Raw genomic sequence first — 72,089 nt, 5'->3', positions numbered from 1 at the left:
CATTGGTTTCCAGAAAGATTCAAATATTCTTTTGACTTTTTAAAATTACTATAATCTTTTTAGTCTATGGGGTGTGTTGTACCCGAGAGCCAAAAATTCACTTCCTAGTGCTACTTTAGAGAGGAAGCATGTCCAAAAACAAAAACAAATTGAGAGCGAGGCGTACAAAACTAACGGGCCATATTCTATGCAGGCCTAGGAATACATCAACAACGAAAGCTGAATTTAGAGCATGGGGCTGGGGGCGTCCTATACACGGCCTTTAGCAACGAATCGGATCGGTACCAACGAAAATTCTAGAAAAATGCCAACCTCTTCGAAGGAAAACTGCTTGCTCCGCACGCGGACACGTGGGTGAACGTGGGTCATGGAATTTTTTGGTGGACTGCCTCCCTGTGCGACACGTGCTGAGCTTTAACGCGTTTGCGAACCGTCCTCCTTCTCGTAACGGGCCCGCGACACATTTAACAGTTTTAGGGCGACCCGATTCGTTTCTGCCTTTATCCCCGTTTTCCCTTAGTCATCTTCGTTTGTGTCCTTTCTTCGTGGGTACTGGCAGTTTCTGCTCGTCGTCTTGTCGGCGGCGGTGTTGTTTTCCTTTCTTCTCCGTTGCTGTTGTCGACCTATTCTTTCTCGTCGCCGGCAGACGTTTTTCCTGCTCTAGCGGTAAGCGCTGTCACGACTTTCTGCCTACTTAGGGTTTGTTAGATCTTGTTTTTCTTCTCTTTGTTGGGAGGTGATCGAATGAGTTTTTTCCTTTGTTTTTCCGGGCTGTTATTTTTCTGGGGATTGAACGGGAGGGAGATAGCACTTTTAATTGGAAATCTAATGTGCGGAAGGCGCATGCACGTGCGTTTCCTCTCCGCCGCATGGCCGGAACCATTAGTTTTCTCTTGGTTTTCTTGGTCATTTTGCTATCGATTTAGCGGCCCTGGAGGTGCCGCTCGGTTACACATCTTTTGAGGACATGCATCTGTATTCTCTAGGTTTTCTTGGCCTGTTTGGCGTTGATTTTGCAGCGCCGGAGGCGCCTTTCAGTTACACATCTCATGATGGCATGCATCTAGATTTTTTAGATTTTCTTGGTCTTTTTCCCGTCGATCGGCGCTGCTCGGTTACACGTCTCCCGATGACATGCAAATACGACGACGCGGTGGTTCATGTGGTTTCTCTCGGTGTCTTCGTTATCATGTTTGGTCTAGTTGTGGCACACATCGTACCTTAACTAGTTTACGGTTCTCCAGTGCTTATTTAGTAGGTGGTTTAGTACTTCTACGTGTTGTCGTTTAGTACATGTGCGTCCAACCATTTTTGGTCGGTACTTGCAGTCCTTTGTGTCTGGTACTTCTTCGTGTTTGTCTTCGGTACTTGCGTGGAATTTTGTCCTGTAATTGTGTAGCTTAGGCTCCTGTACTGTGCTCCTATATCTCTGGTACTTATGCACCGACTGGTATTGTAGTTGTGCACCGGTAAATTTCTCTTGTTCTGTTTTGGTACGTATATGGGCGGCGCTGCGCAGTCTATTCTTTTTCGATTGCGCTAGTGTTTATCTATTTTTTCTTTTCGTGTAGTTTCTCCTGGTTTGTTTGCTGTAAATTATGTTGGTTTCTCTTGGTCTGTTTGCCTGTCGATGTAGCAGCGCCTCCGTTAGACTTGTAGTGATGATATGCAATTGCGATGGCGCCGGTTATTTGTTTGGTTTCTCTTGCAATATTCGTTGTCCTCCTATTTTATCTAGCTGCGAAAGTGAGAAGATGCACACATCGTACCTGAACTAGTTTTAGGGTTCTCCTGGGTGCTATCGTTTAGTACTTGTGCGTCCAGCTTTTTCTGGCCGGTATTTGAGGTCCTTTGTGTATGGTACTTTGTGTTTATCTTCGGTACTTGCGTGGCATTGTGCCATGTACTTGTGTAGCTTAGGCTCTTGTACTTGTGATCCTATATCGTCGGTACTTGTGCACCGACTGGTATTGTAGTTGTGCACTGGTAAAATCCTCTTGTTCTGTTTTGGAAGGTATATGGGCGGCACCGCGCAGTCTAGGCTTCTTTTTCGGTTGCGCTAGTGTTTGTCAGCTTGTTTTTTCGTGTAGTTTCTCTTGGTCTGTTTGTTGTAACTTAGCGGCGCCGGAGGCGCCACTTAGTTACACGTCTCCTCAGTTTCTCTTGGTCTGTTTTCCTATCAATGTAGCGGCGCCGGAGGCGCCGCTCGGTTAGACGTGTAGTGATGATATGCAATTGCGACCACGTCGATTGTTCGTTTGGTTCCTCTTGACCTCTTTGTTGTCCTCCCGTTTTGTCTAGTTGCGAAAGTGAGAAGTTGCAAACATCGTACCTGAACTAGTTTTAGGTTCTCCAGTGCTTGTTCAGTAGGTGGTTTGATATTTCTGCGTGCTATTGTTTAGTACCTGTGCGTCCAGCTTTTTCTGGCCAGTACTTGCGGTACTTTGTGTCTAGTACTTCTTCGCGTTTGTCTTTGGTACCTGTGTGACATTTGGTCCTTACTTGCGTAGCTTAGTCTCTCGTACTTGTGCTCCTATATCTCTGGTACTTGTGCACCGACTGGTATTGTAGTTGTGCACCGGTAAATTTCTATTGGTTTGTTTTGGAAGGTATATGGGCGACGCCGCGCAGTCTAGGCTTCTTTTTTCGGTTGCGCTAGTGTTTATCTGTTTGCTTTTTCGTGTAGTTTATCTTAATATGTTTAATGTCGACTTAGCCGCGCTGGAGGCACCGCTCGGTTACACGTCTCCTCATGACATGCATTTCTTTTTTGTTTTCTAGTTCTTGTTCAGTAGGTGGTCTACTACTTCTGCGTGCTATCATTTTGTACCTGTACGTCCACCCGTTTCTGGTTGGTACCTGCGGTCATTTATCTCCGGTACTTCTGCGTGTCTGTGTTTGGTACTTGCACGATATCTGGTCCTGTACTTATGTACTTTAGACGTATATACTTGTGCTTCTATATCTCTGGTACTTGTGCACCGACTGGTCTCTTACTTGCATAATCATGTAATTGCGTAATTTGTGTTAACATGTGAAAAAAGATGTCAGATCTAGGTGTTCAGTCTTGTGCGGATATTCCTGATGATCTTCTTGAAGCAGTTGATCGTCACATCTCAGATATGTTTCCTGGTGAAATGCATAACGATGTAAGCTTTTTGTTATGTTTATTAATTTTTAATTATTGTGTTATTGTAAATTGCATTCTTAATTGCATTGTTTGTTTATAGTTATGTTCTAAGCTCAAAGGAATATGGAAGGCTTTCTTCACTTCATTAATGAACAGAATGGGGCATGGTCTTGTTGACCAGATGCATTAGATGGTTTATGTTTTGTCAATTGAGTTGAAAAATCAGCCTTCTACGTGCAAGGGAAAGCAACCTGAAACTGAAAATGTTTTGACAAAGTTCTTTGCGTATGTTTGAGTGGAATGATGAAGGTGGTTGTTCGACACATAAGAAAGAGAATAATGATGATACGCTATCTATAGCTGATGAGTGCAGAGCACACCGTTGGGGAACCCCAAGAGAAAGATATGTTGAGAACAGTAGCAAGTTTTCTCTCAGTAAGAAAGCAAGGTTTAATCGACCAGTAGGAGAAAGAAATCACTTCCGAAGGTATTGCTAGCTGACTTTTGGCAGGGCGCACTACCAGCATCAGCAACAACGTGGAACCTGTACACAACACAACCAAAATAATTTCCCCAACTTACAGTGAGATTGTCAATCTCACCGGTTTTGCTGAAAACAAATGATTAAATGTATAGTGTGGAAAGAGAGATGTTGTTTTGCAGTGAAATAAAGAACAGTGTGTGAATGCCATAAAAATAGCTATTGCCATGAGAGTTGGCAATAAAAAGAACAGGTATTTGCAGTGTAAAAGTAAACAGTTCACTAGAGGTGTCTCTCCATAAAGATAAATAACATGTTGGGTAAACAAATGACAGCTAGGCAATTTACAGAATAAAGACCATACATGACAATATGATTAATATGAGATTCATTTGGGCATTACAACATGATACATAGACCGTAATCCAACTGCATCTATGACTAATATTTCACCTTCCGGTTAGCATCCGCACCCCTTTCAGTATTAGGTTGCAAGCAACAAATTATTGCATTAAGCAAAGTGTGTAAAGTAAACAATAGAATTATCCATGGATAAAGCATTGTTGTTTTCTCCCTGCTAGTAGCAACAACATATCTACAACCAAAGTTATTGTCACACTCCCAGATTACTAGAGGCATGAACTCACTATCGAGCATAAATGCTCCCTCTTGGAGTCACAAGCACATACTTGGCCAGAGCATCTACTAGCAACAGAGAGCATGCAAGATCATAAATAACGTATCATAGTATATAATCAATCTCAACCATCATATTCAATATTCATCGGATCCCAGCAAACACAACATGTAGAATTACATAAAGATGATCTTGATCATGATAGGCAGCTCACAAGATCTAAACATGAAGCATAAATTGGAGAAGACAACCATCTAGCTACTGCTATGGACCCGTAGTCCAAGGATGAACTACTCACACATCACTTCGGAGGCGGGCATGGTGATGTAGAGGCCTCCGATGATGATCTCCCTCTCCAGCAGGGTGCGGGGAAGAGCTTTAGAACCCTCCTAAGCTAGGGTTGGCGATGGCAGCCGCGACAGAACTTTTCGTGGATGGAGGCTCGGGTATTTAGTTTTTTCCCAATCAGATGTATTTATAGGTGGAAGGGAAAGGTTGGTGGGTGCCCGAGGGGCCCACACTACCCCTAGGTGCGGCCAAGGGTGGCCCGCGCCTAGGCATGTTGTGGCCGCCTCCTGGATGTTCTTCGTCTGCCCTCTAGACGCCATCTTTGTTTCGGTAAAATAGGAACTTCGGCTTTTGTTTCGTACAATTTCGAGAATATTTCCTTACAAGTTTTTTGAAATACAAAAATAGCAAAAAACAGGGAACTGACACTGTGCCATATTGTTAATAGGTTAGTTCCAGAAAATGCATAAAAGTGCCACGAAGTGTAAAAAACATATAACAATTGGTTTAAAACAAGCATGGAGCATAAAAAATTATAGATACATTTGCAACATATCAGCATCCTCAAGCTTAACTCCTGCTCATCCTCGAGTAGGTAAGTGATAACAAAAAAAAAATTGAGGTGACATGAAGCCAACACAATCTTGATCAAGTTATTGTAAAAGCTGATGGGGTTCGTTGCATAGAAAACAAAAAATTTCCTACCACAAAGACGAATAAATCCAAGATCTAATCTATGGAACACCCAAGATCTAATCTACAAGATCGGAGCAACGTGATGAAGATGAGACTAACCCTCGAAGATTCCAAAGCCTACGAGATTAATCTCGTTGTTGGTGTAGACGATTGTTTTGGTGCTGCAATCCGGTATCACTTCCGTACTCGGTCGCGCGTACGGTGTCGATGAAGCCCCGTCCTCTCCCCGTTCCAGCGGGCAGCGGAGGTGTGGTAGATCTCCATGGAATCCCAGCAGCACGACAGCGTGGTGGTGGTGGTGGAGAAGAATTACTGCAGGGCTTCGCCTAAGCCTGAGCAGCGTATGGAGGAAGAAGAGAGGGGGGCGGCTAGGGTTGGAAGGATGGGTGTGGTGGCCGGCCACCCCCTCCCCTCTTTATATAGGGGGAGGAGTCGGCCTAGGGTTTCCCCCTGGCCCCACATCTTCCTTGGCCGGCGCATGAGGGGGGGAAGTCTTCCCCCCCCCCAAGTCTTCCCCTTTATCTCTTCATTTAAACACTTTAATCTTGAGATAGATTATATCTCTAAATTTGAACCATTTAAATTAGAGATAGATTCTATCTCTAGGGGTGGGCCGGCCTGGGCCCACATGTCATAGTGGGCAGGACCCACCATGCCATGTGTCACCTATGTGGCCTCTCCCGGGGTGGTGGGCCCACTGGTGACCCTTCTAGAACATTCTAGAAGCTCTGGTCAAAACACCGGACTTTTTCCCGAACCCCGGAAAATGACTTCCCTTATATGAATCTTATTCTCCGGACCATTCCGGACCTCCTCGTGATGTCCTGGATCTCATCCAAGACTCCGAACAAACTTTGGTCTCCATCTCATATTCCGAATCTACTTATGCGACATCGAACCTTAAGCGCGTCACCCTACAGTTCGCGAACTATGCAGACATGGTCGAGACTCCTCTCCGAGCAATAACCAATAGCGGGATCTGGAGATCCATAATGGCTCCCACATATTCAACGATGGCTTAGTGATTGATTGAACCATTTACATACGATGCCAATTCCCTTTGTCACACGATATTTAACTTGTCCGAGGTTTGATCATCGGTATCTCCATACCTTGTTCAACCTCGTTACCGACAAGTACTCTTTACTCGTACCGTGGTATGTCATCTCTTATGATCCAATCATATGCTTGCAAGCTAATCGGACGACATTCCACCGAGAGGGCCCAGAGTATATCTATCCGTCATCGGGATGGACAAATCCCACTATTGATCCATATGCCTCAACTCACACTTTCCGAATACTTAATCCCATCTTTATAACCACCCATTTACGCAATGGCGTTTGATGTAATCAAAGTACCCTTCCGGTGTAAGTGATTTACATGATCTCATGGTCGAAGGACTAAGGCAACTATGTATCGAAAGCTTATAGCAAATTGAACTTAATGACTTGATCTTATGCTACGCTCATTTGGGTGTGTGTCCATTATATCATTCAACCAATGACATAACCTTGTTATTAATAACATCCAATGTTCATGATCACGAAATCATGATCATCCATTAATCAACAAGCTAGTTATACAAGAGGCTTACTAGGGACTCCTTGTTGTTTACATAACACACATGTATCAATGTTTCGGTTAATACAATTATAGCATGGTATGCAAACATTTATCATAAACACAAAGATATTATAATAACCACTTTATTATTGCCTCTTGGGAATGTCTCCAACAGTCTCCCACTTGCACTAGAGTCAATAATCTAGATTACATTGTAAGGTACCTAACACCCATCGCATTCTGGTGTTGGTCATGCTTTGCCCTAGGGAGAGCTTTAGTCAACGGATCTGCAACATTCAGATCTGTGTGTACTTTGCAAATCTCTACTTCACCATCTTCGATGTACTCGCGAATTGAATGAAAACGCAGCTTGATATGCTTTAGCTTCCTGTGTGACATTGGTTCCTTTGCATTGGCGATGACACCCGTGTTGTCACAATAAATGACTAACGGGTCCAATGCACTAGGAACCACACCAAGCTCAACAATGAACCTATTCATCCATACCGCTTCCGATGAAGCCTCCGAAACCGCTATATATTCAGATTCTGTTGAAGATTTCGCCATCGTGCCTTTGCTTGGAGCTGCTCCAGCTCTTGCCGCACCATTCAATATAAACACGTACCCGGAGCGAGACTTAGAGTCATCAGGATCGGTGTTCCAATTTGCATCGGTGTAACTGGTTACAACGAGCTCTTGATCACCGCCATAACAAAGAAACATATCCTTAGTCCTTTTCAAGTACTTCAGGATATTCTTGACCGTTGTCCAGTGTTCTATTCCTGGATCAGTTTGATATCTGCTGGTCAAACTAACATCATGTGCGATATCCAGTCTAGTACACAACATTGCATACATGATAGAGCCTACTGCCGAGGCATAGGGGATCTTGCTCATCCTTTCTCTTTCATCTGCCGTAGCCGGACCTTGAGTCTTACTCAAGACCTTACCTGGCAACATAGGCAAGAACCCTTTCTTGCTTTCATCCATTCTAAACTTCTTTAGAATCTTGTCCGAGTATGTACTCTGTGAAAGGCCTATTAGGCGTCTTGATCTATCTCTATAAATCTTGATTCCTAAAATGTATGCTTGGTTCACCAAGGTCTTTCATTGAAAAAGACTTATTCAAATAACCTTTAACTGATTGCTTAATAGTTCTATATCATTCTCAATCAATAATATGTCATCTACATATAATATCGGGAACGCTACAGAGCTCCCACTCACTTTCTTGTAAATACAGGCCTCACCATGAGTCCGTATAAACCCGAAGTCTCTGATCACCGTATCAAAACGTCGGTTCCAACTCCGGGATGCTTGCTTCAGTCCATAAATGGAACGCTGAAGTTTGCATACCTTGTAAGCATTTTTAGGATCGACAAAACCTTTGGGTTGTACCATATACAACTCTTCCTCAATGTCACCATTAAGGAACGCCATTTTGACATCCATCTGCCAAATCTCATAATCGAAAAATGCAGCTATTGCTAACAGAATCCTCACAGACTTTAGCTTCGCTACAGGTGAGAAAGTCTCATCGTAGTCAACTCCTTGAATTTGTCGGAAACCCTTTGCGACAAGTCGAGATTTATAGTCGGTAATATTACCATCAGCATCTGTTTTTCTCTTGAAGATCCATTTATTCTTGACAGCCTTGCGGCTATCAGGTAAGTCTACCAAAGTCCATACTTTGTTATCATACATGGATCCCATTTCGGATTTCATGGCTTCTTGCCATTTGTTGGAATACGGGCTCACCGTTGCTTCTTCATACGTCGCGGGGTCCTCATCATTGTTATCCACAATCATGACATTTAGACGGGGATCATACCAATCGGGAGTGGTACGTTCCCTCGTCGATCTGCGAGGTTCGGTAGCTTCCTCGTTCGAAGTTTCATGATCATCATCATTTGCTTCCTCTCCTATCGGTGCGGGCTGCACGGGAACATCTTCCGGCACGCTGCGCTACTGCGATCTACGAGAGAAGGTTCAGCAACCTCGTCGAGTTCTACTTTCCTTCCGGTCACTTCTTTCGTGAGAAACTCCTTCTCAAGAAAGGATCCGTTCTTGGCAACAAAGATTTTGCCTCCGGATTTGTGATAGAAAGTGTACCCAATTGTTTCTTTAGGGTATCCTATGAAGACGCATTTCTCCGCTTTGGGTTCTAGCTTGCCAGGTTGTAACTTCTTTACATAAGCTTTGCAACCCCAAACTTTAAGGAACGATAGCTTAGGTTTCTTCCCAAACCATAATTCATACGGTGTCGTTTCAACGGATTTAGATGGTGCCCTATTTAAAGTGAATGCGGCTATCTCTAATGCATAACCCCAAAACGATAACGGCAAATCGGTAAGAGACATCATAGACCGAACCATATCTAAGAGAGTTCAATTACGATGTTCGGACACACCATTGCGCTGTGGTGTTCCCAGCGGTGTCAACTGTGAAAGTATTCCGCATTTCTTTAAATGCATGTCAAACTCATAACTCAGATATTCGCCTCCGCTATCAAAACGCAGAAACTTAATCTTCTTGTTACGCGATTTTCTACTTCACTTTGGAATTCCTAGAACTTCTCGAAAGTCTCGGACTTATGTTTCATAAAGTAAATATACCCATATCTACTTAGATCATCCGTGAAGGTTAGAACATAACGATAACCACCACGCGATGCTACACTCATTGGTCCGCACACATCGGTATGTATGATTTCCAATAAGTCTGTAGTTGTTGCCTGCCAAAACCCACCGGCGAGCAGCGGCGAGCAACACGAAGAGCCGGGAGGCTGCCAAGACTGCTGGTGGGCCCTGGTCCTCGACGTCGTCCCGCAAATGCTCTGGCACACGTCCTGACGGTCGTAAGGGCGTGCCACCTGACCTATACCTGGTCAGGGAGGTGTTGGATTGCTTCGATTATCTTTCTGCATGGTAGACACGTAAACATTAAATACGAGCCCGATCGGCTCTCAGGTTCCCCTGTGGATCGGCTCGAGGAGCCGATTGCCCCATGATTCACGTTGGATTTACGATGACATGGGGATCCTGCTTGATCAAAACAAAGCTAAACCAATCTACGACAGTTTAGGGTTTTCACCGCATAACCGGAACATCCTACGCGTAGTTGAGCCTAGCAGATACGAAAGATGATGGAAAACTATTCCTAAAAGAGGCCTAAAAACCAACGTTAAGTCAGTTCCCGGAGCATCCCTTCTAGGCACGGCAAACCACACCTTACGCACTACCGGATCATCCAACCCCAGCGTAAGGCCTAACCATACGGATATCAAACTAATCCTTGGAGAACACGGAGTAACTATAACATATCGGATCTACTAAGTAAAGAACAAGCAAGGTGCTGCCCTTACACCTAAGATAGGTGTAAAAGAAGCTAGATATCGAGGGACGGCATAGCTAAGCAAATATGTATAAGAAGAGCATCCATGCAAGACCAAAAACACCTAAGATAAATAGTGTTACTCGCCATCAACAAGGCTTCAGTACGAGCAACACAAGATAACGAATAAACCTATACTGCCTAGATCGCAAGATGCGATCTAGGCAGCATGATGCTTACCCGGAAGAAACCCTCGAAACAAGGGGTGGCGATGCGCCTAGATTGTGTTTGTTGTGAACGTGATTGTCCTCCTTTCTCAATAACCCTAGATACATATTTATAGTCCGTAGACTTTCTATCTTTGGAAATACACCTAACCGTGTACGGGCTAAACTCTATTTTTTAATTCTAAACTACCATAATATACAGATACACGGGCAAACTAGCCCAATTCTCGTGCAAGGCCGCTTCAGAGACTTTCCACGTGTATATCCTTCAATCCCATCTCAATTACGGCCCATGTCTTGCTCTTGGCTAAATTGTGGTGATAACACATGCCCCCTGGTTTTGGTAATGATAATTTCAAAACCACTCTGGTTTTTTCTTCGTAGGGTCACGTCATGGCAGAGCAGAACCGTCGCAGTATCCTTTCACCATGATGCCTTGCCTTCTCAACTTCCCTGCACGATTTGACGGTTTTGGCACCATGCTCCTCGGAAACCACCGCAACATTAAATCTCCACTATATCCCCTTTATTTAACCACATCGAGCAGTTCGCTTCTTCATCCCCCTGCCCCGTACTAGCCACCGGCAAAAAACCCCTCTCTGCAGCCATGTCTTCCTCCTCCTCCTCCTCTACCTCATCGGATCTTTCCTCTCTATCCTCTTCTTCTCGCGAGCCGACGCCAGAGTGGGGCTCATTAGCGGCGCACGACATCCTCGCCCCAACGTCGTGGGACAAGGAGGACCACGACTCCTCCGTCTGGTCCGAGGATGACAAGTCCTTGACCGACGGAGAAGCCAACCTCCAATTCCTCGTCGATGGGGAAGAGGAGGCTGAGAGCGAGGACGACCGCTTCTCCTGGGACGACTTCACCTCCTCTGACGAGGAGGAGGAAGAAGAGGAGGACACCTCCTCGTTCTCCGACGAGCCGTCGGCGAAGCGCTTCCGCGCCGGGTCGGACGACGATGACGACGACGACGATGAGGAGGAGGACGAGGCCCCTGCCGAAGGCTACGGCAGCAGCGACAAGGAGTTCGCCGGCAGCAGCGCCGATGGCAGCCACGACAGCACCGACGAGGGCAGCAACGGCCCTTAGGCTAGGACTAGTAGTATAGGACTAGTAGCAGTAATCGGCTCTTTTGTTTTTCCCCTTCTGAGCAATCGGCTCCTCTCTGTAAAAATCCTCTTTATTAATGAAGAAACTGCTTCTATGTCGATTTTGCCTTCATACCAATTTTGCCGATTGTCAAAGCAAGTCAACGCGCAAAGAGCCGATAACAGCGCATCGGCCTTCACCATAAAACCTGAGTAAGGCCAAATCAGTTGCCTATTTCAAACGGTAACCTGCAACCCCTGCCTGAAGAGTCTCAGATCCCCAAATCGCCGTTCGAACAGATCCACCTTCCAGCCACGTAAATCTCAGATCTCAATCGCGCAGATTCAAATCCGCAGCGACCCCAATGGCGGAATCATCCAACGCCAACGCTACAGTTTCTGGCCTGAAGGTAATCCTCAACTGCTCCCAACCATCCGAGCATAGCGTTAGAATTAACAACAAACACCTTCCGTCATTAATTTTTTAGGCCTCAGACATTCTGCTGCCGCATCCTTCTCTTCCAAATTCTCTCTGTCTTGGCCCTCGTTCTACTGAAAGTCCTGCCCATTTGATTTCATGCGAGGCCAATAGAATTCCCTTCGTGAACCAGAATCTAGATCTAACTTCTTGGGCCGACTCGTTTACGAGCACTGGCCTAATCCTCCTGAAGATTGGGTTTCATGGTACAGAGAGTATCCAAAACCCACCAAGCCACCAGGAAACCACGGGAATAGCCGATGCTTTAGCTTTATCATTGTCTCCACTTGAGAAACATGAAAACCTCCTGAAAACCATCGGCTACTTTTGTTCTGATGCTTTGAATTGCTTCATGTTTGGCCATGGCCCCATGACACCAACCCTACTAGACGTGGCCATGATCACTGGTCTAGACATTGCATCTCCAAGCCCATATCGCTTTTATGCTGCCAAAGGTCCCTTTCACACTCTCTTCCAAAATAGAGTGCACAAGCTGGGGTGCTTATCTTCGACGCCACATGAAAAACAAAGGCCACTGTAACGGAGAAAGAACACACGGCCTTCCTGAATTTCTGGCTGGAGCACTTCATATTCTGTGGCCCTTCACTTGCTCCCACCAAGAATTACCTTTCCCTAGCCTATGAACTTGCCAAAGGCACTCAACTGGGCATTGGCAAATTGTTCCGTGGAGAGGTCTATCGATACCTCCAACTAATTTCTGTCAAATTGTTTTCTCAAAAGACAGTCAAAACAGGAGGTCCCTGGTGGTTTATTCAGTTATGGGCTCATTTATAGTTCCAGAACCACACTCCAAACTTTCCACTTCTGGCCACTCGCACCTTTCCAGATGCCAATGGGAAGCAAATCCGATGCACTAGCTACGGCCAAGCTCTGTACAATATTCCAGGCAGTAAATTGACTCCCAAGGAAGCATCAAAATGGTTCAGCATTTTCTTCCGAGGCCTGGATAATCCTCTCTTCTTCCCTTACACAGAATCTGAGCACTTTGAGAATCCGGTCTCCTTCAGGTTAGACAGCTTTGCCGATGACACCAGCACCCGGCAATTGTGTTCTACCATGATCCGTCCCTACTTCCTTCCAGTGGGCATGAGCACCTCAAACAGGATCATCAAACCTGGCTATGAGTCTTATCAGCCGGTCGTAGCAGCCCGGCAGTTTGGTCTCGGGCAGGTGTCTCCTCATTTCTTCCTCCACCACTTAACGGAAGCGAGCCGATCCGCCGATGTCCTCACGAGTCAGAGGGGTTACTCTTTCTTTGATGCTCTAGCCATCCCAATCCCTCACAACCTCTCTTTTACCTCATCACCCGATGGTTTTGAGACCTGGTGGTCGACGTGGAAGACTCATGCCTTCAGGAGAGCTCTAGGACCATTGCTAAAACAACTTGATGCTGAATATGACATCCATGCAGAACAGGTACCACTACTCACGAATTATCTTGAAGTGTCTTGCACTGATTTCCTTCTTTTCATAATCCCGTTCTGACTTCCTGCAGCAACAAGACGGTCCAGAACCTGTCCATGATGACGGCTCCCCTTTCAAATTCCTCCCACCAGCTCCGGTGGTCCTTTTCTGCAAAAACTCACCACCCTTGAAAAAGGTCGTGATGCAGAGCCAGCCGATTTCACCAAAATCGGCTTCCAAGAGCAGAGGATCATCTAGGCCAGCTGCCCCCCGAGCCTCAACTAAGGCGAGAACAGCGATGAGGAAAGTAGCCGCCGAGGAAGACCTTGAAGCGCCAAAACCCTACCCCAGCCCAAGAAAGTTTGCACGTAAGCTGATCCCTGCCTTGGTTGGCTCAATTTATCTCTCTATGCTTCTGCATCGCGCTTTGTATTTCTTTTGCAGACCTCTACTGAAGAACTCTCCAGCGAGGGGACACAGTCCAGTCAAGGGGACTCAAGCTCGGGCAACTCTGGGAAAACCACCACGCAGAGCCAGCCAGACTCGCCACCGTCGGCTTCCAAGAAAAGGTCAGCTCCTGATCCTACCGCTTCCCCAACTCCCATCAAAACAGGACAGGGTGGACTACGCACGAAGAGCCGATGCATCAAGAGAGCTCGCAAGGAACCGCAAACTTCTTCATCAAACCAGGAGATCTTGGATGTAATAACTCTCCGTACTCTCCTTGGCTCATATTTTATGCTAACCTGTTGCTGTTCTTATCAGCTAACCTCTTCCTCTGCAGGCTGATGACACCTCCAGTGGGGAAGTCGAGGAAGTATTGATGCCATCCGCTACCCTGGACCTAGCACCTCCTGACAGTGTGGCTGACAAGGCTGCCACCTTGGCCAAGCCCACAGCAGAAACACAAGAGCCGATCACCTCTTCACCGGCTGTTCCTCTGGTCTTAGGAGAGGTACACTCCTTTTCCTTAGGTCTCCCTTTCTCTTTTTTCTATATACTGACGTTATTGTTGTTTGCCAGGGCTATGACCTTTCAATCCTACTAACATTCGACCCTGAATCCATCGAGCCAGCTACGTCTAAAGCCAGTGCAGAGTCAAGGCCCAGCACTAGACGTGATCAACTCCAGCGTCTCACAGCCCTGCTCTCTCCTCAATTGAAACATTGGTTGAAGATCCCGGAGAAGTGAAGAGCATTCTTGAAGACATCCATCCTCATCTCCCGGTGACGTTGCAGGTGAAACTCTGGCCAGTTGTGACTGCATGCCGCCTACGGGTCGAGGGTGGAATTGGCTCGTCGGAGAATCAGCCTACGCCACTCCCGGCTTCCGTTGAAAGCCGATATTGCGGACAAATGTCGGCGGCTTAATGAGAAAAAGGCAGCTTTGGACGCCAAAGCGACACCTCTGCCAGCAACTTGCTGAACTTGAGACCTTGCGAAAGGAGTTAGAGGACCTTGAAGAGAGGGTCCGAGTAACAAAACAGCTCATCCAAGATAAGGAAGCTCTTATTGCCCACTCCCACCAGGAAGCAGAAGGCCTCAAAGCCGGGCGAAGGCGATCCGGCTGAAATACGTGCCCTGAATCAACAACTGGTGTCAGGCCAAGACGAAGATGATGAGGCCGAAATCGCCGAGGTGGATCGCGTTCGTGCTAACGCCCTCCATGCCCTTGAGGAATACCTTCAGTAGAGCTTCTCCATGTAACCTGATAACTGCTCAATCGAGCTGCTTGTAACAGTTTGTACCTCTTGAGTCGATGGCTGCGCATCGGCTTTTTATTCTAGAGTCGATGCCTGTGCATCGGCTGTACTTAAATATCTTTTGTTATTTTTTTTTCTACGGCCGATTGATTTCTGCATCGGCCCCCATATTTCAATGTCCATCATCCCACATACTTGAGAAATTTTTCTTGAGCTGCTGGCCATTGACAGCCACTGGGCACACACTTCGTAGCCTCGTACTTTATCCGTTTAAGTGCCCCCCGAGCCGATTTTTTAAAGTAATTGAAGATATCGGCTCTTTAGTCATCCTACTATGACTACGTGACATGCTTGAGGTGAGCTCATTGCTTTTTATTTTTTGGGGCCGATCACAGGGATCGGCCTTGCCACGTACGTCTACTGATTCTGTTCTTGCTACTCCGTCAGGCCGGTGGATAAGACCAGCCTCACCCCGTTTTTTGAAGCTTCGATGCGCTCACAGCCGTCCAAACTGATTCCAGAGAGCGGCTCTTGGTCGTCTGCATCCCAAATATTCATGCCTGCTAGTGAGATCTCTATCGAGTCATCTGCATGGACGACTTCTACATCATCTCCATCCCTTCGTATGATGCATTGGTGCATTGTGGATGGAATGCAACAGTTAGCGTGAATCCAATCCCTTCCTAGCAGGACAGCGTAAGTGCTTTTGCTGTCGATGATGAAGAACGACGTAGGGATGGTCTTTCGGCCCACGGTTAAATCTACGTTCAGAACACCTTGTGCTTCTGACGCTTGGCCGTTGAAATCGCTTAATGTGACGTTGGTCTTGATCAGATCTTCGTTAGAGCGTCCCAAACGTCGCAGCATGGAGTATGGCATTATGTTGACTGATGCTCCCGTGTCAACCAACATCTTGCTGACAGGCTGCCCATTGATGTAACCTTTCAAGTATAGAGCTTTCAAATGCCTGTAGCTCCTCTCTCGTGGCTTCTCAAAGATGACTGGCCGTGGGCCGCAGTCAAACTGTGCTACTGACACTTCCTCGTCCTTTGGAGCAAACTCTGACGGGAGTATGAACACCATGTTTGTATTAGCCGATGCCTCTGCATCGGCTTTTGTCTGCTTGGGGCGCCACACTTTCTTTGGCGGGCGCGTCTCCGTCTTCAACGTTTGCTGAATTTTTGCGGCCAGATCGGGCCGTGCTTTCCTCAACGTGTACAAGTACTGCGCCTCGGCTTCTTCCAAGTTTCGTAGCCGCTGCACCCTACGTTTCTGAGAATGGCTGAGTCCATCAGGGCACCACCTTGGCCGGTGGTATCTATCTTCTTCCTCATCTTCTGACTCCTCGAAATATTCATCTCGAGATGACTCAGCTCGTCTGCTCTGACGTGGGAGGGGCCCTAGACGCTTGAACACTGAAACGTCATTTGTTCCCTTCCTCTGCTTGTCTACATTACGGGCGGTTGTCGATCGTAGGCAATCGGCTCATTCCCGAGTCCCGGCGAGTACTTAAAGAAAGGACAATCCCAGTGTCTGTCCACGTCTTCCTGCTCTCTTGACCTCCCCTTGGCGTGACGCTCATATCTTTCGTCGTCACTATCATATCGACGATACTTCCTGTTGTCTGCATCAGACCGACGATATCTTTCATCATCCATGTCATATCGTCGACGTCGGTCATCCTGATGCTCATATTTGTTAAGGAGATGTGCGGAGAGTGGTCGTTGATACCGCACGCTTCTCACTTCTTCCTCGGTCAGGTACCGTATGTCATCATATTGGGGCCGGTCGCGTGGATTGGCCTCCTCTTTATCCTGGCCACGGGAGTGACTGCTTTGCCTTTATCCTTGCCATGGCGGTTCACAAGCCCTGCCATGCGTAGAAACAAACGGATCTGAAATCAGAGTTGTGTAGCTCAAGAAAAGTAGATTTAAGTAGAGATAAGTTTTGATGAACACGAAAAAATCCCTTCGTGCCAAACAGACACGAGCACGAGCTCGCTCGGGCGTGGCCGGTCCGTCCGGCTGGGCTTGCTGGGCCGGTCGGCCGGGTGGCCGCCCCGATTTCTTTTTTTTTTAATTCTCTTTTCCTTTTCTCTTTACTTGTTTCTTTTATAAAATGAGTTTCGTAACTTCGATTTGAGTGAAACGAAATTCTACGAGTTTGTAAAATTATATTGCTCAGTATAGGATAATAAAATAATTTAAATTTTATAAATTTAAATTTTATATCATTTTATTACTACTATGCCATTATGCCTATATGTGAATAGTTTCAACATATACATACCAAATAAGTTTATAAAAATTTGTAAAAATCAAAATAGTGTTTTAGGACAACAAATAACTTGTTTAAAATCCATTTGTGAAAATAAAATAATAATTATATGCATTTGGCCTATATGGCTACTTGGGCATTATTTTGCAAGTATAGTTTTCTAACGTTTTGTTTTCTCAAATAAAAATGCATTAAGGATTTTGAAAACCTTGAAAACAAAGATATGTTTGATTTTGAATACTTTGAAACCAAAAGTTTTTGAAAACACTATTTTGAAATTAATTAGTAAATAACTTTAAAAAGTTTTAATTCTTTGTGAATTTTCAATCAAGTTCAATCAATTAAGCATTAAATTAAATTTTATTTTACATTCCGAAATTTAGAAAATTCCGGGATGTGACAGCCAGTTGCTGTTTTCTGCTGTTTTTGGTTTCAGAAATCCTAGTAAGGAAACATTCTCGGAATTGGACGAAATCAACGCCCAGGGGCTTATTTTTCCACGAAGCTTCCAGAAGTCCGAAAGGGAAACGAAGTGGGGCCACGAGGCGACGCCACACTAGGGCGGCGCGGCCCAGCCCCTGGCCGCGCGGCCCTGTTGTGTGGGCCCCTCGTGACGCCCTCTGACCTGCCCTTCCGCCTACTTAAAGTCTTCGTTGCGAAACCACCAGTACCGAGAGCCACGATACGGAAAACCTTCCAGAGACGCAGCCGCCGCCAATCCCATCTCGGGGGATTCAGGAGATCGCCTTCGGCACCCTGCCGGAGAGGGGAATCATCTCCCGGAGGACTCTTCATCGCCATGATCGCCTCCGGATCGATGTGTGAGTAGTTCACCCCTGGACCATGGGTCCATAGCAGTAGCTATATGGTCGTCTTCTCCTCATTGTGCTATCATGTTCGATCTTGTGAGCTGCCTATCATGATCAAGATCGTTTATTTGTTATCCTACATGTTGTGTTTGTTGGGATCCGATGGATATTGAATACTATGTCAAGTTGATTATCAATCTATCATATATGTTGTTTATGTTCTTGCATGCTCTCCGTTGCTAGTAGAGGCTCCGGCCAAGTTGATACTTGTGACTCCAAGAGGGAGTATTTATGCTCGATAGTGGGTTCATGTCTCCATTAAATGCGGGACGATGACGAGAAAGTTCTAAGGTTGTGGATGTCTTGTTGCCACTAGGGATAAAACATCGATGCTTTGTCTAAGGATATTTGTGTTGATTACATTACGCACCATACTTAATGCAATTGTCACGTTGCTTGCAACTTAATACCGGAAGGGGTTCGGATGATAACACGAAAGTGGACTTTTTAGGCATAGATGCATGCTTGGATGGCGGTCTATGTACTTTGTCGTAATGCCACGATTAAATATCATAGTACTCATCATGATATATGTATGTGCATTGTTATGCCTTCTTTATTTGTCAATTGCCCAAGCTGTAATTTGTTCACCCAACATGCTATTTATCTTATGGGAGAGACACCACTAGTGAACTGTGGACCCCGGTCCTATTCTTTACATCTGAAATACAATCTACTGCAATTGTTCTTTCCTGTTCTTCGCAAACAATCATCATCTTCCACACAACACGATTAATCCTTTGTTCACAGCAAGCCGGTGAGATTGACAACCTCACTGTTACGTTGGGGCAAAGTACTTTGGTTGTGTTGTGCAGGTTCCACGTTGGCGCCGGAATCCCTGGTGTTGCGCCGCACTACACTTCGCCGCCATCAACCTTCAACGTGCTTCTTGGCTCCTCCTGGTTCGATAAACCTTGGTTTCTTTCTGAGAGAAAACTTGCTACTGTACGCATCACACCTTCCTCTTGGGGTTCCCAACGGACGTGTGTTAATTGCACGCATCACTGAGCACAACTAAGGACCCGAGGGCACAGAAATAGAAATCCCTAAATTAAACTATTTTTTTAGGGACGTAAATTACAGTAATTAACTTACACAACTGTCAAAATACAATTACAACACACATTTACAGAAACCATCCTATACCCAAAAATCAAAATCAATCAAATCCAAATGAATCGTGTCGCCGCCGTTGTCGTTTCCACCGCCTGCTGCTGTCGACGTTGCAGCTCGGGGCACGGGCCAACGTCAGGAGCACGGGCCGGCGTCAGGAGCACATGCCGGCGTCAGGAGCGACGTGGCCGCCGCTGACCGAGGCCCTCGTCGCCGAGCTGCCACCGCCTGCTGCCGTCGGTGTGGGGGCATGTGGGAGGAAGCAGGGGAGCAACATTGGTGGCCCCAAGAACCCGTCCCCATCGACGTCGAAGCGCAGCGCAGTTGTAACGAGGCGATGTCACGGCCCTAGTGGTCGTGCGCCAGCGGTAGCCGAGGTTGGCCCGGTGGCCACCCTCGTCGGCGTAGAGCCACACGGGTGTCCCTGATCTACACCACGGCCTCCTCCCTGGATGCGCACAAGGGACGCTTCAGGTGGCTCATCCGTGGTCATCCGACGCCCACGCCATGAATGCCTCGATGTCCTCCAGGCCCAGCAGCCGGAGCCACACCGCGGGCACCGGTGGGGCATCCAAGCCCTACACCTGCCCCACCTGATGTCGTGCCAGGGTGAGGGGGAAGGGGGCTGTGACTAGGGCTTGGGGCTGTGAGGAGAGAGGGGCAGTGAGCACGCTAGGCCTCTCCCGGTGATAGTGGCGACCAGATCGGGGTGGGTTTGGGGGAGAGAGAAAGTGGATCTTGGAGAAGGAGGAAGAAGCAGGTGCGGTTGGGTGCGGGTGATGCGGGAAGAGAGAGAGACGAGTGGGTATGGGTGGGTGGGTGCGGTTGCGTGGGTGGGTGCAGTGCGCACTGCATGTGCGGTGGCAGCACAGTTGCACACCTTGTATACTGCGCCATTGCACTTTGTATACTGCGCCATTGCAATTTGCAGCACAGTGGCGCACCATATATAGGTGCACCATTACTATTCGAAATAGCAATGGCGCAGCTAGGTGCGCCACTGCTAACTCTAGTCCAGTTCTGAAATTAGTAGTGGCGCACCGCTAGTACTAGTGCACCATTGGCAATTCGCTAGCAGTGGAGCACCTTATATTAGTGCGCCACTGCTATATAGCAGTGGAGCACCTCTAGCATGGTGCAGCACTAGTAGTAATCTTACGGCTAGGCCTTTTTCTAGTAGTGTGAATTGGATTGTGTTTGTCAGTAATGAGATAGAACAAGGTATAGTGGATACTTAAGATCATGTCTTGGACAAACGAATGTATCGTGTTACAAAAGAAATAGGACTCAACGTTGAGGTTCAATCGATAAACTTAATTCATGGTTGTGTAGGGATCGTTATGTTTTTCCAGAACCTCATGATGTTCATTGATCGAAGAGATGCTTCGATACATATTCGGTATTGTTCTATAATAGGAAGAGAACACCGGAATTGTTCCGGAGAAGAATCAGAATAAGTTCCGGAATCAATGAATTGTTCGGAGATTCAAATAATGATTATTCAATTAAATAATTAAATATAAATAAAAAATAGGAAACCCCCTAATTGAGCCACCATTGGGCAGCCCAATAAGAGGGGGGCGGCCGGACCCTAGGGAAAGGGTGGGCTGGCGGCCCAAGGTTTGCCGGCCTCCCCAAACACTAACCATAGGTGGGCCGGCGACGCATGGAGGTAGCGGGGGCGACAACTGCCCCTTGGTGCCCCTCTCTTCTCCCATCCCCTTATCTAAAGAGCCCCAAGGGGGCTCTCCTCATTCATCCCCCTCTCCTCTCTCTCACGTGTGTTCCCGAAGTTTGGAACGTGCGTAGGATTGGAGTATTCTCCGCCATCTGCACGACATCGTACTGCTGGAACACCAGTCCGGATCTTCTACTTCTGCTGCTCCACTGGACCGGAGCCCGAGAGACGTCTATACACCATACGTGTGTAGAACTATGGAGTCGCGACACTTGGAGCACTTCATCATTGGACTTCTTCACGATATTGAGGTCAGCGTTGACGTACAACTTCATCGACAAAAGTTCAGTGTGAATTTTAGGATTTTCGGTCTTCAAGGGTATGAACACCTATCCCCTCCGTTACGCTGCATATCCATAGAATAGATCTTGGCTATGTTATTCTGCCCAAGGAATTTTTTCTACAACGGAGCCATACAGTGGTATCAAAGAGATCTATGCGTAGATGTATATGTACGGCTAGAACACATAGCAATATGTGGGCATTGATTCTATAATTGTTACCCTCTAATGTGTGCTCATTACTACGACATTGTTTTATGAAGCGTCCCCGACCAACCTCACATGTAAACTTATGCGAAACTGGTTCCGCACTTGACATATGGCTTGTACCATCTAAGCGGCTAGGGGGTGTCTGTCTCTCTTACTTTAGTGGTGTGGAGTTTGCATACGGAGGGCCCTGAACAAGGGACTAAGTGCGACAGTTAGTTAATCAATGTTGTGGTTCTAAAGTTCATAGGTAATGACGGTTCTTCCACAACAGCCCAAACAGCCACTTAAAACATGCAAAGATAAAAGTAGAGGTGTCTAATTTTGTTTTGCAGAAAGGGCATATGATATGATATGGTCGAGGTAAGTTCATGAATTGTTCGGCGACTACCGATGTGGAGGCACCGTGGCCCTATGGAGCTATTCCAGAGCGCACGATGGAGATCAAGGAGCGAGGACGACCATGTCATGTGCCCTTTAATTTCATGTGATTTTATTATGATTATTATTATCTTATGATGCATGTATTAGACATCTAACGGTAGCATTATAAGATGATCCCTCAAATAAAATACCAATAGTCTTGTCCCTTTAATTTCATGTTATGTTATTATGATTATTATTAGTATCTTATGCAGAAAACCAAAACTGATCATGGGTGCATATGCACCCTATATGTATAACACATATTTCAAAAAGTAAAAAATTAGGAACAAAAATTTAGCATGTAGAGGGACACGTTCTATGAGTACACGTAAAGTTTCACGTAAAACCGACAATTTTTGTACCCTATGTAAAAAAGACAAATAATTTCTCGAGAAATAGACTATTTTAACACCAAAAATTTGTCTTTTTAGTACAAGACACAAAACATATCAGTTTTTTCTGAAACAACTTTGTGAATATGTAACATGTCAAGATATATACGGGGCATTTTTGTTTGTATTTTTTTGACATTTAGAAATATATTTAATATGCATTTCAAATAAAGGGTGCATATGCACCCAGGTGTAGAAACACCTTGTCCTATCTTATGATGCGTGTCAGTACTTCGTTTTCAGTGAATCCTGGTACTTGTTCCCTCTAGTGAACCTTATTGGAATTTTATTATATGGTGTGCTTTATCTAGTGATGTTGTCAGTATGTTAATGATTTTAGGCCGATTTCATGCGGTGACACAGCATACCACTGCATGGTGTAGTACGCACGTTGTTGACATAACACAAGTGAAACACCGTTCCACTCATATTACATCCCTCAGAGTGGTACAACAGAAGCATATGCGAGTTCAAGGCATGTCTATAGAAGGATACACAAACTATTTTCAGAAGATCAACACAGCCTCCTACTTTACAGTGAGGTAAAACTTCAAATAAAGCTCCAGAAGAACGACTCGTAGTCTAACTTATTGCTAACCCTAGCTCTATAGATACTTGGCTTGCTATAGAACTCTAGCTAGTTAGGTGCTAGGATTAGGGAAATGTTCTCTTCTATTACTAGTCTAACTTTTCACTCTAGCTGATGCAGAAGTTGGCTCCATTGACTTCTTTGATTGGATTCTTCATCTTGTTGCAGTTCACTCCTTTGTCTTAGAGTTTCACAGTAGTTTCTCTTTCGGTGCGTTGATCTAAGAAGGGGGTTCAAATGGGAGGGAATTAGTACGAGAGTACTCAGCAAGTTCATATTAGGAAATAGATGTATCATGCACTAGCTACAGCCATAGACCAGAAAGTCATAGGCGAATGCAAGTTTTCGTAAACATTTCTTCAAAAGGTTTATTTTATTCTGAAAACTATGCCCGTCAGTCTTCACAGGTTGAACAGAACTTCAAGGAGTTTCCTTTCCTGTCGCGTTCGTAGTTCCCTTCCCGGAACAGGGAGTGACAGCCACCATTTGATACACTCTGCAGAGGTGCGTTACTTTTTCCATAAGAGAACTTATCCTTATTGCCAGCCAGGAGTATATCCCCGTCCACACTTCCTTTGGTGTGAGGCTCAGTATAAGAACCAAGCCAATCACTGCCTTCTCCACGACCCTGCATACCGACCCTTTTGTCCATCCGTACATCCCCGGTAGACTTCTCACGATCATACGGCTTTACCCCCGATGTACTATGGACAATCCATCATAGACGGTAGAGCCTCTCATCCACACAGATGGGGATTTAAAAGGATTTCCCAACCTACCGCGGTGTTATCCCAACACCCAGCCAGGCTCTATCAAATTCGTTGATATGCAAGAGGGACAAGATACAACTGACTTCCCCAGAGCCATTATAGATCTTATGGTTAACGCGCTATGTACGACGCTAGAATCACTAGACGACATTGGTGATTAGTCCTAGATTAATATAACCCTTGCAATGGAACCTCCACCATATCAACACATACCATGGTTCCATTTCCCACCACATAGTCATATTCATAATTGTAAAATAATATTTTGCTTTTCAATGGAGGAGTGATAAGTATAGTACTTTGCATATAGTTTGATAAAAATAATCAAATGACATGAGCAAGTGATGAACTTGCCTTTCTTGACTGCAAGATTATGCAGGCAAAAGTTTCAATACGTGAGAACTCCAAATTCTGAAATACCATCATTGTCCGGTAAGGACAATGTTTAAAGAACTGGAAAAGATGCTATAATGCATAATATGAGATGCAATCCTCCCGAGCGTAACCTAACCCCGATGATTTAGGATTGGTGAGTTGTAAATATTTCTTTAGGGTGTGTTGTAATTTTAGAATGGTTCTCAAACAAGGTTCTTATTAGGGTTTGGTTACATTGATATTATAAACAAGTGATATAATGCATCATAACAAGCATATACACAAAGGAATTGTGGTTGAATAACATGTAAAGAGTAGTTGTCAGTTTTAAGTTCTACAAGATATGGTTGATGATTACTTATATTATACTTCAAAAGAATAACTTTTGAAGAACATATTGATTAAGAAATAATAAGTATTTTAAATAAGAACAATGGGCTTCTGTGGTTTGATTGACATTTGTACTTCAAAAGAATACTTTGGAAGAACATGTTAATTAAGAAATAATAAGTAGTTCTAATAGGAACTATCTACTTATTTGGTTTACTTGTGTATTTAATTCAAAAGAATAACTTTTGAAGAACAGGTTACATAATAATTAAGAAGTATTTCAAGTAAGAGTTATTGGCTTCTATGGGTTGCTTGATATTTTCTTCAAAAGAATAACTTTTGAAGAACATGTTTAATAAAGAACAAGAAGTACTAAAAATATGAGCTATGGGTTTCTAGGGTTTACTATTGGATTCATTTAGTTCACTAATAGGGACTAGTTGGGTTCTTAAGTAGAATGAGTTTATATGTAGCAAGTGTTAACATGTTTAATACTATGGTTGATTATAGGTATCCTATCAAAGGATGGTTATCTAAGTGGTGCTATGAGTTAAGCATTAGAGTTTACTATGACTTCTCATTAGCTTCATTAAGCAATCACTAATGGGTTTCTAAGCTAGGTGGTTTCTTATTTCTTAAATAGGGTTTAGTTGAATAAGAGCATGCAAAGTGAATTGCTATTCAAGGTTGGTATTATGATTGACCACCATGGTTCTACTAAGTAATGATGTTTAAAGTTGATTTCAATGGTGCTAATTTGAGGGTAGCAAGCTAGGGTTTGCACTTAAGTGGCACTAGTGGATCATACAAGGTTTATTAAAAAAAATGAAGACATAGAGTGATGACTTCATGTGAGTTGGTTCTATTTAGTGGATCCTGAGCATGCATTCATTTATTTCTTATTAGGGTTCTACAAGTAAAGTGAAATTCATATGATCACATGTGATAAACCCCTAGGGTTTTAGAGTTAGAACAATTTGGGATGATAACATAGAATAATGGGATCAAGGTTACTTATAGTAGAATTAAGGTTTCTAAATTATGATACAATTCTTAAAATAATAGTTGGTAGTGGAATTGAAGTTATTAAATACTTTGAAATAAAGTAATAGTGTACTTAACATTTTATTAATTTTAAATGATTTAATATTCAAGATAAATACCACTTAGGGTTTCATTTAGGAATTATGGTTTTATTTGTTATTAAGTTTAAAGTCATAACTTGTTCACTAAAAAGTTTAAGTAAATAAACAACTTTTGATTACAAAAATAATCATAACTTTTTAATATTTCATTGCTTTATTATTATTTAAGAAAATAGTAAATGGTAATTTTCAAATTAGGGTTTATGAAATACCACTAATATTTAAGTTAGTAAAAATATGATAAATAATTCAATTTTAATATTTTATTTACTTACTGAACAACTATTAATTAATTTTGTAACTTAACTAATTATTGAATTCAAATTGTATATAAACAAATTAAAAGGCATATTTAATAAAGGTTAAAATAATTAAATTTCATCTTCACAAACATTTTTATATTATATTTTTATTGAGTAGGGTTTATTTTTATGAGCATTTTGATATCTAATTTATATTGTTCTGAGCTAAAATGAATTTTATTTATTTTGGTAAAGTTACAGTTATTTTCTGGAATTTTGAAATAAAACAAAAGACTAAATGTACCCGGTCCAGTGGTACCCCAGGGTCACTGACTGGTGGGGTCCAGGCCACGTCGACTGCCACGTGACCTTGACCGAAGTCAAAATCAAAACATGGCGCTGGAGCTCCGGCCGACGGCCAGTCAGGAGGGTATCGAAGCTAGAGGGCTCCCGCGGCACGGAGCGTATGCTCAATCGAACCAACGCGACTAGGTGAATCGAATGGTGGTGGCGTTGTGACCTGTCACCGGAGCTTTGCCGGCGGCAAGCCCGAGCGGCGGCAGACATGGAACGACGATGAGGCGGCGCTACGGGGCACAATTGAGCATACCAACTACACCACGAGGTTGAGGAGCTCACCAGGAGCACCAAGGGCTTGGCGGCGAGGCTTGAGGTGGTCCGAATCGACGGCGACGACGGTGGCCGGTGTCGGAGAAGACGGGTTCGTCCTGGATGCTCCCGAGCGCTCTGGCTCGATTCCTTTTGCAGGCTGGACAAGTCGAGGACAGCGGTTCCAATGGCATCCACGGCGAGGCCTGGGGATTCCCTAATCGACGGCGAGGGGTGGTGGTCCGGGAGACTAGGGTTTCAGTTTTCCCAAGATTTGAGAAGAAGAAGAAGAAGAGAAGGAAACGAGACGCCAGGTTTGTCAGGGGTATTTATAGGCTCCTCACGGTCGGCGACGTCCGCGAAGTCCACGAAATCGGCCGGGACGTGGCGCAGCTCGTCATGCTGTCGAGCTATGTGCGTGCGAGGACGAAGAAGACGAGGATAAGTTCGTCTGCTTCGATCTTATCTCGCAAAGGGGTATGGTGGGTTGGACCGAGCTAGCTTCTGCACAAGGTGGTGTGGTGATGGGCTAGTTGATGGGCTGCGTTGGCTTGCTACAGTGCTAGGCAAGGTAAACCTTTCTGATGACCCACAAGTATAGGGGGTGTATCGTAGTATCTTCGATAAGTAAGAATGTCGATCCCAACGAGGAGCAGAAGGTGTTGACAAGCAGTTTCGATGAAGGATTCACTGTAAATGCTCACAGACAAGTATTCAGGGGGTTTTGATGTAACAGATGAATAAAGTACGAGTAAGTAAGGTGCGAGAGTAATAATTGCAGCGAGTGGCCCAATCCTTCTTAGCACAAAGGACAAGCCGGTTTGTTTACTTATAATGACCAAACGTTCTTGAGGACACACGGGAATTTAGTCTAGTGCTTTCGCTACATACGGCTAATTAATCTTCATTGTTTTGATAAGTGTTGTGTGGGTGAACCTATGCTAATGTACCGCCCTTCCTAGGACTAATACATACTTGTGATTATACCCCTTGCAAGCATCCGCAACTACAAGAAAGTAATTAAGATAAATCTAACCATAGCCTTAGACTCCGAGATCCTGCTATCCATCCTGCATCGATATACCAACGGGGGCTCAGGTTTCTGTCACTCCGGCAACCCCGCAATTGGCAAACGAGTACAAGATGCATTCCCCTAGGCCCATAAAGGTGAAGTGTCGTGTAGTCGACGTTCACACGACACCACTAGAAGAATAACACCACAACTTAAATATCATAACATTGAATATTACTCAACCATAATTCACTACTAACATTTAGACTTCACCCATGTCCTCAAGAACTAAACGAACTACTCACGAGACATCATATGGAACATGATCAGAGGTGATATGATGATGAATAACAATCTGAACATAAACCTTGGTTCAATGGTTTCACTCAATAGCATCAATAACAAGTAGAAATCAACACCGGGAGAGTTTCCCCTATCAAACAATCAAGATCCAACCCGAATTGTTACAGCGGTGACGAGGTGCAGCGGTGGAGATGGCGGTGATGATGATGGAGATGATGACGATGGTGATGGAGATGATGTCCAGCTCGATGACGGTGACGATGGCGTCGATTCCCCCTCCGGGAGGGAATTTCCCCGGCGGATTCCTGCCCGCCGGAGAGCTCTTTTCTCTCTGGTGTTCTCCGCCCCGCAGAGGCGGCTGTGACTCTTCGCGACTATCCTCTGGGGCTTAGGTTTTCGAGACGAAGACGTACGCGAAGAAAAGGAGGCGAGAGAGGGCCGTGGGCCCCCTCCTCACAGGGCGGCGCGGCCAGGCCTTGGGCCGCGCTGGCCTATGAGGTGGGCCCACCTCGGGTCCCCTCGGCTCCCCCTTCTGGCTCCCTTCGTCATCTGGAAAAATAGGATTTTTCGTATAATTTCCATCAACTCGTTGATCTTCCGAAATATTGCATTCGACGGTGCTTTTTCCAGCGAGAATCCCGGCTCTGGTGCGCGATCCCCAAATAATCATGAAACATGCAAAATAGATGAAATAACATAAGTATGATTTCCAAATATGAAATATATCAATGAATAACAGCAAATTATGATATAAAATAGTGATGCAAATCGGACGTATCACTTTCCCTCTCTTTTCTCTTTTAAATTTCTGTTTTGAATTTGCTATTTCACTCAAATTTGAATTCTGTTTATTCTTGCATGTTATTAAATATTTGAATCTTAATATCACTTGATAATAATGCCTACTTCCAAATTTTGTTGTTTAAACAAATATTTAATATTTGATTTAAGTGGTGTTCTTGTGAGGTATAATTCAAAATTCAAAATAGATATGAGTTTAAGTGTTCATCTCAATTCCTTTTTATTTAGGAACCAATCTGTTTAAATGGTTTGAAAATTATAACATGTGCATGGTGAACACATTATTAGGTTTTGTTAGTACTTAACAATATGAATTGTTCACATATATTTTCATTATGTCTAGAGTTTTTAAAATAAATGGTAATGAGGATGGGGTTGGTTCATGATTTTATGTGTATGGTTATTTCTAAGGACTTAGTAATTTACTTTATGTTTATTCTAAGGTTTCTAATATAGTTTTCTTAACACATTGATTTGAGACTCCTAATCAAATCATTTGATTCTCATATATTCTGCATTTTCCCAAATAGATACTTGAGTTAAATAATACTTAACAACTCTGGCCACTAAGATGGAAGTGTAGGATTTAATATTAGTTTTACACTAATCACTAAATGGCATTTAGTCTTTAGGTATAGATGGCTTGTTTTATACTTGGGATCCATGATACACAAGTTAGGACATAATATTTTATGTGGAGTGGATCCTAAGTGAAAGGGTTTAGGGTTTTGCATAAGCTTCACTAAATTGAAGTATAAATAGGCATGAGGTATGGCAGGGTGTTACTTATAATCCCAAGTGATACATGTATTGGAAACTCAAAGGTGGACTAGGGTTTTAGTGGTTATCACCCATGTGATACACAACTAGGATTAGGATATGGGCATAAGCTTTGATCATGTTTTATTGGCTAGGGTTACTCCTCCTCACTTAGTTAGGATTCATGCATCAAGGCAATTCTAGGTTTGTCCCAAATATTTGGATATCAAGGCTTAAGGTAATGCCACAACTCCTCCACTCAAGATATGAGAAATGGTTTAGGTTTAATTATTAGGGATCTATCATTTTATGTGATAGATGGCATCTTCTTACTACATAGGTTTATCTTATCATTTCAATCTACAAGGTAAGATCAGGCATTGGACATGATCAACTTATTCCTCATTAATCACTTCTTTAGTATACCTCTAATGACACTCATCTAGAGTCTTAGGGTTTATGATCATTACCCAAATTGTAATGATCAAGGTATTGACCTCATAATGGTTCATTAATGAATCATGGTTCTCCTCTTCCAAGATCAAGTGTAAGTCCATATACTTGAGTATACACATGTAGCTTGAGCTCTCTGGAATTGGTAGGGTTCCTCTAGGGTTTATGATTATTACCAATGTGTAATGATCACAACACTTGCTTCTCTTGGATCACTAATAAAAGAGGTTCTTACTTACCATCAAGTATTAGCTAGGTCGAGTAGGGTTTAGTACTTGAGTAGTACTTCTTATAGCCTTAGTTAGTATTAATGACTTACCTAACTTAGATAGGGTTTGAATATTAACCTATGGCTCTACTCAATGAATGGTGTAAACATATATAGAAGATCCTCTCCTTTCTCTAAGGTTTAATGGAAATGAGTTTGGAGAAACAAGGTTGAAATAGTCAAGGTTTAATAAGGAATTAATATGAATGTCCTAGACATGGATTTAAGTATTATAGTTGAAAAGATATACCATGTGAATCATGGTAGGATCATTTATTTAGTAAAAGACATGGAAAAGATAAGTAAATAATAGTTTCTTATTTAATTGTGTTTTTAGAATTATAGTTGAATAATTATTCATGTGTTGTTGTAAGGAATGTCATGTTGAGATATTTTATAAGATCTTGTAGTTGACCCTTACTTAAGGTGTTGTTTGTTGTAAACTAATTCCATTTGATCTAGCCCATAGATCAAACCATCTCTACCCAAAACAAGGTTTCAGCAAAGATCACAGTGAAGTTTATAGCGCTTGACTTGATGATCAACTTCAATTCCAGCAAGTCAAGTGAAACTTCAGTTACTGTGGTAAGTTTTATTTGGAAGCGCGAAAATTCACCGGATTTTCTATGCATGAATGCAATGCACACTTTGGTGTTCTCTCATTTTGTAACCTCTAAACCTGGGATATTACATTTCACTCATGAACACTTACCTTAAGTTCATTACTAAGTTCTATGCTAATATATTCCAAAAGGAAATTACCAGGTGTATCCATGTGAATCAATATGGGTTTATAAAGGCCAGGTCCATTCAAGATTGTTTGGCATGACTTTTGAGTATCTCTATCAATGTGAGAAGTCCAAAAGGAATGCAGTGATTATTCAAATTGATTTAGAGAAGTATTATGATAATATAGAGCACCTTGCTATTTTAGAAATTTTGGATTGTAAATGCTTCCCTTGCATGATTGTTGACCTGGTTGCAGAAATTTTATCCTCGGGATCATCCTCTCTGTTGTTGAATGGAGTACGTGGAAATAATTATAAATGTAAATGGGGTGTGCAGCAAGGAGATCCCTTATCTACTCTCTTATGTGTTGTAGGAGGTGACCTACTTCAGGGTATTGTGAATTTGGCCCTTTCTGAGGGGATCCTGAGGTTGCCAATTCTAGTTGAAGGGGATTATCCTACAATAGAATATGCAGATGATACTGTTATTGTTCTGTCTGCGCAAGATGATTAGTTATTGATTTTCATAGGGTTGCTGAATCAATATGGTAACTTCACTAGCCTCAAAATTAATTACCATAAATCTTCCTTGGTTCCTATTAACCTTTGTCGGGAAGAAGCAACTCATTTGGCAAAGGGTTTTCAATGTCAGCTGGTTTCTATGCCATTTACATACTTGAGTTTTCCAATGGGCACTACCGAACCTTCTGTAAGGGACTTCTCACCTCTTATAGATAGAATTGAAAGAAGGTTATCTGCAACAGTCTCCTTCCTATCATATGGTGATAGTTTATTTTGGTGAACTCATTTTTATCCTCCTTGCCTACATACTTCATGTGTACTTTGTTGATCCATATTGGGGTTATTGAAATAATTGATAAAACTAGAAGGAGGTGCCTCTCGTGGAAGGACAAAATACAAAGAAAGGGCCATTTCTTTAGTTTCTTGGGATATGGTTGCAAGCCAAAGGAGAAAGGAGGGATGGGTATTTATTAATTTGCATACTGAGAATAATTTACCGCTTTTTTTAGAAAAATATTACGGATTAGTACCTTTTTTATTGATTGCCTCAGGATTACCGTACAAGTGTATTCCATTATTTGTCGCCAGTTTTACGTGAGAAAAACATTACTATCCTCGTTGGACGATCACCCAACCCTACAGGAATACTACTACCTTCTTCCACGATAGCTTTGAAAAAAATTGTTTAATTATTGCCTCTTTTATTATGAAAAAATCCTTCATTATCCGTCGCCTCTTTGTTCATGAAAAATATTACTAACTTCTTTTATTCTAGAAAAATACTTCATTATTTTATTCGGGAAAAATATTACAACTACCTCTGACCATAAAAGAATATCGAAAGTTGCAACAATAATTATCGGAGAGGTTTTAATAGATTCAACAATGGTAGCAACCGGTATCAACGAAATTTCCATAATCAGGAGATCCATAGAGAGAATACCAGTGCCAACAATTCTATTCAGCAAGTGATGGCAGTGACACAGGAGGTCACTAATCCTGGTGAAGCTAATGCAGTGGATGAAAATTCGTCTAACTCTCTGTCTACCCGTGCTCAAAAGAAAGTGGAAAAAATGTTATGTCTGAGGTGTGGTGAGTATGGTCATTTCGCGGACAATTGCACTGCAGTTCTTTGCTTATACTGTGAGAAGACCTCACATGAATCCAAGGACTGCCCTTTGCATTCTATGCCAAAACCAGTAGCCATCACTTATGGTGTAAGTCGAAATGAGCTCATTTTTTATGAGGTGCCTGCTTCTTCCGATGTTACTTTCAAACATGATAGTGGAAAGGTGGGAAAAATTTCAGTTGAGGGAGGTACTTTGACAGCACAGGAGCTTGTTAGGGAGCTTATATGGATATTACCTGGGAACCACCAATGGGACCTTAAGCCTATGGATGATGGTGCTTTTAAAGCATTGTTCCCGTCCAAGACAGATCTTGCAAGAATGACAAAAATAATAAGAGTGCCAGTACCCGAGACAGAGATGTTTTTAATTTTTGAAGAATGGTTGGCTGCGGATCTAGACCCTTTTTCTCTCGCGGAGGTCTGGGTAAAAGTGCATGGATGTTGTTATAAGGAAAGATGTGATTATATTTCTATTTTTGGTGTTGGTTCCCTAATTGGAAAGATAAAGGAAGTTGATATGGCGTATACTAGAAGCCACACTAACGTGAGGATGAAGGTGGAAGTTACTCGGGTGGAATTTATCCCTACAACTACTGTAGACCATACTTATGAGGGGAAGGGTTATGGACTTATTTTTAAACTTGAAAGTGACCAAGCCACGACCAAGTCGGATGTGGTGATGCAAGAAGCGGATCCGGATGAGGACGCAAAAGGGGGTAAACAAAAAGAGGTTGCAAAAGATGCAAACCTCGCTCCTTTAGGAGGACCGTCCAACACTAAGTCTGGACAACAGAATCAGTCAAGTAACTCTGATCCTCCTAACTTGCAAGAACAGTGCTCGATGCCGGTGTGGCGAGTTGGTCAGATTGATTGCATATATACACCTGAGCCTCAACGGATCTTCTACTCCGAAAGTCGGATTTCCAAAATCACACCTCGAAGATTGTGGAGTGAAAGTGATAATGAGGTTGATGATAGCTTACCGTCACCTCTGCCGCGTTTGTTTTCTAAAAGCGGAGACAATTCTGCTACCGAAAGTCCAACAGCAGCTGTCGTCCACTCTGGAGCGGAGGAGAAGGAAGTTGTTGCTGTCGCGTCTGTCGCGGCAGGTTTTGCTGCCGCCGCTGCAGCCTCTCCTGCCAGAGCAGGTTATACTGCTGCCGTTGTAGCCTCCCCTGTGCAGTCTCTTCATGAGATGTCAGTAAATAAGCTTCAGGCTGATGTACATTTTGTGCGCACTAAGGAGGCAGAGCAAGAGTCTCTACCGGCATCAATTGTGATTTCAGAAGGTTTGTGCAATAATTTTTTATCAGCATCTGTAAGATTATCTTCTCCTAAAAAATCCATCTCTGTAGCAATTTCACATGAAACTAACACCTCTGTTACGAAGGGGCAAGAGAACCCTTATGATGATGCATGCTTATTAACACTTTCCTTGTGTACAGATGGTTCGAAACATGATGCAATTGACCAAAGCATGCTTAATGTTGAAAATGGGTTTATGAGCAAAGGTACAAATCAACAAAATTTAGAGGAGCCAGAGACTCCTGTACATAATTCATTATTAAACATTAATAGCTCATTCGGTTTCTCTGTTTCAAAATTTCAAGGTAATGAAACAAGACAAGGTACAGGAGTTTTTTTGGGCGGTCGGTTATCAAATGATGCTGCTGTGGCTTTCGGAGGTATTTCTCCTCCAACGAAGGGGGCACGCACAAGCAGTCGTATTCGGCTCCAAGAGAATGCTGATGACACTCAAATGGAACGCGCTCAAAAATTGGCAAAGGCCAAAGACGCTGTTTCATCGCTCTGTACATCTTTAACCAAGGACAAAGGTCTTGCTGCAGGTACACCTCAACCATCTAAATTCTCATTGTGTTCTATTCCGGATGATATTATAATCTCTCGAGCGGAAAACATAGGAGTTTCGCTTGGCTCTTCACCATCTATGGTTTCAAAATTGGTAAAAAATATTAAGGACAGTGATAATACCCGCACACTTATTATGCTATCCAAGAACCTAGCTGAAAAAATATATATGACAAGGGTAGAACTCATAATACAACGTTTGATCAAGCAAATGGTTTGTATGTAGACTTGATGGAAGAAAGCAATAATTTGGAAGAACATAACAGAGAACCTGTGGTACTAGAAAAAGGAGAAATAACCAGGGTGTATAAAAGGAGAGAAAAAGTGAAACCAAAAGTGGTTCGCAGAAGTGCACGGCTTAGTAAGAAATAATTTTGTTACGATGAAAGGAGGGTTTTGGAATAGTGGGGGTTTTAGGGACACGGCTAAACATTTGTTTGTAAATGAAACTATTCGTGAGCGTGAAGTTAGATTTCTTCGCTATTTTAGAATGCGGGAAGGACAAATTCTCCGATCCCTTTTTAAAACATATTTCGGGAGGTTTGGACTATCGGTGGTACTCGTATACCCCCTTGGGTAGATCGGGGGTATTCGGTGGGAATCAACGCGAGACTCTTGAGGTTGATAAAGTTGTTGCGGGGGATAGATGTGTAAAATTTTATGTTACTTCTAAATGTGACAAATTCAAATGGGTGATGATAGCGGTATATGGGGCTGCTCAAGGGGAACACAACCCTGCTTTCCTATCAGAGCTGGTAAGAATCTGCGAGGATGAGCCTCTTCCAATGATTGTTGGAGGTGATTTCAACATAATTAGACGAATAGAGGAGAAGAATAATGAAAATTTAATACACGCTGGCCCTTTATTTTCAATGCAATAATTGAGAGCTTAGATCTAAGAGAACTATCGCTTTCTGGACGTCAATACACATGGGCGAATCGCAGAGATACCCCAACATATGAAAAATTAGACAGAATTCTAGCTAGTGTAGAATGGGAGCAGAAATTTCCCCTTGTATCGGTGAGGGCCCTAACTAGATCAGGGCCTGACCATACACCACTTATTCTTGACTCGGGGGATCAAGCTTTCATCGGGAATAAATCAAATTTCTCCTTTGAGTTAGACTGGCTAAAAACAACAGGTTTTTTTTGAAATAGTAGCTCAACAGTGGGCATCTATTTCCACAGGATCCAATCCTATGGAACGTTGGCAGAACAAAATAAGACACCTTAGACAATTTCTTAGAGGGTGGGCTCGGGATCTTAGCGGTCATTATAAAATTGAAAAGGAAAGACTTTCTTATATAATAGATGTGTTGGACAAAAAGCGGAGACATGTCCACTCAGCGATGGTGAGAGAATGTCGATGCGTCAAGCTAGAGATGATCTGGCTAAATTGCGTAGAAGTGAGGAGTCCAAGTGGGCTCAAAGAGCAAAAGTTAAACACATCCAGGAAGGAGGAGATAATACGAAATAATTTCATTTAATAGCGAATGGTAAACATAGAAGGAAGAAAATATATCAACTTGAGCAAGAGGAAGGTACCATAGTAGGTCGAGAGAATTTGAAAACTTATATATCGGAGTACTACAAAACCCTGTTCGGACCACCTATTTCTAACACATGTGAATTGATAGAATCCAGAACCCAGGATATTAGGCAAATTTCGGATGAAGAGAATAGTTTGTTGACTAAGGACTTTACGGAAAAAGAAAATTTTGAAGCAATAATGCAAATGGAAAAAATAAAGCACCTGGGCCTGATGGTTTTCCGGCAGAATTTTGTCAACATTTTTGGGAAATTATTAAATGCGATTTGGTAGCTATGTTCGAAAGTTTTCAAAGAGGTGAGCTGCCTCTGTTCCATCTAAACTTTGGAACCATTATCTTGCTACCTAAAAAAGAAAATGTTGTTCAAATCCAACAATACCGTCCTATTTGCTTGTTGAATGTCAGTTTTAAATTTTTTACTAAAGTTGGAACGAACCGGGTTAAGGGAATTGCGGAAAATGTTATCCAGCCAACACAAACAGCTTTCATGCCTGGTAGACATATTTTAGAGGGTGTAGTTATCCTACATGAAACTATACATGAACTCCATAGGAAAAAGATTGATGGGGTCTTGTTTAAGATTGATTTCGAGAAAGCGTACGACAAAGTTAAATGGCCTTTTTTACAACAAGTCATGTGAATGAAAGGTTTCCATCCTACATGGTGTTCATGGATTCGGAGATTCATTGAGAAAGGTAGTGTTGGAATTCGAGTTAATGATGACATCGGACACTACTTTCAGACTAGAAAAGGACTTAGGCAAGGAGACCCTTTGTCCCCTATTTTATTTAACATTGTCGCGGATATGTTAGCAATTTTGATTGCTAGAGCGAAATAAGATGGTCAGGTAGCTGGTCTTATTCCTTATTTAGTAGAGGGAGGGATCTCGATTCTCCAATATGCGGATGATACCATTCTATTCATGGAACACGATTTGGATAAAACTTTAAATATGAAATTAGTTTTATGTATCTTCGAACAATTGTCTGGGTTGAAAATAAATTTCCACAAGAGCGAGTTGTTTTGTTTTGGGAAGGCAAAAGAGGCTGAAAATGATTATAAAACTCTTTTTGGGTGTGATATAGGGTCATTGCCATTTAGATATTTGGGTATACCAATTCATTTTCGCAAGTTGCGAAACGGTGAGTGGAAACCAGTGGAAGATCGCTTTCAGAAAAAATTGAGTAGTTGGATAGGTAAAATGCTGTCTTATGGTGATCGACTCGTGCTTATAAACTCTGTTCTCACAAGTCTACCCATGTTTATGCTTTCTTTTCTTGAGATTCCGAAGGGAGTTCGAAAAAGATTAGACTTTTTTAGATCACGTTTTTTTTGGCAAAGCGACGGGCATAAGCGGAAATATAGATTGACCAAATGGAATATTATTAGTAGACCGAAAGACCAAGGGAGGCTGGGAGTAGAAGACTTAGAGCTAAAAAACAAGAGTCTGCTCGCCAAGTGGTTAGATAAGCTTATTAATGAAGAAGGGATGTGGCAAGAGTTGTTACACAACAAATATTTGAATTCTAAAACTCTTACTCAAGTGTCGGCTAAACCTACAGACTCTCCCTTTTGAAGAGGTTTAATGAATGTTAAAGAGAAATTCTTGGCGCGGGGATCTTTTGATATTGGTAATGGGCTCAATACTAGATTCTGGGAGGACATTTGGCTAGGACAAAGGTCATTGGCAAATGAGTATCCCTCCCTGTATAATATAGTGCATCATAAAAATGTTACTGTTGCGAATGTGTTATCTTCCACCCCAATTAATATTCAGAAGAGCCTTGGATGATACTAAATGGGAAAGATGGACAAACCTTTTGCATAGATTAATTTCAATCCAACTCTCTGATTCCGAAGATACTTTTAAATGGGGGCTTACGGCTTCACAACGATTCACTGTTAAATCCATCTACAATGATCTTCTCAATGGAAATATTGCATATCTTAAGAAATATATATGGAAAATGAAAGTACCTTTAAAGATTAGGATTTTCATGTGGTTTCTTCAAAAGAAGGTCATACTAACGAAAGACAACTTAATAAAACGTCACTGGCAGGGTGATGAAGGGTGCTGTTTTTGTGATCAAAAGGAGACTGTTCAACACCTTTTCATAACTTGTCCATTCACCCGTATGATTTGGAGAATAGTTTATATGTCCTTCAATATACCTCCTCCTTTGAATATTACAAATTTGTTTGGAAATTGGTTAAATGGAGTGCCCAAAAAAGATAAAGCTTACATTAGAGTTGGTGTTTGTGCGGTCCTATGGGCGATATGGGAAGTTCGCAATGATTGCATATTTAACAAAAAAAAGTTCCCATCATTTTTGCAGGTTATTCCGTTAGCTACCCACTCGATCCGTATGTGGTCTTATCTACAGCTGGAGGACGACCGACCGGCTATGGATATTGGGTGCAACCGATTGAAAACGGTGGCTCGGGATTTCTACAGCCGGTGCGGATGGTCCGTCGACCGTCGCTTGACATGATGATGCAAAGGCGCTTCATGTCTATGCTTAGTTTACGGTGGCTCACTTTGTTGAGACCATTTTTGATAAGTTTTTTGTAATAATTCTTGAGACTTTTCGTTTGTAAGACTGGATACTTTCATATAATAAAAGCGGCCGTATGCATCTCTTGGATGCAGAGGCTGGGGCAACCCATTTCGAGAAAAAATCTCCTTCTACCGTGACTTCAGCTTCCTAGTAATTACCTAATGAAATGGAGATGTTACGTGAGCATTTAGATAGACTCAATCAATGGCAATGGAGAGGAATTGAACAGTTTGTGCAGCCAAACAACCTACTCTATCTACTATCTTCTCCTTTGTCCGCGAGTAGTACTAGAAATCAAGGCCCTGCCACCAGGCTGTCTGCTACGTCACATAACACATCCCAGCACTCTAGTGAGATGGAGTACATGGACTAGTGCACACCATGCCCAGCACAATCCGCGCGTTGCTCTTCGCCATCCCAGCACTCTAAATATATACACGACACAGTTCAGATGGCGTACAATGTTGGAAATAGAAATGCATACGCTGAGTCGCTGAATAGGTGTCTCTAAGAAAAGAGAAATACAAGTACAGTACAACAAACGGTTCGGTATGGGTACTTTTACAAAGTACTCGAAACAAGGTAAAGGTACATGCCACGCGCATACACACACAGTGTGCTGCCTGGGCGATATACAACAACAACTGAAATTGTCTGAATTAACCAACAACAGAAGCTAATTTAAACTAAGTAACTTGCGAAGAGGTGCTCCAGCGAACTGTCTCACGGTCTCACTCGAACCTATTGAGGTTAAGTGTAACCTCGTCTTCGGACGGCGTCAGGAACTCCCTCGAGGCCATCTGGACGACGTCGTCGTCCGGGTCGCTGCTGCCACCGGCGCTGCTCGGCCCCGTCTCGCTGTCGTAGTGGCCGACACAGTTGGCCATTTGGGAGGATCGGCCCTCGAACTCCACGTTCCTCGCCGGGTTCTGATCAGCAATGGGGAACAGGTTGAGGTTCGTGCATGCAGCCTGCAGGTGCCCTTGAGGGCTGAACATCAGCGGAAACGCCGGCGCTGGGAGTGGCTCTTGCAGTCCATAGTGCAGGTTGTTGTAAGGCGGGAAGGTCGACGAGTGGTAGAATCGCTCCTGCATCTCCCCGCCGTAGGCGTTGAGGTCCGGCAAAGGCGAGTTCAGGTTCATCGTACCTCCATAGGACGATGATCTTGCCGCGTTGGCCGGTTGGAGGTACAACCCCATCCCGGGTGGGCTGGAGCCGGTCATCCCATGTGCCGCGCAATGTGGATCGGCTGGATCGCCGTACCCAATGCCGGACGGCGGCGAGGACACCGTCGGTGGCGCCGTGGGCTGGGTCGCCGGAGTGTTGCCGCGGATGTACTCCTCAAGGAGGGTAAGCTGGCCCGGGCCGGCTTGTTCACTCTTCTTCTTCTTCAGTCGGCGCTTCGACTTGAGGCTTCGCTTTGTGGCATTCCAGTGGTTCTTGACGGAGTTCTCCGATCGGCCGGGGAGGCACCTTGCAATCGCAGACCAACGGTTTCCGTAGACCTTGTGCGCCTCGATCAGCACCTTGTCATCATCCTCGGTCCAGATGTTCTCCTTCTGGAATGTGATTATGTGAAGCAAAGTTAATAATATCCCCAAATGATCGGCATATACAGAAAGCGTATACATGAATACTGCTTATACTCTGAAAATATTTGTGCATTACTGGCATATTTGTTCAGAAATGTAAATTTGGGACTTTAAGATCCAAATTTGCACTATCAAAGAAATGTATATATGAACCATATCTGATCTAAACATTACGATCCATACAGGTAGAAATGTATGAAAACATCTTCATTGAACAACTATGAATATCGAATTAGAAAAAGATAAATAGTCACTCCCCTATAGAAACTAGAATATCATAGCTAATACTGTGAGGTGCAGAGGCCACTGTATTTTCCCCGTTTTGAAAATAATAATAGTAGGGAGTAGGGAGTATAAATATTCTTTAGAATTCAGTAGAAGAGAATCACTAACCTCGTAAGAGATAGTCTCTATCAATTCATATAGTAGATAAGTATTAACAATGTCACGAGGAAAGTCACGCCAAATAAACATATAATGCTTGACTAATTGTATGAAATTTAGGTCGAATGGAGACACCGGGCCAACCAGGAGCACCGCCAAACAAAAAATACTAACCGGCACAACAAACCAATCAGGAGACATCCACACCGATAAGGTGTACCTCCCCTAACGCCACCCGCCACCGTTAACGTCACGACAAGGCTAGTCAAGGAACTCGTGACATTCAGCAGCGGAAACATTAAATGTGACATATATATATATATATATATAATGAGGAGCGCAATTATTATAATTTCTACTCATCTATTTTCCTCCAGTTATACGGTGAGCAGTTATACGGTGAGCACAGATTCGGCGGCGCGGGTCCAAAAAAATGAGTGCCCAGCACATGCAATGGAACATTCTTAGCTGTTTTCCACTATTAATTTGATCCCTGATATTGGACTTCTTCTCAGATCCCAAAGCAAATCGAATCATATGATGATCTATTGAGACATGAACATATTTCAGACGGTTACGCACTACAGAAATTGTACAAAATGTAATGGGCTAAACATTTTGCCATTTTCTCACCTTATTCTCTTCCTAAGTGCGATCAATTAGTGGCCTTGATGAAGAAATTGAAGTACTATGAATACTGACTAGCTAATAGTATGGGGACAATCAGTGGCGTAGCTACTAGTATGCACAAGTCAGGAGGCAACGCCCCCAACTTAATTTGATAGATTTACCGAATAAGTTTTTTTTGAGAAATTTCTGCCCGAACAGCGACACCGGATCACGTAGCTAGAGTACATCAGGCGCAGCGCCAAACAAAACATACTAACTGGTACAACAGACCAATTAGGACACATGCACACCGATAAGGTATACATTCGCTAACGCAACCGCCAGCTACGTCATCGTTAACGTCGCGACAAGGCTACTCACGGAGCCCATGACATAACGAATCCAAAAACATTAAATGTGACATGTATACTGAGGTGTGCAATTATTCAAACTTGTACATTCCACGACGCGGGAAACCTTGAATTGCGCTCCCCAAAAAATGATAGTGTATGTGTGTGAGTGGGGCGGGGGGCGGGGGAGACACCGACCACCCAACTTATGGACTACCTAATAGTGTGAGGAGGATCAGTGGCGTAGCGGTAGTTGTGCATTATGCACAAGTCAGGGGCCACCAGCCTCAAATTTGATGGATTTACCGAAGGAAAAAATTACAAGATTTGGAAGAGAAAAACTAGAGCATTTTACCTGAATGACGACACCGGTCCACCTGTCTAGAGTACATAAGAGCACCGCCAAACAAAACATACTAACCGGCACAATGGACCAATCACGACATATGCACACCTACAAGGTATACCTTCGCCAACGCCACCGCCAGCTACGTCATCGTTAATGTCACAACAAGGATACCCAAGGAGCGCGCGACGTTTGGAATCCAGAAACATTAAAGGTAACATATATATAATTAGGCGCACAATTATTTGAATTCCTAGCCTGTACTCATCTATTTTGCTCCAATTATACCCCGATTGCAGTACACCTAGGTTTGGCGGTACGGGAAACCTTTAATTGCACAAAAATACGTTTTTTTAGAGCTGCTAAAAAAAGGTGTGTGTAAACACACGCAACGTAGCATTCTTATACTTAGCCTTTTTTTCACTATTAATTTAGTTCCTTATAATGGACTTCTTCTCACATGTCAAAACAAATGGAATTATAGGATGAGACAAAACAATAGGCTAAAAATATTTCAGACAGCTTTTTCCCATCTTATATTGGCATTTTGCTCCCATCTTATAATGGCTTTTTCACTGTTAATTTAGTCCTTAAAAAAATTAATTTAGTCCCTTATATTGAGACAAAACAATGGGCTAAACAAATTGCAGACGGTTGTACACTAGCAACTGTACACAAAGACAAAGTAATGGGCTAAACATTTGACCATTTTCTCTCCTTGATCTATTCCCAAGGGCCACGGACAAATTTACTCGTGCGATCAATTAGAGGCCTTGATGTAGAAATTGGCGCTCTTAATGATTAAAATGAAGTCACGCAACATGACTAACTATTAACTCCGCCGTTAATACCCACTCCCGAATTGTACGACCAGTGGTCAGCATACTTGGAAGTAAAATTAAACCTAAAGGAAATCTAGACTTGAAAATCATACAGATCTATGAAGATTTCCCCTAATTAAACCAAGATAAGGCAGTAAGCTTCGATGCATCGAGGAAGTGAGCATACCCTGAGGTCGGGGCGCAGGTGATTGGTCCATCTCTCACGGCACTGCTTGCCGATCCGGCCCGGGAGGTGGTGCGCAATCGCCGCCCATTTCCGGTCTCCAAGTTCCGCCACCATCTTCTTGAGAATTCTGCGAACAAGAAAGCACATTAATTCATGGATCAATCGAGCACAAAACCAAGCATGCGAGCAGCGAGATCTCGAGCTGCTCCAAAAAAGCAAATCAGAATCAGCTGTTTCACGTACTCGTCCTCTTCATCCGTCCACACTCCTCTGCACGGCGCGACCGGTCCGGCGTGCGTCAGTGCAGGCATCTGCTCCCCACCAGCAGCCGGGATCTCCACGGGAACGGCCGGTGGAGCGCCGTAGCCGGCGGCCTGGAGCGCCCCCTCCGGCATGACGAAGGCGGCAGGGGGCATGCCGATGCCGGAAACGAGGAATCCCATGTCGGGGACTCCGGCCGTAGCGCTGCCGGGGTGCTGGAAGTGGGGGAAACCATGGACAGAGCTCGCGAAGTACCTACCGTAAGGCTCGCCCGCCATGGCCGCCGCCGCCGCCAGCTCCTGGTTGAAAAACAGGTCCCCCGACGCCATCGGCTCGGGTGGAGGTCGGAAGCAAGCGCTGGAAGCAGGAAGGGGTTGGGGTTTGGGAGGGATCGGATGAGCGAGAGAGGAACAGACTGACAGCAGAGAGAAGAAGGGGCGTCGCTGTCCTGACAAAGGAACAGGGCCCCGCATCATATAGAGCGGAAATTGCTGCGTCAGCCGTTCATCTCTGTCCCCACTTCCATCTAACGGTCACAAACCATCCTCGAGTATGACGTTCCAAGTACACATTTTCCACAGCGGTTCACAGGAAGACTGAGTATCGGCCGTCAGATCACATCTACGGTCAGGCGTCTCTCTGTAGCCCATGTAGACCGGGCGTACCCAGGTTATCAAGGGGAGTGGCTGTGGCACACTGGGCCCGGGTTGTCGGTACGCGACCTTGCTGGATCGGACGCCAGTGTAGGTGGATGACGAGTTTGTTACAGCTGACACGCGAGCTCTGCCTGCGATGCATACAAGCGTCCAACTCTCCGTATGTCCGTATGCGCGTAAATACTCTCGCCAGTGGAGTGCTAAAGTTTGGGGTGCTTGAAATATAGTGTAATTAACGGGGGGACGCATGCAAATAAATCGGCTGCTTGCGGCATTCCATAAACATTTGTAGTCATCTAGAATGACTCATTCTTGTATTCGGTGGCATAGTACCAAATTGAAGCACGAAAGCCTAGGTCTCCACGAAAAGGAATTACCTTAGTGCAACTGTAATCCCTCTTTGGTGGTTTGAGTTAATTCTGTGTAATTTAACAACAAATTTAGAAATAGAAACGAGAACGAAAAAGATTAACGATGCCCTGGTTGTGAGATAGGGCGCATACACAAGATGGTACCACGAGAATTTCCTCATTGATCGCGGCCTAGAACAATGTACATCCCTCATATTGTAGTCCATGAAAAGTTTTAGTACATTTTTTAATGGAAATTACTGCTTTTGCAGAAAGGTTTGCTAAGTCTTGTTTTACTATGTCAATTGATCATTTAAATGTCCAATAGTGTTAAGCGTTTAGTGCAACAAATGAATATTTTGTGCTGATTCCTACCAAGGAGTACATCAAGACAAAGTGATACTTGAATCTTGTTGATTTCAAATACCCCATAAGTTGCAAATATCAAGAAATGAGCGGATCAAACGTGCCCTTACTTTATCTAGGAGAGGCACAAATTAGAAGGTGAAACTAGTTATTTTTGTGTTTTATTGAAATATATTATTGTGACATTATTACATAACTAGGATGAGCAACGAAACAGCATGATGCCGTTCTTCGCTTAATTGCTAATGGGGACACAATCTCTCTAGATCTTGAAGGGAAACAACTTTTGCGCCAATTAAGTGGAGATTCGCACGGCAAGGTGAGCGGAAACCGGTATATTATTGCCGATGTCCTATTCGCATACATTCCGGTATAACTGACATCACGAAGTATCGGTGCACCGTTATTCTGTCGTGTAGGTATTAAAGCGCGTGCTACAAAAGAAAAGAGAAACGGGAGATGATGTTTGCAAAGACAACCCTATAATATCAAAAATAGAAAAGGGGGACTAAGCTTTAGATACACAGTTTTAAGTCACTTTTGGACGGTGAAAAACTCCAGGTGATATGCTCGTGACATGTAGTGTGTAAATCATGTATTAAGGAGGTGGACACGCGTCCTGAGCCAGACAAGGAGGAAACACAAGGAGCACACACGGGGGCGACGCTGGTCACTGAAAGAAAGAGAAAAGGCATAACCTCACACCAAAAACAGCCAAAAAGCAGGAAGAGAAGCGGACACAACAGACTGTAAAATGTCCTGGCTAAGCAACCTCCCATTTCCTCTTCACTGAGACGCAACATAATCCTTTGTTTGGGCCAAATACTGGAGCAAATGCATGTCCGGCCCGAAGGGGATACGCCAAGAATAAAACGTTTCTGTGGGCTTAGTTGTATTCTATGAGAAGGATTGGATCGGACCTAAGGCCCATCGTTTGGCCAAACCTTATGATAGACAGATTTCTGCAAGATATGGGCTTTAAACGACAAGAGATCGCAATTAGAAACTTATTTTGATGGCTAGATTGCTTCAGGCCCAGAAGATTTGTAGTGGCTTGGAACAGGAGTGTTTTTGTTTCCTTAGTACGGCCATGAAACTTTAACCTGTCGAGAACCAACCTGTAGTTGGGTGGTTAGGAGGGTAGTGGCATTCCTAGAAGAACAAAGTTTAGATCTTAGATTTGATACTTTGGTGTCTCATTAAAAAGCAGATATTCTTCAGTGGGAGACGATGTTTCCCTCGTCGGTAAGCGCTCGTGGTGACTTCGTCATTCTCAAGACCCATCAGATCAATTTTTTGGACTTCGTCTCTCGAAGATGCTCATAGGGTAGGGTGTGCGTGCGTACATTCATAGGGGTGAGTGTATGTACGTTTGTATGAGCGTCTGCATCTGTTCTAAGTTTCGAAAAAAAACTTTAACCTGTCGCTAGGCCTTGGCGCTAGCTTCCCATTTCTTTGTCGCCTCGGACTATAAATAGGTGGTCACTGATATTGAAGAAAGTACCCTCGGAAAATATGGAGTGGTGAAGACTGAAATCAAGGCGCGACCTTCATAATTTCTTGAGTGCAAGTTTACTTTCGAGAGTAGAGCTTCTAATTTCAAAGTCCACAGCTTAGCTAGATATGTGCAGATGTGCTATCTTATGGAGTTGGCGGCCACATGTGTTTAGACACTCCCTACTCTACAAATATCCTTGTGAACATTATTATTGATGAATAAAGTCTAGTTAGTTGTCTCAAAGGAAAGTACGGCCATGAAACAAAGAGGGTTCAGTACAGTCATACTAACCCTGCAGTGAGAGGCTACACATAATTCGATGTGTACATTCCTTCTCACATACTGTATATATCAATCTTCAGCTAAACATAATTCGATGTGTACATTCCTTCTCGCCCAGTTAAAAGAACACATAAATCGTCGAAGCATCTTCTACTAGGAAATCAAATCTTCTAGGAATTCGCACATTCCTTTCATTCAAATCCCAAGATGAGATCTGTAATCATGTACTCCTATGCGGTGGTACTCCCATACATGGACGCCATGATAATGGCGCTCAAACAAGTTGTAGCAAATCAGCTTCAAAAGAAGAAATTTTCAAGGCGATTAGGGGGGGGGGGGGGGGCATACTCTATCAACATCAATCTCGATAAATCAAAGCATGTACGTACACATGGGATTATGTAATGCCGCTGTTTTGCCCCTCTGTCCATTGTCATCATCCCATTGCTGCTTACTAATCTACACTGGTCCGAGCCCCACCGCGCCGTGGTTTCTTCCTCTTGTCCAGAGAAAATTACAAAAAACCACCACATATCAGGCAGATGTTTCAAAAAACCACCACTATACGAAAATGTTTCAAAAAACCACCACTCTAAGGCTAACAAGTAACAAAAAGCACTGATCCTTGTCTAACACTGGTCTAATGACGAAACTGACATCTAGAGCCCACTGTCAGGCTGACGTGGCTGTAAAAAACGGTCAACGAAAGCCATAGATGAAGGGTTGCAAAATTTTGGGTTTTTTTGTAAGTTATCATGGGGCCCACTGTCAGTCATCTCTCTCCTTGTTTCTTCTCCCTTTCGACCCCTTCTTCTCTCGTCCACGGGACCTAAATTTCCGGCACCATCGGCGACGCCGGCACGTCCGCACGGGTAGGAGTCCGGGCAGGACCGGCACCGGCGAACCCGGACGAGGAGGCGTCACACCGTCCGCTATGCCAAAGAGCCCGCACGGGATGGAGGCCGAGAAGCGCCGGCGGCGCGCTGCCGGCAACGCCGCACGAGGAAGCATCCTCGCCGCCCGCGATTACGGCCGAGACCACACGAGCGAGGAGGAGATCCGGCTCCGGCAAAGGGCGGGCGTGGCCGAGCTCCGGCTCCGGCGAGGCGGTCGCGACGGGCATGGCGAGCTCCGGCCCGGCGAGGGCGGGCGGCCGCGGCGAGCTCCGGATCGGCAGGGGCGGGCGGCCGCGGCGAGCTTATTCTCCGGCAAGGGGCGGCCGCGACCGGCTGCGGCGAGCTCCGGCTTGGGCGAGGCGGGCGCGTCGCGGCGAGCGCCGGCTCCGGCAAGGGGCGGCCGCGGCGAGCCTCGCTCCGGCAAGGGGACCGAGCAAGGGGACGGAACCGGGGGTCGCGAGGGCGGCGCCGTTGCCGGAGACGGAGCCGGAGAGGCGGGATTTGCTACCACTGCGCCGCCGTCGATCTCGGCACGAGCGCCGCCGTCGATCTCGGCACGAGCGCCGCCGTCGATCCGCGAGCACGGGCGTCCACCGTCGTCCGCCGAGCTACGAGCGTGGGCTGCCGCTGCGCACGCGGGATGGCCGCCGCCGCTGGCTCCTCTTCGATGGCATCCGGCGAGAGGCCACGACGCCGCCGCGGGAGGCCACGACGTCGCAGCGAGATCCCACGATGGTCTCGAGGCTCGCACGGTCAACGTGTGGGTCCCACAAAAATTATAGGAGAAGTAGAAAAATAAAAAAGAGAAAAGTAATGCTATCTGACAAGTGGGTCCCACTGTAATTTATAAATAAGCCCAAAGTTAGAACCAATATATGGAGCTCCTCTCTTTCTCATTAATCAGTTGCCACATCAGCATGCCAGCGGGATCCACATGTCAGTCGGGCCATTAAACCAGCATTAGAGACGAGTCAGTGCTATATGTTGCGTGTTACCCGTAGAGTGGTGGTTTTTTGAAAATTTTCTGAATAGTGGTTGCTTTTTGAAACCACTGCCTGATATGTGGTGGTTTTTTGTAATTTTCTCTCTTGTCCATGACTCGAAGCCGTGGATCCTACCAGATCTTTCCGCGGATCACAGTAGCAGACCAGATCGATCAAGCAAGGTACTCGACTACATCAAGTGCTCAAGGCCAGTGTCTCGATCGCCGTGATCAAGAACAGCAGTTCAGAATAAGTTCAGGAGCAACCATACACATCGCAGGTGGCCCAGGGCATGTGCCGATCGCAACGCAAGCTCGACCCGACAGTACGTACATACGCTCGACGACTGACCAGGCACCTGGAGGTCGCATCCGCCGTACACGTCTTGATCGGAACCGTCTCGGGGCTACTGTTGGTTGATGGAGTTCGATTATTAATTCAAGTGGCGATGTTGTATTCATGGAAGCTGGTCATGGCGGCATGGCCCCGGCCGGCCGGCTTTGGCTTCTCGCCGTTGTTGCATCCATCAACGCATGGTAGCGTCAGTCTCCAGCATGGCCGCGCGTTGGGCCTCAGAGCTATCATGCTATTGAGTTATAGGAAAAAGAAGTCCCTCGATCTCTCTTGCATGTACTGTTTGTCGGCAAGAAGGACATTGGCACAGAAGGTTCTGTTGTATTCTGATGTTTGGATCAGGCATATCAGTTGAGGAGAAAGCGCCTATGAACCATGGAACCGGAACCAGTGACTGATCGATCAGGCCGGTAGAAGATCGAGACAGTTAGGTTTCTCGTCAACTCTGGACTTCACAACAACGAGGTAGTCCAAAGACTGTTGCCGTGAGCGGTGACACCGGTCGTCGCACGGTTAGAGCCATGCTGATCCCCGTGAAATTCAGGTGACTTTAGTACTCGTGAACGTGATGGTTCAGAAAGGGCATTTCAACTAGAGATGAGCTTCTTGTGATGTCTGGGATTACTGTATTGTCAATCAGAATTCAGAAACATCCCACTGCAGCTCATACCCACTAATTTCGGAACATCAAGTTCGTTTCTGCGTATTGTGTGCAGCTATAATGGGATTATTACAATGGTACATCATCATGCTTGGACGGATAGAGTGCGCACAGAGGACAGATGATGACGAATTTATTGCTTGTTATAGAATGGGCACACTTTGTTCAAAGATACAAAAATGGGCGCATGATGGTGAGCGTTCCGTCAGGCGACCAAACCAATGAGCAGTATCAAGGAATGGTTTTATGGTGATCCATCATCACCGACAGAGCAGAGTATATATGGAGAGAAAACACAAAAACACTGGTGGCGTAAAGTTTTACATGTGGCGGCATATGTTGAAATATGTTGCACATCGACTAAAACCGCAGAAATTTCAGATGCAACTCACTTGAAACAAAAAAAATCTTAGTTGCAACCTGTGTGCTACTCTGGGGATTGGATGAATCACGACACAATCAGATAGTTTAGGAGTGGACAAAACCAAAACTTTAAGCACTCACCTTTGTAGCTTTCTTAACAAACATATGAACTTGATATTCAGAACCAATCTCTATACTACTTGGGGATGGTATTTTGGCACCCGGGAGCGTATGCTCCGTGTTTTAAAATTTCTTTTTAAATGCACTTTTGAAATGTCGAAAAATTTGGACACAAAATTTAATGCGTACATCTTAAAATTCTACACGCTCACAAAGTCGTTCCACAGAAAACCGACTTTTTTCGTGTCATGTGTAGAATAGATAGATTTTATTGTAAAAATAAGTTGTCTATGTGATTTTTTTGTCCTTTTTACACAAGTTACAAAAATATTGTTTTTTTCGTGAAACTTGATGTACGCACATAGAAATGTTGATATGTAAGCGTGACTTGCCAGTCATACCGTTTGTACAGGGGTGTAGAGGTGAGATACACGGGGGTAGGGTATCGAGCCTCCCTCGGTCAAGGATCTTATATCGCCATCTCAAAAGAGTAAGGTCGGCGGCGGCCCGACGGAGCACCACACTCGCCGTGGAGGATTTGGCATTGAAGACAAGATCATTCTGCACCTTCCAAAGAGACCACAAGATCATCGCGAGGCCGGAGTGCCAGATGTGCGTCACCGTCCCAGGAGGAGGAGGCAGCTCCCAGAAGGAGAAGGAGCCCACGGGTATGGGGGTACCCAGCCGGTCCCAAACCTCCGCAGCAACGGTACAGTCGAAGAAGAGGTGTCTCCTGGTCTCCGGGAGAGGGCAAGCAGCGCAAACGGCTGATGGCGCACAGCTCTTGGCGAAGAGGTTGGCCCGCGTGCTGAGCCTGTCGATGTCGGCGAGGTACGAGAATATCCGGACCTTGGCAGGCAGCCTAAGCCCCCAGAACGTGCACGCCGACGCGTCCCGGGCGTGCGTGGGGGAGAGCATAGGGTATGCCTCACGGGTACTGGACGGTGGAGCCGACGGATTGTCGATGTAGCAGAGGTCCTGCCCAGCGGAGAGGACAGTAGAGCGCACAATGTCCCGTACCTCCATGAGGTCGCGCTCGGCGGCAGCGGTGAGGTAGGGCTGGAGCGAGAAGCCCGAGGAGATTGCCACATCCACCGAAGCATGCGGCCGGGTGACATGTGAGAAGATGATGGGGTACCGCTCGGCGAGGGGCTTGTCCAGAAGCCACTTGTCGACCTAGAAGGCGGTAGAGGTACCACTCACGAGAGTGGCGCGAGTAATAGCACGGTATAGCGGGAGGCACTCCGCCACGATTTTGTCGAGGAAGGAGGGTGAAGCGATGGGATTTTTCATGAGTAGAAAAAAATAGCCAATACAAAAACTGACGAAGGAAAGCTATATTTTAGGGGAGTGGTGTTTTGGAACATGGGAGCATATGCTCTCTATATTTTGAAATGCATCTTACACATATTTTAAATTTCAAAAAAACTGAAACAAAAAATTCACACGTACATCTTCACGTGCCACGTGCTCACAAAGTTGTTTCATAAAAAATGAACTTATCATGTGAGGTGTGTAAAAAAGACAAAATTCAGTGCCGAAACAATGCTTTTCACAGGATAAGTTTTCTCTTTTTTACATAGGCCACAAAAAAATTTATTTTTTCGTGAAACTTGACGCATACACATATATTATGGAGATGTACATGTAGAATTTTTTGTCAAAATTTTTTCACACTTCAAAATATGTTTTGTTGGTAGAGGGAGCATACGCACCCGGGAGCCGAATTGAATTTCTGATATTTTAGAGTATAGAGTACGGATTTTGAAGTTCTATGCATGTAAAGACACCTGAAAAGGCAGCAATTTAGTAAACTAATTTGCTCCCGTACGGTTTGCTGAAAGATACTAATTGAAACACAGATTGCACTAGCCTAAATGTGTACATGTTTGAACAAATCCTTCGAGTTACCACTCTACAAGTGTTTCAGTCCTTGTTTACACGAGAATTGAATTATGTTTGAATGGTTAGAAGGACAGTGACACTCTCAATCTATTAGAGTTTAACCCTCAGGTTTGATATTTTGGTGTCTCATAAAGACCGAATATTCTTTAGTGGGAGTCGACGTTTCTGTCAATAGCGAGGCATCTGTGATGACTTCATCAATCTCAAGACCCGTTGAATTGGTTTCTTAGACTCATTCTCTCAAAAGTGCTCGCATGGATTGAATGTGATTTCATATGGGTGAGTGTATGTACGTATTTATGAGCACCTACATACATCATACTCCCTCTCTCACAGTTTATAGAGAGAATTCCTTATTTGACACTACTTCTAAATATGATTCCTTATTTGGCCCTGGAAAATTTTGACTTCCCTCTTTGACACCAAGTGTAAATTTTGGTTCCCTATATGGCACTACCGTTGGTTCTGTTAGATCGTTCCGTCAACATTTTATCAGCTGGACCAAAAGACCCCTCGGTTAGTCATAGCTTTGCAAATAGAAAAAAAAAATCGACCGAACCTTTCTCTGCCCCACCCGACCCTGTCTCTCTGACCAAAACTCCTCCCAACCTGAACGCTAGCGCTCGCAGCGGCGGCGGCCTGCTAGCTCGCAATGGCGGTTGTGGGCTGCTGCAGCGGAGGCAGCATGGATCAAGTGGTGGCGGCGGTCGGTGACGGGGCAAGCTCATCGGCGGAGCCGCGGAGGGCGGCCATGACGTCCGGATGGCGACCCAGGCGCGGGGCCGAGGGCGGCCAGGACGATGCTCCGGACGGCGACCAAGTCGCGGCGGAGGATGGACAAGGTGGGGCTGCGGCGGTGGGCAGCCTAGGCTGGCGGCGGCAGGCGAGAACGACTCGGCTGCAGGTCGGGACATGGAGCCAATGCGGGGCTCTCCGGCACGGTTGGACATGGATTCTGCCACGTTCTTCAGAAATAGCCTGACCGTGCCGCGACCTGTCACCTGTGCGACAGCGAGCCCTATTCTGAAAGGCCTGCAAAATATTTTGTTCTGTACATAGTTTCGTTGCTCTCCATTCTCAGCGATCAATTCCAAAACGTGAAGTACAGTTCCAAAACTGCTTTGCCGTGCATGCAAATTAGCGTTTGTTTTGCCATACTATAGTGGCGTTTGTTTTGTAAACACTTTTTGTCATATTATGCAGCAGGGGCAAAAATGTAATTGCAGGTCTCCAATTAACACCGTTAGTTCTTAAAATGTACTAGAGTGTCATATAGTGAACCAAAATTTACACCTAGTGTCAAATAGGGAAGCTAAAAATTTCAAGTGTCAAATAAGGAATCATATTCAAAAGTAGTGTCAAATAAGGAATTCTCTCCAGTTTATAAGGCACGCGCGTATCACTAGGTCGCAAATTTGATCAAGTTAGCATTAGTTATATGTTATAAAAATTATATCATTAGAAAGTTCAGATGTTCTATTTTCTAATGATATAATTTTTGTATTATATAATTTAAATTATATAGGTTAAATTGATGATCTAGGGGTACGCGTACGTCTAATAAACTGTGAAGGAGGGAGTGCTGTGTTTTGCAAAAGAAAAATCCTTGTTCACATGTCCAAATTCCCAGACCCCGTAACACAAGAACTCTACCGGCACGAATTCTCATTTCTGAAGATCTTCCCAGAGTGCTCCTAGGTGTTGTTTGTCTTAAGTGCCCTCTTTTCAAACTCTAAACTATTTTTGGGCCCCTAAAATACTTTATACTTTCACGTTCTTCGGTTCAAAATAATTGTCGAAAATGGATATATCTAAACACAAAAATATGTCTAGATACATCTAATTAAAAAATTATATTAAACCGGAGAGTGTGTGACCCTTTGTAGTCACTAGTAGAAAAAAGGCCTTCAATCCCAACCCATTAGTCCCCAAATATTTTGACCCGGGACTAATGGGTCTTTAGTCCCGGTTCTGCTGGTGAACCGAGACTAATGCTCGGGGCAACCGGGACTAAAGGGCTACGGTGGGCTGCGGCCAGGGCAAGAACCTTTAATCCCGGTTGGGGAGTCCCTGTTGGTGTCCCCAACCAGGATTACAGTTTTTTCCTGATTTTTGGCACGCACCTCCACCCCCCCCCCAGGATCGCCTTTTTTAGCACTGTAAAATAGAAAATTCAAAAAAATAAAATGTTTTCAGATTCTTGTATGTTATGCAACCTAGTATTAGGGAAAATTAACAAATTTGAATTTTGACTTTTTTTGCAAAAAAGTTTTGAAAAATGGTAAAACCGCAATAACTTTTGCATACGACGTCGGAAAAAAACGTATAATATATCAAAATCATCGTGGGTTTACCCGGTTAGCCAATTTTTAGATTCTCAAAATTCCAAATAAAAATACAAAAGCAGGAAGATTTTAGTTTTTGCTATATATTACGGATTTTTTATTTTTTTATTTTTTTTAAACCTAAAATTAATAATTGCATCCTGCATAAAGATTACTATCATTTTTACCCAATTTTTAGATTTTCAAATTTTTAGGTTTTAGGTTTGGAAAAAATATTTAATTAATTAATAAAATTAAAAATAATACAAATTAAAAAGTTAATGTTTATTTATTTATGCAAGAGTATTATTACATCATTACTTTTGTTTATTAAAAGAATTATTTGAAATTCAAACAATAAAGAAATGTGACATCGATCAACATGTTAATAGGATTGATATGATACTACTATCACATACATGCACGCGAAGCACTTGGATGCGGAACGGGGTGGAACTCAGAAGTTAAGCGTGCTAGTGCTAGAGTAGTGGGAGGATGAGTGACCGAGCGGGAAGTTTGACCACGAGTATGTAATTTGACTAGAGATAAGTGTAGTTAGAGATAGAGACTAAACTATGCAAATAACTCGAAATAGTAGAAATTCGGAAAAAAAAGAGGGAGTGAAAAATAATTAGAAACCTAAATGAATTAAAAAAATTAACTCGAAATAGCCTTTAGTCCCGGTTCGTGTTACAAACCGGGACTAAAGGTCCTTCGCCCCGGCGCATGCCAGCCGCCCACGTGGCGGGGCATTTAGTCCCGGTTCGTAAGCAACCGGGAGTAAAGGGAGGGCCTTTAGTCGCGCATAATTAGTCCCGGTTGCGCAACCGGGATTAATGGCCCTTGCGAAACTATTAACTGAAATGGAGGACACACCAATTTGGGCGGATTTTTTTTTTAAAAAGATTATGCTAAAATTGGCTAAGTCATTTGAATTTAGCCATGCGTCTCTTTGCAAACTAGCCAATCTAAATGACACGATCTAGCCATAAGTCATTTCAATCTAGCCAGCCCTGTCATGTACTTTAGTTAAATCATCTAACATAGCGTAACCACAAAAAAACATAATGTTGAAGAAAAGAATAAAGGGACGAGAAGTGGTTTAAAATTTGCCATTTGGACAAAGAAAAGCTCTGCTTCTAGGCATGAAATGCCTTCTGTTTCGGTTGATTTCTTCAGGTTGAGAGAGAGAAGGTTGGTGCAGATTTTTCCAGTGGAGATATTCCAATCATCTTGATCGCTCACCTGCACAATTTACAATGCTGCAGATTGCTGATCTGTACTGTTGTAATCCTGCCATATGACGACAGACTAGGCTCACATCACCACTTTCCACGACACACTGCTACCACAAGCATGCACCGCCATGGAGCGACACGCGACGCCAATGGACGGCCACGTACGTACGGTGCTCCGGGACCCGTCGCCGGCGCAACCGACAAATCCGTGGAGCCGCGAGCCCGATCTACCACATCCCCCGCGCTCTCCGCCGTTTCCGGCCAACTGCCCCCGCTCGCCGGATTTCCAGAAATGGGAAGAGGCGGCGACAAGCCGCCGACCACCGCGGCATGCGCCGGCGTTCGCCGGCGTTGCACTTGCACCTCTTCTCCGATCCCCCAGTAAACGAGCACGTCGCGAGCAGCGAGATCAAGAAACAAGGCGAAGTAAAAACAAGGGATTCGTCTCTGTGTGGTGTTTCTGTAACTCTGTATCATCAGGTGCACTTTGTAAGCAAAGCATAAGCATTGCTTCGTTTCATGGCTGCCCAAGCACATGTGAGGAAGGAGAAGTGCGTGGACTTGCTGAGGTCGTGGAGTAAAAAAAATCCTCTATCTCTACAACAACAACTATACTCTTTCTTGGTCCGTCTTCTCTTCTGGGACGCATCGACGTACGGGGCGGTGGTGCTGGATCTCGCGCGCGCGCGCGTCAGTCGAGGGGGTAGCACGTGTCCTCGCCGCCCGTGTTCCAGAGGAAGTGCGCGTACGCCGCCGCGTGGTGCCCGTTGCTGGGCTCGGCGGCGATGGCCTCCTGGTACGTCTCCTCCGCCGCCGCCAGGTCGTTGCGCGCCTTCCACAGGAACGCCGCGTACCACCCCAGCGTCTCCGCGTCCGCCGGCTCCGCCTGCACCGCCCGCTGGAAGTAGTGCTCCGCCCTGCATGCGTCTGTCAGGTCAGCCGCGGTAAAAAAAAAATCTCGACGATGTCATTCTGTCGAACGGGTTGCGGCACCCACCGGTCGTGGTCGCGCTGCACCAGGTACAGGAACTGCGCGAAGTTGGCGAGCAGCAGCGCGTTGCCGGGCTCCTCGGACACGGCCATCTCGTACCGCTGCTCTGTCCTGGCGTACTCGGCGACGTCCTCCGTGTCCAGCCGCGCCTCCACCGGCGCCACCAGCTGCCCCAGGATGTCCGGGTCCATCAAGGACTCCACGCGCACGCTCGCCTGCATCTTTGTCGCCTCGTCGGCGATCCTCTTCCAGATGGCCAGCTCGTCCTCCGTCTCCTCCGCGCTGGCGGCCCCCAGCGGCGTCGCCTGCGACACCTCCTGCTCCTCAGGCAGCACCGCGCCGCTCTGCCGGTACGCGGACTCGTCCGACCGGTCGTCGCCGGTGGCCCCGGCCACCGGCCGCGCCTTGCCGCCACCGCCGCTGTTCCCGTCCACCGCGGGCGTGGTTCGGCCAATAGACAGCGTGTTCAGCGAGACGGAACCGTCGAACAGCTGATCAGGAAGGGACGACTCGTGCTGCATGTGCTGGGCGTCGAGCATCGCGACGGCCGCCACGGCGGGCAAGGGAGGCGGGAGGCTGCCGGCCATCGCGATGTGGCCGCCCATGGAGTGCACCGTGAAGTTGGCGAGGAGGAGCATGACGGAGACCATGAGCGCGGGGGTGCCGGCGAAGATGTGCTGGAACAGCCACACGAAGGAGGCGTCCATCTCGGCGTGGACGCGCGCCAGCACGCTCTGCATGTCCTCGTAGAAGACCGCCTGCCGCATCTGCAGCGCGAAGCTCTGCAGCTCCCGGATGATGAGCACCATGGACGAGAAGGCCCGCCCCACCGCGCCGCGCCCGGACTCGCCGGCCCGGTCGACCAGCCGCTCGTCCCACCGCCCGCCACGCTGCTGCTTCTTGCGCTTGAGCATCCGCAGAGACAGCGGAAGGCCGACGCTGCTCGCGGTACGCTCCACGCTCGCCGGCCACCCGCAGCCCCCCGCGCCCGGGTGCAGCCCCACGGCCAGCTCCTGGATCCTCCGCAGGAACTCCTCGTCGTCCCCGCCGTGGCTCCCCACGCTGTCGATGCTGGCGCTGAGCGCGCGCGTCACCGTCGGGCGCCGGCGCGCGATGCCGACGCTCCAGCTCGCCAGCGACGACGACGAATGGGCTCTCGACAGCCTCGTGCAGCGGCCGCCGCCAAGAACGGCAGAGGACGAGGGCGACGCCGGGGAGGAGGAGGGGGATGCGACCTGGATGGCGCCCATGAGTCACCACAACCTCACGCCCGGCCACCACCGGAACGACGGTTGGGAAATGGCTCCACAACGGCGAGAGGCTAAATGCAAATGGGAGAAGAAATGGAATGGAGGGAGGGAGGGGAAACGAACGAGCGGTGGCCTTAATTCAGGATCCCGGTCAACCTTGCGCAGGGCGCTCGTGAAGCGATCTAGGCTAGGACCTGCGTTATGGCGAGTCGGTGACGACCGTGGCGGAATGGAAACGATATTTTCAACCGGACTTAATATAGAAACACCGCCCAAAATTAGCGCTCTCTCCTCTCGACGCAAATGGAAATGGGTCGAGGAAGAACGAGAGGGAATGCAACTATGCAAGTGAAGAAGGAGGAGTGGTGGGAGAAGACGAAGAGCGTGTTTCCTCGAGTGTGAGCGTAGTGTGGGCAGGCCGTGGTATTTATTTCCTGCCACCCAGTGCGTGGGTGTGCTCGGAGAATCTGCAGTGCAGACCACCGTCTCTCTCTTCTGTACGGCTGCACTTCTCATCCGTCGGCATCAACGTGTGTGCAGGGTGTGGTGTGGCCATCCTGATTTTTTTTACATATTTTTCAACGTTTTTTAATCAGATATTCTGAAATTCATATTGGACAACAAGCATCTGAAATAATTATGTCAAAGAAAAATTATTTAGGGCTCCTTTGATCGTAGGAATTCATACGGATATATCATATAGAAAATAATTATATAGAATTTGTAGTGCAAATCCTATAGGAAAAAAACATGAGGTCATACCTCATGAAAAAAATCTTTTGACACAATTAAAGAGAACTCATTTTCCTGTAAGATTCAACTAGGCATGACATACTAATACTATGTTTTTCCTATTACTATGATCTTTCTATCGTATCTATGAATTAAAGGAGCCCTGAAGGTTCTTTGTACGCTTTCAGGCAAGTTTATCTACACTCGTAGATGTCTTAATTGTTACTACAATATAGAATATAAATCATGTTCTTGTTCTTCTGAACCATTTTCGATACAAGGAAAGTACATGTAACAACTCGATTGTACTTTTTTTGAATTCATTCTCAGTAAAATCTAAAAGACTTCAAATTGGATCCTAGGGTCTCTATCAGCAGAGTAGAACATAAGTTTCATTAGATTATTTGATATCATCTGCTTCCATCCGCACTATGTCATTTAACTTTCAAATATAAACTATAGCCTTAATGTTTTAATTGCTTTATCTTTGTTACAAATTAATCATGCCGTGATTGGGTGACTTGGTGCAGGTAATGGGCATAATTTTGGTTCGAAGTACTGAGCTGCCACTCTTTTCATTCACAAGTGCAAGCATCTTCCGAAAACTTGAGTTGGTACATGAAATAAAGTTTTACCATGAACGAACAAATAAATGAACAATGCCAACTCGCAAGGATAAGAGCAAGTTTTTCTACGTGTTGACACCACTCATACAATTTCATATAAGTTACAACTAAGCTAGACAATCCTACTGTACATATCTCTATCAAGATATTAGCAAGAAGCTACGTTGTAGAATCCTCTATCAGCATATTAAAATATGTACTAAACTGTACACATTACATCGCAATGTGATTTAAGTGGCACGTTATTCAGGTAGCAAATGTGATTTTTTAAATGCTTCACACAGACTTGGCCAAAATTCAGTTCAGAACTTTTTGTGCTAAACCATTTGTTTATAATTAAATATTTTCCAATGAAAATATATGTTTTATTGGTGTATAAGTTACAGTATTATGCACACAATGACGTGGTTAGAGTTTTTGTGTATGATGAATGTTATAGTTCAGATAACATGCAAAAAATTGGGCCCAATTTTTTTTTAGACTAGGTGATACACTTATGTATAAGAAGCAAAAGTGCTTAGTATAAACAGGTGCTAGCATGCTCGATCTGGTATTGGTTATGTGACAAATGCCCCCTTGCCTAGATTTATATAGACATCTGAAATTTAGAACTAGGAAAACAAAAATCAGACAAACCTACACAACCTGCACCACAACAATTTAAAGTAATATCCAGAATCGTTCAACACAACATTCAATAGTATTTTGATTTAATCAAGCAACTTTAATGCTATGAGTCCCATTTGATGCGTAGATGAATAAAACCGAAGTAGGTGTCATTATTTGATATATAACTCTAAAACCTATCGAAAAAATCGTATGCTTCATTGCTTCGTAACTGTTTTTTCACAAGGATAAATCCTTATGTTTTGTAGCTATTTTTTCACAACGATAGCTCCAACTTTAAAACACAACCACATCACATGTTGTGAAGTATGGATGCCACACCACATGTTTTGTAACTATTTTTCCGATGAAAGTGTTTAAAAAAAGTTAATCTCCTCATCCATAATAATTGTTGTTGAATTGCACGATATCTAGACATGTTAAAAACACATGTGATTTGAAGAGAGTAGTTCATTTTTTTAATTAAAGAGGGTAGAAGGTAATCTAACATTGACTTACTTCCATTTCTGTTGTGAAGGAGCATGGCTTGTGGAATTAAATTTATCCTAAGCTAAGAAGATACTTTGTTGAAAAAAGATATTTCGTTCAAATGTTCACTCGATGTATTGTTTGATCCAGAGCATGTAACATGCTACCTGCACCCAAATTAAGTGTCACATCTTTGATCAGATTTGTTCTAACTATGGATCTATCTACACAAGTTTTAAGAGCATCTCCACCGGCATCCCCCAAATAGTCGCCGGTAGGGGCGCGCCCCTACCGTATGGGGGCGCCGGCACAACATCTTCTATTTGGGGATGCTGCTCCTACACCGGCGCCCCCCATACGCCAGCCCCGATAGATTCGGAAATTTAAAATGATATTTAAAACCGAAATTCATACGAAGTTTATACAAAAGTAGCTCGAATTTAAATATAACTAAAACTTAAATTTAATCCTGATTTACTGGCCGTCGGTTGGGGCGCTCGACGGCCCTGCCTCGTCGTCGTTCTTCGCCATTGTCGTCTGCGTCCGTGCCCGCTTCTCCTCCCTTTCTTCGCGCATCTGGCGGTGGAGCATGGCGGCCGGCGTCGCAAGGGCTTGTCGGCGGCGCTGTCCCCGCGCTTCCAGCCTTTCTCGAGAAGCTTCGATCTCGGCGCGCCTCGCCTGCTGGCGAGCGAACGCCTCGTAGTGGCGATGAGCGTTGAGCTCTGCGAGCTTCTGTCGCTCCGCCTCCATGAGGAGGCGTCCCGCATCCTAAGTGGCCGCTCGCTGGCGCGAGATCTCAATGGCGTGCTCGAGGTTAGCTTCGTTGACGAACTCCCGCTGCTCCTCCTTCATCCTCCGTAAGCGCTGCACGTTGAATGACGCCAGGATCGCCGCCTGCGCCGAGTGGGCGGGGGCCTGCGGCGGCTCGCCCGACTGCGCTGCCTCCTCCGCCGCCTCTGCTTCCGCGTCTGCGACGTAGACCTCGTGCCACACCGCGAACCGTGGGTCCTCGTCCTCGTCGGATATGTACTCCGCGTCGGCCTGCGGCTCCGGATCCGGCTTCGGCTGTGGATGCGGCTGCGCTGGTGGTGGAGGCAGCACACAGTCGTTGAGGCCAAGCATCGAGTATGTAGTCTTCAGACGGCGCGGCATTTTGATGTGGAGAGGAGAGAATGGAGCAGCGGTGGTGGAGATGAGAGGAGAGGAGATAATGGAGCGGCGGTAGTGGACGGCGTACGTACTATATAGCGGTGGCAAGTACCCACATTTACGGCGACTGGACGCCGCGTGGCCAGTCGCTGCCCTCGTGACCGCCTCGGTTTCCACGGGGAGACCATTAAACGCCGACGACCAACCTTCCCGCATCGCGGCCGATGCGAACCGTCGCGTCCTCTCACTGACAAGACGCCCCCACCCGCGAAAACCGTCGTTCCGCGAGGCGCTGGCGCGCCCGATTCGCGCCCTTGGCCAAGGTGCCGACACGGGGATGCCGGCGATTCTATTAGGCTCGAAAAATGGCCGGCGCCGTTCGGGGGCGCCGGTGCGAGCCTAAAAACAACGCGGCCCCCAAATCGCTATCGGGACCGCCGATGAAGATGCTCTAATGTGTACGTAGACGTGGGGTCTCCACGAAAATGCCTATAGATGATGGACTTGGGCTCGAGGAAAAGGTGTGCAGGAAGATTCATCAGATATCAAACGAAGGAGCCGAAATTTACCTAGGTTCAGACACCTGAAGGGTAAAATTCTACTTCCTACTTATCTGATTTTGATTGCTTAGTGAAGATTCCAATAACTATGGTCGTGTACTGTGTCGGGTAAAGTACAAGTTAGAATAAACCGTAGGATTTCCTAGTATGTATGTAGCACACCGAGCGTCTATCAATTTAGTTACCGTACGTGATTGTCGAGTGGTACGATTTTTATCTTTTTAAACAGTGTGGTACGATTTCTTACGCGTGGTTAATTAAATATTGAACGACAATGGAAGATGTTATATACGCGCGCGGCTGTCAGAAAATTCGTTTCGTGGTTAATTAGCGAGTGGGACGATACTTTTTTTTTTAACATAGAAGGGTCCGAAGGACCCCGACCCTTCATTAATATGGAAGTGACAAAACACAGAAGATTACAACAGGACTCAAACCATAAACGCAAATATAACCAGGTCCTTGCACGTTTTCAAGAAGGACCTCTAAAACATATTGCAAAACGCGATCAGGTCCTTCAAGGTGCTCGGGAACCACCTCGCCGCCGCCGGGGACAGGGCCACTTGGGGCTTCGAGGCTCCCATGGCGCTCAACCATGGCTTCCGAGCGGAGGGGCCTCCAAAACGGCATCAAGCCAGGAGGTTGAAGACGGTGGCCGGATTGAACCGTAGCCACACACGGCCACCCTTCGGCCAGAACAGTCACCGGAGTGGCAGAGACCGCCCTTCCATCGCCGCAGAGCGAAACTCCCGGCGAGCGGCGTTGCTCTGCACCCAAGTCCGGTGAGGATGAGCTCGATGTCGACCGCCTTTCGGCTAGCAGAAATAGAGTCCTCCTGGAGAACGCCGGCCAGCAACCAACGCGGACGGCCAGCACTCTCCAACAAAACTCTTGATGTGAAGCATCAAAACGATCTGCAAAAGCGCCCTTATTTGTGGAGATTCCGGCACCGCCCCACTCCATCGCTTCCGGCTCCGATCAGGGGAGCACCACGACAGAAATGACGCACCGACGACACCAGATCTTGGACGCAAGCTCCGGCGTCTCTCTCCCGGCACAAGGCCGAAACAACGGCATCCGCCGAGACAGCACAAAGGCAAGAAAAACTAGACTAAACTAGACTACTTCTATACACAGGAGAGGGACCCTCGCCCTGCTCGTCGCCGGCCTTCACCGGAGAGGAGAGGGGAGGGGCCTTCCGGCCCTGGAACTGGAGAACAGAGGAGAAAGGGGAGGGGCGAGAGCGGCAGAGGAAGAAGAGTCATGTATCAGATACTTTTTGAACCGTGCGGTACGATCTGTTACGCGTGGTTAGATACTGAATAACAAGGGAAGAACGAGAACTTCCGGTCACGTGCCATTGCCAATGTGAAGCCCCGAGGCTCTGCACCATCCGGCCGCCGTCACACACGTGTCCGCCACCAAGCCGCCGTGGCAATCGATCGCCAGACTGCACCGGACAGGTCGCCCACGCTCACATGGACTCATCTGCACAGTGCACAAGTGGTGATATGGGTCGGACTCGCGTTTAGTGCTTCGAAGCATGCACTAGACAGAATAAGGTCACGTGTTGTTTTGTTTTGTTAGTTGGGTTTTTTATTCAGAGTTCCAGTTTTCTGGCCTATCTTTCAGGGAAGAATGATATCAGAGAATTATATAAACAAATTACGAAAAAAAACTGTATTAACATATTAGGAAAACTGTATAAACATATTATAAAAAAACGAAATAAATTGATACACGTTTTCCTTGGTTTTTCTAACGTGGGACAAAACATGCTCATACTTTGATGTCTCATAAAAAGATAAAATATATTTTAGTGGGATGCGACGTTTCCATCGATAACGAGACGTCTGTAGCGACTTCATTAATCTTAAGATCTGTCGGATCAGTTTCTTTGACTCGATCTATTTATGTAGTTCATAGGACTAGAATGTGCATTAATAGAGGTGGATGTATTTATATATTTATGAGTACTGTATTTCCTAAAGGAAACATGCTCATTTAAAAGCAACCATCAAAACAAAGACTAGTACTAATATATTTAATTAAATACTTCGGCCGTAGGTAGAAAAAACTAGTGCACTGCTTTTCTTACCTATTTTTTTGTTGATGTTGCAGGCAAGTATCTGATGAGATACCTCACAATCTAGACCACAGTCAGCCACACCCAACTATTCCTAGACGTACCTCGTGCTGGGCTTTGGGCCGAGCCATAAGAAAGCAATATCTAAGATACCTGGGTCCGGAGAGGTCGTTCAAGTCGGGCTGCCTATGCCTAGGTACAGCTTAACAACCCGAATCTCTTTTTTTTTTTGAGAGAATATGGTCTTTATTGATCAAATAACGTCACTACAAAGTTCATTCCGGATACCGGAACCACACCAATAGAAATATTACAAACCAGGGACTCGGCATTGCGAGCCAAAGTATGAGCTACTACATTCATTTTACGACTAGAAAAGTTGAAAGAAGAGGACTCGAAGTCCGTTGCTAGAGTCTTGATATCAACAATCACCGCGCCCAAGGCAAACCGATCCGTCACCTGGGAAAGAATGCGATGAATCAAGGACATACAATCTCAGATTAGCAGGACCTTGTGGACACCATGATCCTTCGATACAGTAAGAGCACGGCGCACCGCAAGGGCTTCAGCGAGCTCCGGAGCCGGGAAGCATGCCAATCGCTCCGGAGCAGACAGGATGAAAGTACCATTATGATCACGTAGAAGGCACCCCATCCCATGCAGCGCTTGGCTGAGAAGAGTGCAGCGTCAACATTAATGCAGATAGTCCCCGAAGGAGGAGGATTCCATCGCGGCACAGGCTGAACTTGAGAACTAGAGCCCTTCGATGGATATGTTATTGACAATCATCTCCACATAAGCCAGAATCTGAGAGCCAACCCCTAAGGTGGTGTGGATGGGTTTCATTGTTTGTTTCGGGTCTGCCGGACACACAATCCGAATCTTAGATAAATCCACTTTGGTTCCTATATGCACCCTGCTTGTGACGGTAAAGCACACGTCCGTTGGGAACTCCAAGAGGAAGGTATGATGAGTACAGCAGCGAGTTTTTCCTCAGTAAGAAACCAAGGTTATCGAATCCAGTAGGAGTCAAGAAGCACGTGAAGGTCGTTGGTGGCGGAGTGTAGTGCGGCGCAACACGAGGGATTCTGGCGCCAACGTGGAACCTGCACAACACAATCCAAATACTTTGCCCCGACTTAACAGTGAGGTTGTCAATCTCACCGGCTTGTTGTAACAAAGGATTAGATGTATAGTGTGGAAAATGATGTTTGCAAAGAACAAAGGATTAGATGTTAGCATCCGCACCCCTTCCAGTATTAAGTTGCAAACAACAGACAATTGCATTAAGTATGGTGCGTAATGTAATCAACACAAATATCCTTAGACAAAGCATTGATGTTTTATCCCTAGTGGCAACAGCACATCCACAACCTTAGAACTTTCTGTCACCGTCCCACATTAAATGGAGGCATGAACCCACTATCGAGCATAAATACTCCCTCTTGGAGTTACAAGTATCAACTTGGCCAGAGCCTCTACTAGCAACGGAGAGCATGCAAGATCTTAAACAACACATATATGATAGATTGATAATCAACATAACATAGTATTCCATATTCATCGAATCCCAACAAACGCAACATGTAGCATTACAGATAGATGATCTTGATCATGTTAGGCAGCTCACAAGATCCAACAATGATAGCACATGAGGAGAAGACGACCATCTAGCTACTGCTATGGACCCATAGTCCAGGGGTGAACTACTCAAACATCAATCCGGAGGCGATCATGGCGATGAAGAGTCCTCCGGGAGATGATTCCCCTCTCCGGCAGGGTGCCGGAGGCGATCTCCTGAATCCCCCGAGATGGGATTGGCGGCGGCGGCGTCTCTGGAAGGTTTTCCGTATCGTGGCTCTCGGTACTGGGGTATTCACGACGAAGGCTTTAAGTAGGCGGAAGGGTAGGTCAGGGGGCGTCACGAGGGGCCCACACACTAGGGCGGCGCGGGCCCTACTTGGCCGCGCCGCCTTGTTGTGTCGCCACCTCGTGGCCCCACTTCGTATCCTCTCCGGTCTTCTGGAAGCTTCGTGGAAAAATAAGCCCCTAGGCGTTGATTTCGTCCAATTCCGAGAATATTTCCTTTGTAGGATTTCTGAAACCAAAAACAGCAGAAAACAGCAACTGGCTCTTCGGCATCTTGTCAATTAGTGCCGGAAAATGCATAAATATGACATAAAGTGTGTATAAAACATGTGAGTATCATCAATAAAGTAGCATGAAACATAAGGAATTATAGATACGTTTGAGACGTATCAAGCATCCCCAAGCTTAGTTCCTACTCGTCCTCGAGTAGGTAAACGATAACAAAGATAATTTCTGAAGTGACATGCTATCATAATCTTGATCAATACTATTGTAAGCATATGTAATGAATGAAGTGATTCGAAGCAATGGTAAATACAATGATTAAACAACTGAATCATATAGCAAAGACTTTTCATGAATAGTACTTTCAAGACAAGCATCAATAAGACTTGCATAAGAGTTAACTCATAAAGCAATAGATTCATAGTAAAGGCATTGAAGCAACACAAAGGAAGATTTAAGTTTCAGCAGTTGCTTTCAACTTGTAACATGTATATCTCATGGATAATTGTCAACATAAAGCAATATAACAAGTGCAATAGGTAAACATGTAAGAATCAATGCACAGTTAACACAAGTGTTTGCTTCTAAGATGGAAGGAAGTAGGTAAAGCTGACTCAACATAAAAGTAAAAGAATGGCCCTTCGAAGAGGGAAGCATGGATTGCTATATTTGTGCTAGAGCTTTTATTTTGAAAACATAGAAACAATTTTGTCAACGGTAGTAATAAAGCATATGTGTTATGTATAAGATATCCTATAAGTTGCAAGCCTCATGCATAGTATACCAATAGTGCACGCACCTTGTCCTAATTAGCTTGGATTTACATGGATTATCATTGCATAACATATGTTTTAACCAAGTGTCACAAAGGGGTACCTCTATGCCGCCTGTACAAAGGTCTAAGGAGAAAGCTCGCATTGGATTTCTCGCTTTTGATTATTCTCAACTTAGACATCCATACGGGACAACATAGACAACGAGATAATGGACTCCTCTTTAATGCATAAGCATTCAACAACGAGATAACATTCTCATAAGAGATTGAGGATTGTTGTCCAAGCTGAAACTTCCACCATGGATCATGGCTTTAGTTAGCGGCCCAATGTTCTTCTCTAACAATATGCATGCTCAAACCATTCAACTCATGATAAATCACCCTTACTTCGAGACAAGACGAACATGCATAGCAACTCACATGATATTCAACAAAGGTGAAATAGTTGATGGCGTCCCCAGGAACATGGTTATCGCTCAACAAGCAACTTATTAGGAAATAAGATACATAAGTACATATTCAATACCACAATAGTTTTAAGCTATTTTCCCATGAGCTATATGTTGCAAAGACAAAGAATGGAATTTTAAAGGTAGCACTCAAGCAATTTACTTTGGAATGTGATACGTCCATTTTGCATCACTATTTTATATCATAATTTGCTGTTATTCATTGATATACTTCATATTTAGAGGTAATACTTATGTTATTTCATCTATTTTGCATGTTTCATGATTATTGGAGGATCGCGCACCGGAGTCAGGATTCTGCTGGAAAAAGCGCCGTCAGAATGCAATATTTCGGAAGATCAACAATTGACGGAATTTATATGAAAAATCCTATTTTTCCAGAAGACGACGAGAGCCAGAAGGAGGAGCCGAGGAGGGCCGCCATGGGACCCCTCACAGGCCGGCGCGGGCCCTGCCCTGGCCGCGCCGCCATGTGAGGAGGGGCCCACAGCCCCCTCCGGCCTCCTCTCCTTCGCGTACATCTTCATCCCGAAAACCTAAGCTCCGAGAGGATAGTCGCGAAGAGTCACGGCCGCCTCTGCGGGGCGGAAAACACCGAGAGAGAAAGAGCTCTCCGGCGAGGCTGAAATCTGCCGGGGAAATTCCCTCCCGGAGGGGAAATCGACGCCATCGTCACCGTCATCGAGCTGGACATCATCGCATCACCATCACCATCATCTCCATCATCATCACCGCCGTCTCCACCGCTGCACCTCGTCACCGCTTGTAACAATTTGGGTTGGATCTTGATTGTTTGATAGGGAAACTCTCCCGGTATTGATTTCTACTTGTTATTGATGCTATTGAGTGAAACCATTGAACCAAGGTTTATGTTCAGATTGTTATTCATCATCATATCACCTCTGATCATGTTCCATATGATGTCTCGTGAGTAGTTCGTTTAGTTCTTGAGGACATGGGTGAAGTCTAAATGTTAGTAGTGAATTATGGTTGAGTAATATTCAATGTTATGATATTTAAGTTGTGGTGTTATTCTTCTAGTGGTGTCATGTGAACGTCGACTACATGATACTTCACCTTTATGGGCCTAGGGGAATACATCTTGTACTCGTTTGCCAATTGCGGGGTTGCCGGAGTGACGAAACCTGAACCCCGTTGGTATATCGATGCGGGAGGGATAGCGAGGATCTCGAGTTTAAGGTTGTGGTTAGATTTATCTTAATTACTTTCTTGTAGTTGCGGATGCTTGCAAGGGGTATAATCACAAGTATGTATTAGTCCTAGGAAGGGCGGTGCATTAGCATAGGTTCACCCACACAACACTTATCAAAACAATGAAGATTAATCGGCTATATGAAGCGAAAGCACTAGACTAAATTCACGTGTGTCCTCAAGAACGTTTGGTCATTATAAGTAAACAAACCGGCTTGTCCTTTGTGCTAAAAAGGATTGGGCCACTCGCTGCAATTGTTACTCTCGCATTTTACTTACTCGTACTTTATTCATCTGCTACATCAAAACCCCCTGAATACTTGTCTATGAGCATTTACAGTGAATCCTTCATCGAAACTGCTTGTCAACACCTTCTGCTCCTCGTTGGGATCGACATTCTTACTTATCGAAAATACTACAATACACCCCCTATACTTGTGGGTCATCAAGACTATTTTCTGGCGCCGTTGCCGGGGAGTGAAGCGCTATTGGTAAGTGGAATTGGTAAGGGAAACTTTTCTTGTTAGTGCTGATTTTATTCCCGCCTGCTGCTATAATTCATTATGGAGAGATCTTCTCTTGAATTTTTATTTGGAAAATCTACTACTACTGCAAAGGTAGTGGATGAGGCGCTAGGTGAGGAAGATGTTCCATACAAAATACCTATGAAAATTATTGAACGTGTTGTGGATAACCGTTATACAGGGGATGGAACTGTCCATCCTGGAGATCATTCACTGTTCTTACATGAATTATGCGGTTTATTCAAGTGTGCAGGTATTGCTATGGATGAAGTGAGGAAGAAGCTATTCTCTATATCGTTGTACGGTAAAGCGGCGCATTGGTATAAATTGCTTGAATAATGGGGATTCTCTTGAATGGAATGATATTGTGCCCCGATTTTATTCTAAATTCTATCCTCCAAGTGAAATTCACAAGGATCGGAACCGCATATATAATTTCTGGCCTCATGATGGAGAGAGTATTGCCCAAGCGTGGGGGGATTGAAGTCTTTAATGCTCAAATGCCCCATTCATGAGCTTCACGGTAATATTATCATTGATAATTTCTATGCAAGACTTTCTTTTCAAGACAAGACCTTGCTTGGATACTTCTTGCTGCGGATCATTTACACGCAACAAAGAAGAGTTTAAAAGGGACCTTATTGATCGGATCCAGGAGAATACTGAAGGATGGGAGAACGACAAAGATAGAGAGTCAGGTATAAACTATGATTATAAATGCATTGAAGCTTTTATGGATACTGATAAATTTCGTAATATTAGTGCTACTTATGGTCTTGATTCTCAAGTCGTTGCAAATCTTTATAAAGCTTTTGCCTCTCATTATGAATTGCCTAAGAAGAACTTTGATAAGTATCATGAACCGTATAAAGATAAAATTGATTCATCTATAAATAAATGTGTTGTAATTGAAACTGTTGATCATGTTATTCCTGAAGCTTATATTGAAAAAACTCCTTTCCCTGCTAAAATGAAGGAGTACTCTATTATAAATAGTGCTGTTAATAAAAGTGAAAAGAAACCTATAGAACCTGAAGAGCAAATAAAAGTTGAACATGCTGTTGCAATAGTTAAAGATCTTGTGACTGAAAATGTGGAGGATGGTCATATTATTTTTTGTGAAGATGCTTCTAATATTGTTTCACATCCTAATAAGTCTAGAAAAACTAGTGTTCCTATGCTATCTGTTAGAATTGGTGATCATTGTTATTATGGTTTATGCGATATTGGTGCAAGTATTAGTGCTATTCCTTATGAGCTCTACACGGAGATCATGCACGAAATTGGTTCTTGTGAACTTGAAGATATTGATGTGGTTATTCGGCTAGCTAATAGAGAAACTATCTCTCCAATTGGTATTGTTCGAGATGTGGAAGTTCTATGTGGTAAGATTAAATATCCTGCTGACTTTTTGGTACTTGGTTCTGCTTGCTAGTAAGTATTGTCCTATCATTTTTGGTAGACCTTTTCTAAATACTTGTGGAGCTGTTATAGATTGCAAGAAAGAGAAAATTTTGACTAAATTTTGCTGGTGAATCTTATGAGTTTAATTTCTCTAAATTTGCCAAAACTCCTTATAAAGCTGATTCGCCTAATAATGATTTTAGAGTTGAACAGTGTGCATCTATTGCTCTTGCTCCTAATAATCCTTTGCAAGCAACATTTGGAGAATAGTGAGAGTGAAGTTTTTAGGGAAGAAAGAAATGAGCTTCATGAAATTTTCCTTCGTCAACCTATTCTTAAACATGATTTACTGGTAGAAGATCTAGGTACAACACTGCCACCAAAAGAAGATCCTGTTTTTGATTTAAAACCATTGCCTGATAATCTTAAATATGCTCATATTGATGATTAGAAAATATATCCTGTTATTATTAGTTCTAAGCTTTCAGAGATTGAGGAAGAAAGGTTATTGGAAATATTGAAGAAACACCGAGGAGCTATTGGCTACACTCTTGATGACTTGAAGGGGATTTCTCCCTCTATTTGCCAACATGCCATTAATATGGAAGATGATGCAAAGCCTGTTGTTGAACATCAGCGTCGTCTAATTCCTAAGATGAAGGATGTGGTAAGAAATGAGGTATTAAAACTTCTTGAAGCTGGTATTATATATCCTATTGCTGATAGTAGATGGGTTAGTCATGTGCATTGTGTTCCTAAGAAAGGAGGAATGACTGTTGTGCCTAATGATAATGATGAGCTCATACCTCAAAGAGTAGTTGTAGGGTATAGAATGTGCATTGATTACCGAAAAGTTAATAAGGTTACTAAGAAAGATCATTACCCTTTACCTTTTATTGATCAAATGTTAGAAAGGTTATCTAAAAATACTCATTTTTGCTTTCTTGATGGTTATTATGGGTTTTCACAAATTGCTGTTAAAACTAAGGATCAAGAGAAAACCACTTTCACTTGTCCCTATGGAACTTATGCTTATAGACGTATGCCTTTTGGTTTATGTAATGCTCCTGCTACTTTTCAAAGATGCATGTCTGCTATTTTTCATGGCTTTTGCGAGAATATTGTGGAGGTATTCATGGATGATTTTTACTGTCTATGGGAATTCTTTTGATAATTGCTTGCGGAACCTTGATAAAGTTTTGCGAGAGTGTGAAGAAACTAACCTTGTTCTTAATTGGGAGAAATGCCACTTTATGGTTAATGAAGGAATTGTATTGGGACATAAAATTTCCGAGAGAGGTATTGAAGTTGATAGAGCTAAAGTTGAAGCAATTGAGAAGATGCCCTATCCTAGGGATGTTAAAGGTATTCGTAGTGTTCTTGGTCATGTTGGGTTTTATAGGAGGTTTATTAAAGACTTTTCCAAGATTTCAAAACCTCTTACTAATCTTCTTCAAAAAGATGTACCTTTTGTTTTTGATGATGATTGTAAGGAAGCTTTCGAAACTCTAAAGAGAGCCTTAACAACTGCTCCTATAGTTGAACCTCCGATTGGAACTTACCTTTTGAAATTATGTGTGATGCTAGTGATTTTGCTTGTAGGCGTTGTTCTTGGACAGCGAGTAGATAAAAAATTGAATGTTATTCATTATGCTAGTAAAACTCTTGATGCTTGCTCAAAGAAATTATGCTACAACCGAAAAAGAATTGTTAGTCTGTAGTCTTTGCTTGTGACAAGTTTAGATCTTATATTGTTGATTCAAAAGTTACAATTCATACTGATCATGCTTGCAATTAGATACCTTATGCAAAAGAAAGATGCTAAGCCAAGGCTTATTAGATGGGTGCTTATTTGCAAGAATTTGATTTGCATATTGTAGATAGGAAAGGTGCTGATAATCCTGTTGCTGATAATTTGTCTAGATTGGAAAATATTGCTTATGATCCTGTTCCTGTTAATGATAGTTTTCCAAATGAACAATTGGCTGTAATAAAGGTGAGCTCGCGAGATAGCCCTTGGTATGCTGATTATGCTAACTTTATTGTTTCCAAGTACTTGCCTCCAACCTTTTCAGCTCAACAAAGGAGGAAATTCTTTTATGACTTGAGGCATTATTTTTGGGATGACCCACACTTATATAAAGAAGGAGTGGATGGTATTACTGCGAAGATGTGTTCCCGAATATGAACAACAAGAGATATTGA

General features: G+C 44.4%; 2 protein-coding genes across 2 annotated transcripts; both read right to left on the bottom strand.

Moving 5' to 3' along the window:
* Positions 1-39,101: 39,101 nt before the first annotated feature.
* Positions 39,102-43,249, bottom strand: LOC124662813. Its single transcript, XM_047200606.1, has 3 exons — positions 42,903-43,249; positions 42,660-42,786; positions 39,102-39,929 (listed from the first exon to the last, which is right to left on the bottom strand). The coding sequence occupies exons 1-3, from the start codon at positions 43,247-43,249 to the stop codon at positions 39,102-39,104; spliced, it is 1,302 nt and encodes a 433-aa protein (XP_047056562.1).
* A 12,094-nt stretch (positions 43,250-55,343) lies between these two features.
* Positions 55,344-57,329, bottom strand: LOC124666656. Its single transcript, XM_047203992.1, has 2 exons — positions 55,914-57,329; positions 55,344-55,833 (listed from the first exon to the last, which is right to left on the bottom strand). Exons 1-2 carry the CDS (start codon positions 57,155-57,157, stop codon positions 55,608-55,610), a joined length of 1,470 nt encoding a protein of 489 aa, XP_047059948.1. The 5' UTR covers positions 57,158-57,329; the 3' UTR covers positions 55,344-55,607.
* Between the last annotated feature and the right edge of the window lie 14,760 nt (positions 57,330-72,089).

The sequence above is a fragment of the Lolium rigidum genome, chromosome 6, assembly GCF_022539505.1.
Source record: "Lolium rigidum isolate FL_2022 chromosome 6, APGP_CSIRO_Lrig_0.1, whole genome shotgun sequence".
Classification (NCBI taxonomy): Eukaryota; Viridiplantae; Streptophyta; class Magnoliopsida; order Poales; family Poaceae; genus Lolium; species Lolium rigidum.
The sequence above is the reverse complement of the archived record's forward strand: the minus strand, read 5'-3'. Positions and strand labels throughout refer to the sequence as shown.

Bases quoted from the DNA above. Each gene is read 5' to 3' on its own strand.
- LOC124662813 (XM_047200606.1), bottom strand. From the start codon at position 43,249: ATGGCGTCGGGGGACCTGTTTTTCAACCAGGAGCTGGCGGCGGCGGCG. The intron at 42,787-42,902 runs GTACGTGAAACA...TCTTGTTCGCAG, and splicing joins TGGACGGATGAAGAGGACGA to AATTCTCAAGAAGATGGTGG. The intron at 39,930-42,659 runs GTATGCTCACTT...ATCACATTCCAG, and splicing joins ACCTGCGCCCCGACCTCAGG to AAGGAGAACATCTGGACCGA.
- LOC124666656 (XM_047203992.1), bottom strand. From the start codon at position 57,157: ATGGGCGCCATCCAGGTCGCATCCCCCTCCTCCTCCCCGGCGTCGCCC. The intron at 55,834-55,913 runs GTGGGTGCCGCA...AGACGCATGCAG, and splicing joins GTGCAGCGCGACCACGACCG to GGCGGAGCACTACTTCCAGC.